The following is a 70,429-nucleotide window of genomic DNA, read 5'->3' as shown; positions in this document are numbered from 1 at the left end:
CACGAAAAAAGTATGTACTTTGAAAAATAGAAGGCAAATTCAAGCATTTTGATTGGACAACAAATTGTAAGTATTGTAAGTATAAGCTTATATCTTACTTAAAACATTGTTAAACACGTAAAAAAAGTAAAACAAAAGAAAAAGCAAGCAAAGATTTATTATCATCAAGTATGAAAATTGTTTTGTGAATAAATTTTCTTTACATTAAAATATATATCCTACATGTTGGCCCTTTTAATCAGTAGCTCACCTTAAAAAAAATAGACAAAAAGATCGTACAGCTGAACTGAAGGTAAACAACATGTTTTGCTACATGAAGAATAAGACACATGATATGCGTATCATGATTTTTGCATGCGCAAGTGCTACTCATATTTTCCGCTCATAGTTTCCGTGAATACCTTTAGTGGCTTTACATGCTATTTTTGTTATGGATATATAAAGTGATGAAAGTATATTCTTAATGCAAAAACGAAGAAAGAGATGTCGTTATTAGTGATTATGTTGTTCAACCTTTGGATTAAAATCAAATGTGTATTCAGAATCTATTCAGATCCATTATTTCAGTGTGGATTACAAAGAGGATATAGTCAAAGCAGCTAATAATGGCAATTTTTACATATATTATTTTTCAAATGTAGTCCTCTCCTATTAGTTTCTTGTTTCTTCTCGGTTTATGTTATTAGGTGAATGAGAAAAAAAAAGAATACATGTAGCATATGGAGACAGTTTCTTGTTGAACCATATCGAGTGCACCGCAGTCGATTTTATTTCAAATATATAATTATATGAACAAATAAAGAGATAACAACATGCAAGCAGTTCTATTCTTTTGTTGCCATTTTTTAGAGACTGTTATTGTTTACCCAAAGGGTACAACCTGAATACGCCCCCTTTTTCTGTTTTTTTTTCTTTTTTCTGCAAGTAGTACTGCAACTGACCTGGAATAAGTCGCTTAGTTAACGAGTTTAATTTTCCGGAATAACACACGGCTGTAAATTGTTTTAAACGATAGAATTATATCTATATTTTAATTTCCGTCTGGTCGTAAAAAGTTTATATGGTAACATTTTTGTATTTGAGCCCTTTAATGGGGTACCCCTCAATTTACCGTTTTGGGTAGTCACTTTAAAATCCAAAAACTTAATGTTTTTGTTAACCTTCCCGCTATTTTCGTAAATATATTCGATGCACATATCATTAAGGATCATCGGAATGATGAAGACATAATATAATACCATCTCCGAGTAAAACTTTCAAACTTAAAGTTGGCTGTTTTTCAGATAGAAATTTAACGCGTTTTCCTTTGAAAACGAGAAATATCATATGATTCAAAAACAGAATTTGACATTTGAGAGGACAGCTAATATTATTGTGATACTGCATGCAAATTTTCTTGGGCAAATTCCAAACAATTTTGTCAAAAACTAAAAAAAAAATCATCATTTGTTCCTTTGTTAATTACGGAAATTTCCTATCCGTTAATCAGCTCAACCATTTATTTTCCTTAACAATGAATTTGATAGTTTCGATGTGAGTATGCACATTTTCTGGGATAAGTTAATTTATTTTTGAGAGATTTGAATATATTTAGAATTTCTCTCGTGTATTTTCTGTAAATAATTTTAGTTAATAAAATTTTGACTTTATATAAAAGTTAACCAAATCCTTCGGATAAGATGTTTTCCCGGATAATGACTAGTTGATATTGTTTGGAAAAAATACATTGTATGTTAATGTACAACCTCAAAGCAATTAATAAACATACAAGCGGTCGGGGAAAAAGTACTATTGAAATATCGCAGGGATTTGGTGTGTGACAAGGTAATGCTACAACCAACCTCTCTTGATATTCTGCTTTCCTTGGGCGAAAGAGTTGTGCATCATCCGAGATTTTATAAGACTTACACCAGAAGGCAAAACTGTTGCGTCTTTAAATTAGTAAAAACAGAAAGCATTATATGTGATCAAACTGATCCACATGTTTCCTCACAACCTGACACTTTTATTCGGTCGCGCGCTCAGTTTCCTCCTTGTAGTTTGGATATGAAAAGATATGTTTGGGGTAAAAGCACAACCTTTAAAAATGACAGAAAAGTACACAAAACTGAGTTGTCTGAACGTGTTGACAGTTGTTTGAGGTGTGCTAATGTAGATAATCATTTATCCATGCATGGCATGGTAAAGATAATCGCGAGTACAGATTTATTTTCAAATGCAGTCTACCTTTCAGCGTGCATTACTCAACACCTGTGCAATCAGGTAAAACAGTTACAGAACAAACATTAGAATTTGAACTTGCTGTCAAATCATTGATAGTGATTGTTAGTGATGATCTGTTCTTTCATAAAAAGGCCTTTTTAATGTAGCACATCCTCGACATATACCGATCCCTGTTATCGAAGATTGTCTCTGATGCTTACCAAACTGCCAAACTCCAGAACATACTAACTAGATATTATGACACCTTACCATTCAGACACAGCGTGGCCGAGGGATATCAAAAATAGAGTTTAGCTCTGAACTCACCATATCTGCCACAGGAAAATTGAAGTCTACGTTAAGACTTTCAGAATTACACCAAGGTCTCTTGAAGATAGCAAGGATACATTAAAAGAAGAACAATTACTTCACTCTGCCGCCAGTGCTCTTATGAGCTATATCCTCGTTGGGTGTTTATATGAAAAAGATGCCCGCATCGCTTCTGAAGTTTTTTTGTAAGTCAATTGATGAAAAATCACAAAAAGGCGCTTCTGAACTGTATATTGTCCCGAAATATAACAAAAACTCGTAAATGTATGGCTATTATAAAATGTATCGTTTCTGTAGCAACAATCGCCCAATTTCATGTTGGATTGGCCGTGCAGTTATATCATAACTTTGGGAATATGGGTCACGAAGATTGATAAAAACTTTGTTTTCACATGGCCTTTGTGATTCCTTTGCAGAGGTAAGACTATACCTGACAGGCATTGTCATGCACGAGTTTGACCGAATCAAGATTGTATTTACGCTCCAGATGGCATTGTTTCAAAACACCAAGGGGGATGTTTGATACAAAAAGGTGCCGACAATATAGTCACCAACACGGAGACAATTGATAGTAAGGAACGTTTTATTCCATGGCACGAGCAGACTTTCAGGTTTCTCGCTGCATTGAAGACCCAATGGTGGCATTCGGCTGTTTCCATTCTCAATTTTATTATCAATTCACAATTGATTCCAGAATGCGTCATATGAAAAAGAAGAGATGTCAAATTTAACACTGTGCGGGACAAATTTGCCATTCCGGTATCGGCAAATCTGACTTTGTCGGTTTACAAGATATCCAAAAAAAAATTTGCCCAGTGATAGATTATTGAAAAATTAAAAAAATGCCATATGTCCCAACTTGTCACTGTTGTCACTCTTGTCACTGCAGCTGATTAAAAGTACATTTCCCATGGGAAATTTGATAATTCCCATGGGAATATTAGAATTTCCCGTGGGAACATTGAAAGTTCCCATGGGAAAAATTACTTTTCCCATGGGAAGTTTAGAGTTCCCATAGGAACTTTAAAGTTCCCATGGGAACATAAGTAAATTGTTTGTTCCCATGGGAAGTTCTAAATTTCCCAAGGGAACTTTTCTTCCCAAGGGAACTCCTTTTCTTCCCATGGGAAAATACTTTTCCCATGGGAACAATATTTTTTCCCATGGGAACAATAATTTTTCCCATGGGAACAATAATTTTTCCCTTGGGAACAATATGTTTTCCCATGGGAACAATAATTGTTCACATGGGAAGTGATATAACTAAAAAGAAAACATAAAAAAAATCCTCTAATTGCATGAGTGAAGCAATTTCACAAAACGGACTAAGTTATTATGGGTACAAGTATTTCTTTGAATCTTAATTGTAGAAATATATAATTGTGTGTTCTACGATTTTTGTCTAGGCATGCTTAATTGAAAGTAAATCACTATGTGTCAAAAATTTAACTACTATAAATTCAGAAACTATTGCTGTTTTTATTATTGTGAAAGTAGTGACAGGGTTATAATCACAATAATATACACTTGCATATTGAAATTTTTTATGAACTAAACAGGATTATTCTAAATTTTGCACACAAAAAAATTATGAAATTGAGAAAAATCGAACTTACAATTGCTAGCAATAATTTCTGAATTTTCAGTATATAGTTTTGCATATATAGCTTTCACACCATTGCACACAGTGTCTTATGTTTATCCATTTGAATGTTTTTGTGTTTTTTTCATGCAGACATTTAAATGTTGATAGGTCTTGCTCATTGTTGACGGCTATTCAGTCACTGGCTGAAAATACCTTTATCTCTGGTTTTTAGTTGTCTCATTGGCAATCACATACCATATCCTTACTTAATTTCAACACTTCTTAATTTAAGTTATGTACATTTGAGAATATCATTTTCAAAAAGACAAAACATTACAATTGGTATAACAAATAAGGCACTTGTGTTTTAATATTTCATCTTTCACTGAGATAACACCATCAAGTAAAATGTGTGAAACAAAAACAGAAAATTAAACAAACAGCAATAAAATAACTTAAGCAAGTGTCAATAAACCTGCACAAATAACATGAATAATATATCTAAGGTCATAAGCAAGTGACAATAAACATACAGCAATAATATATCTAAGGTCATAAGCATAAACATGAAGCAATATTATACATTGTATATCTAAGGTCATAAGCAAAAGACAATCAACATACAGCAATAGTATATCTAAGGTCATAAGCATAAACATGCAGCAATAATATATCTAAGGTCATAAGCAAGTGACAATCAACATACAGCAATAATGTATCTAAGGTCATAAGCATTTTAAAAAAAACATGCAGCAATAATATATCTAAGGTCATAAGCAAGTGACAATCAACATACAGCAATAATGTATCTAAGGTCAAAAGTATAAACATGCAGCAATAATATATCTAATTTCATAAGCATTAACATACAGCAATAATATATCTAAGGTCATAAGCATAAACATACAGCATTAATAATATATCTAAGGTCATAAGCAAGAGAAAATAAACAGGTCTTGTATAAGCATGATAAGAATATTGACAGTATCCGGGACAAGTTTGCAATTCCGCTGAGTGCAAAAGTTGTCACCTTAATTTTTGGAGTTAAGTCAAAATGAAGTTGATAACTTGATTGGTTTTGGTTCTCTGATATTTGTCCTAAATATGTTTGGCTCTAGCACCACTGTTGAAAAAGTAATGCCCCTTTTTTCAACAATTTCCTCAGAGGAAAAAGAGTTTTCCTCAAGGGAAAAAGATTTCCCTTAGGGAATTTGCTGCATAATTATTTCCTTTGAGGAAATTCTTTTTCTTTTGAGGAAATTTGCCGCTTCAAATTTTCCTTTGAGGAAATTTCCTCTAAGGAAATCATTGTTCTTCAAATTTTCTCTAAGGAAATTTCTGAACATCAAATTTCCCTTAAGGAAATGTTTTTCCTCTATAAAAATTTCATAACAGTACAAACATTGACAAACAGTATAAATATATTTTCTCCTAGACTGAATTATTGATCATGTTGATACAAAAAATTATATAAAATAAACACTTTTCATGTCAAATTAACTTGTCTTCTGTTTCAGCTGCTGTGTATAATTATTCTACCCCCTACATAACAGTTCAGTGCATAAATAATTCCATTCACAAGACATCTTCCTTCGATTGGTTGAATAAATTTTGGCAACTTGTTCTTCAAACATCTTCTCTGTATATTTGATATGATGGAGAGCCATGTACATAATATTATGTACATGAATGGATAACGCATGTGTTTATTTCGACAACAAACATGACAAAGATACTATTTGTTTTCTAAATTTCTCCATAATCCATCATTGAATATGTACATGATGTAGGTTGTTACATTTTACACCATTGTGTCCTTGTGCATCTTTGATAGTACATTGTACTCCATTTTGTTTATAGCAATTTTGTAGAATTTTTTCTATTTCTTTTTCCAGAAAAACACACAATTGAGTTCATTTCACATTAATTAATCCAATTAGCACATTATGTAGAAAAGTATTAACAAATAAGTTTCCTCTTCAGTATAGACTTGCAGGACCTGACGATGATCATAAAAACCAAGATATCTGACCTATAAATACACAAAATAAAAAAAAGAAGTTATAAACATGATAAATGGAGAAAAAAACAGCAATATAAATAGGCTTATTTTATCATGTTTTAATTAAAGTCATAAGAAACCTCAAATTAAAAAAAAATATGTATAATAATTATGTTTTTTATAACTAAATGGATAGTTTTCATTATGCAACTTAAGTACATATACTTTTTTCTGAGGAAAATTCTTTAATTTGTCCACATTTTAGATATAGAAGAAGTTTACTTATTTTTAATTGCTTGCTTCCAGGAAGCAATGCGCCGATACATATTTTCCATATACATAGTGACCCGAGCGTAACCCTCCTCGTAAAAATCCGGTGACCACAATATGCAAGGATCTGTCATTGAAATAAACAAATAGCTGATTATACATGTTAAACACGTGCTCAATACCCATGCTTTTTGTGATTTGTTTACTATAAGGTGGCAATCGGTAAAACTCAGCTTCAAAACACGGCATTTAATGAGCAGCATTATTTGTTAAATCATAACAAACAGAGAGAAAAAAAAATTGACGATTTATATGATATACTTGTGAAAATAATGATAAAATCATGCACAGAGGACTAAGTTTATGATGTATACATGCATTGGTTCAAAAGTTGGACAAACTTTATTTTTCATCACTCACTCGTTTCATATGACTTTAACATTTGAGAAACTTTCATTTGATATTCTTACTTGTCATGCTTTATATGAGTTCTCTTATTTCAGTGCTTTGTGTCCAAGATTAAATATTCGTTGTTTAGTGCCTTGCAGTGATATTTAAAGTTTAGCCACTTGCAAAAGTTGTTATAGAATGTTCATATGCTGTGTTATTTGAACCGCTGTCCTATATTATGGTCAGGTAAGAGGTTGAGTGCTCACAGACATGATATTTTTTTATTAATTGTTATTGTTTTTGAACATGTTGAACTAAATTGGATTGTTTAAATCTTTTCATGTTGGGATCTTTATTGGCTGACCTATAAAGGAAGTGTTGTCTCATTATTGAAGGCCAGTCCATCATTGGCCTTTAATTTCTTGCATCCACTTCTTTGAACTCTGGTGGATAAGTCACTCATTTACCATACCACATCTTCTTATTTTTATAAGAGTCATCATTCAAAGGCAATTACTTTTACCATGTTTATTACTGTAATTCAGAAATTATCCAGAGGTTTTAAGTAATGCGATTAATGTGACTGGGTGAGTATCGCAAAAATAAGAAATCATATTTTGATAACAGAAACATATATATATATCATGTATATATAATTGATGCAGATTTTTTTTGTAATCACAATAAGTTGTCCATTCCCTGAAAAATAATAAATGCAAGCAATAATTTCTGAATTTACAGTATATAGAAGTGGTCTTACCATTTAGGCCTTGTTGTATTCTGTTTATCTTGTTTTGTCGCTCATTTCTATTGAAACTGTTTATATTTTTCATTACTTTTCTATATTTCTTGTCCTATAAAACATAAAAAGGGTAAAAACTATTATCAAACATCAGTATTTTCTTTATATACAATAATATTTAATAAGAATGGAATATTTGTGCTATTTCATTTCACAAACTTTTGGTCAGTCATGACTTTCAAAGACTTTCACCCTGGTCAATAGTTTAAAAAACAAACATTCCCATACTTTTTCTTGGTGTTCGTACTAATTTTTCATTGGACAACAAAACTAGAGGCTCTAAAGAGCCTGTGTCGCTCACCTTGGTCTATGTGCATATCATAAACGAAGGACACACAGATGGATTCATGACAAAATTGTGTTTTGGTGATGGTGATGCGTTTATAGATCTTACTTTACTGAACATTCTTGCTGCTTACAATTATCTATCTATAATGATCTTGGCCCAGTAGTTTCAGTGAAAAATGTTAGTAAAAATTTAAACAAATTTTATGAAAATTGTTAAAAATTGACTATAAAGGGCAATAACTCCTAAAGGGGTCAACTGACCATTTCGGTCATGTAGACTTATTTGTTTATCTTACTTTGCTTAACATTATTGCTGTTTACAGTTTATCTCTATCTATAATAATGTTCAAGATAATAACCAAGAACAGCAAAATTTCCTTAAAATTACCAATTCAGGGGCAGCAACCCAACATCAGGTTGTCCGATTCATCTGAAAATTTCAGGGCAGATAGATCTTGACCCTATAAACAATTTTACCCCCATGTCAGATTTGCTCTAAATGCTTTAGTTTTTCAGTTATAAGCCAAAAACTGCATTTTACCCCTACGTTCTATTTTTAGCCGTGGTGGCCATCTTGGTTAGTTGGCCGGGTCACCGGACACATTTTTTAAACTAGATACCCCAACGATGATTGTGGCCAAGTTTGGTTTAATTTGGCCCAGTAGTTTCAGAGGAGAAGATTTTTCTAAAAGATAACTAAGATTTACGAAAAATGGTTAAAAATTGACTATAAAGGGCAATAACTCCTAAAGGGGTCAACTGACCATTTGGGTCAGGTTGACTTATTTGTAAATCTTACTTTGCTGAACATTATTGCTGTTTACAGTTTATCTCTATCTATAATAATGTTCAAGATAATAACCAAGAACAGCAAAATTTCCTTAAAATTACCAATTCAGGGGCAGCAACCCAACATCAGGTTGTCCGATTCATCTGAAAATTTCAGGGCAGATAGATCTTGACCCTATAAACAATTTTACCCCCATGTCAGATTTGCTCTAAATTCTTTAGTTTTTGAGTTATAAGCCAAAAACTGCATTTTACCCCTATGTTCTATTTTTAGCCGTGGTGGCCATCTTGGTTAGTTGGCCGGGTCACCGGACACATTTTTTAAACTAGATACCCCAACGATGATTGTGGCCAAGTTTGGTTTAATTTGGCCCAGTAGTTTCAGAGGAGAAGATTTTTCTAAAAGATAACTAAGATTTACGAAAAATGGTTAAAAATTGACTATAAAGGGCAATAACTCCTAAAGGGGTCAACTGACCATTTGGGTCAGGTTGACTTATTTGTAAATCTTACTTTGCTGAACATTATTGCTGTTTACAGTTTATCTCTATCTATAATAATGTTCAAGATAATAACCAAGAACAGCAAAATTTCCTTAAAATTACCAATTCAGGGGCAGCAACCCAACATCAGGTTGTCCGATTCATCTGAAAATTTCAGGGCAGATAGATCTTGACCCTATAAACAATTTTACCCCCATGTCAGATTTGCTCTAAATTCTTTAGTTTTTGAGTTATAAGCCAAAAACTGCATTTTACCCCTATGTTCTATTTTTAGCCGTGGTGGCCATCTTGGTTAGTTGGCCGGGTCACCGGACACATTTTTTAAACTAGATACCCCAACGATGATTGTGGCCAAGTTTGGTTTAATTTGGCCCAGTAGTTTCAGAGGAGAAGATTTTTCTAAAAGATAACTAAGATTTACGAAAAATGGTTAAAAATTGACTATAAAGGGCAATAACTCCTAAAGGGGTCAACTGACCATTTGGGTCAGGTTGACTTATTTGTAAATCTTACTTTGCTGAACATTATTGCTGTTTACAGTTTATCTCTATCTATAATAATGTTCAAGATAATAACCAAGAACAGCAAAATTTCCTTAAAATTACCAATTCAGGGGCAGCAACCCAACATCAGGTTGTCCGATTCATCTGAAAATTTCAGGGCAGATAGATCTTGACCCTATAAACAATTTTACCCCCATGTCAGATTTGCTCTAAATGCTTTAGTTTTTGAGTTATAAGCCAAAAACTGCATTTTACCCCTATGTTCTATTTTTAGCCGTGGTGGCCATCTTGGTTAGTTGGCCGGGTCACCGGACACATTTTTTAAACTAGATACCCCAATGATGATTGTGGCCAAGTTTGGTTTAATTTGGCCCAGTAGTTTCAGAGGAGAAGATTTTTCTAAAAGATAACTAAGATTTACGAAAAATGGTTAAAAATTGACTATAAAGGGCAATAACTCCTAAAGGGGTCAACTGACCATTTGGGTCAGGTTGACTTATTTGTAAATCTTACTTTGCTGAACATTATTGCTGTTTACAGTTTATCTCTATCTATAATAATATTCAAGATAATAACCAAAAACAGTAAAATTTCCTTAAAATTACCAATTCAGGGGCAGCAACCCAACAACGGGTTGTCCGATTCATCTGAAAATTTCAGGGCAGATAGATCTTGACCTGATGAACAATTTTACCCCATGTCAGATTTGCTCTAAATGCTTTGGTTTTTGAGTTATAAGCCAAAAACTGCATTTTACCCCTATGTTCTATTTTTGGCCATGGCGGCCATCTTGGTTGGTTGACCGGGTCACCGGACACATTTTTTAAACTAGATACCCCAATGATGATTGTGGCCAAGTTTGGTTAAATTTGGCCCAGTAGTTTCAGAGGAGAAGATTTTTGTAAAAGTTAACGACGCCAGACGACGACGGACGACAGACAACGGACGCCGGACGCCGGACGCCAAGTGCTGAGAAAAGCTCACTTGGCCCTTTGGGCCAGGTGAGCTAAAAATGATTCAACTGTTCTTCTATGATTTGTTTTGCTTGACTACGTTAAACTCTGAAATATTGTTTACAGTATAATCTGTATGTGTCTAACTCATCAAAATTTCAAATTAATATATAAATAACCAATAAGAATGCTATGCATGGCTCAGCTTGATACAAACGTACACTTTAAACCCTGAACAGTTGGAGCAAGTATGGACACAACATTCAATTCAAACTTTTCTACATTGGTTAGAGGTATAGGGGGAGGTTGAGATCTCACAAACATGTTTAACCCCGCCGCATTTTGCGCCTGTCCCAAGTCAGGAGCCTCTGGCCTTTGTAAGTCTTGTTTTATTTTAATTTTAGTTTCTTGTGTACACTTTGGAAATTAGTATGGCGTTCATTATCACTGAACTAGTATATATTTGTTTAGGGGCCAGCTGAAGGACGCTTCCGGGTGCGGGAATTTCTCGCTACATTGAAGACCTGTTGGTGACCTTCTGCTGTTGTTTTTTTATTTGGTCGGGTTGTTGTCTCTTTGACAAATTCCCCATTTCCATTCTCAATTTTATGGATACAACTCTGAATTGTAAATTTGGATTGTGATTCAATAGTTGATGCAGCATAGGTTTCTGACATTGAATGAATGTGGTCCAAGTACTTAAAAATTTTAAATTGACAATTAACCTCTAAAATGGTCCCATATTCAAAATCTTAATACATGGTTAGATGCAGCATATCAACATGATCAAAGAACCCAAATAATTCATTATTTGATGAAATCAAATAAAGTTCAATTTTGGACCCTTTAGATCTCAATGTGGACCAATTTGTTAACGAGCCAAAATATCAAAAATCTAAATGAATGGTTAGATTCAGCATATCAAAGAACCCCATATATATATATTCAATTTTTTTTCAATCAAACAAAGTAAAATATTGGACCCCAATTTGGACCAACTTGAAATTTGGGCCCATACTAAAAATCTAAGTAAATATTCAGATCCAGCATATTAACATGATTAAAGAACACCAAGAATTTAAATATTATTAAAATCAAAATAAGTTTAATTTTGGACCCTTTGAACCTTAAGGTTCCGTCTAAGTCAAATTAGCTTGTATTTGTTTGACATTATTCACACGAATATAAGGATGAAACTGTGGCAAATTACATATCAATAGAATCAGAACATTGCATAGTATCTTTTAATGAATGTTTTAAAGTTCTGAATATCTCCAGGAAAAAATGTCCAGTCTCTGAAGTTCCAATTCTTTCAAAAAGTGTAGAATTTTTTTAAGTCCATAACTGACCTAAAATGACATAAAATTCAGAATTATATATTAATATGTATGACAACCATATATAAATTTGCATTTAAACACTGTCAATTGCAAGATTTTAAAAGTAAAGTAAAATAAATTTATAAAAATTTGGATGCCATTTTATTGGGACTACTTACATTGTGAAAGTGAAAGTGAAAGCCAAAGTGAAAGTGAAAGTTAAAGTATGGAGGCCAATAGTAAACATTATCAATTATATCAAATTCAGTTTAATTATAGTAGTGATTCGTCTGACTTTTAAAGTTGCAATATTTTGACCTAATTTTGTGATGAACAGTTCAAGTTGTCTTTCTAATGCACACCAAAGTTTAGGAAATTTAATGCCAAATATTTATAATTTCCTGAAAGTCTCAAAAAATTATATTTTCTAAAATGTTACTTTTGTGCACAAAAAAATCATGTTCAATCATTCAACTTCTTTCTGTGATGCATTTAGTTGGTGATATCCTTCTAGATCTCTTACAATTTATTATTATTTGATTATAAGATCATTTATTTACCAAATATGCCATTTTTGCATTCTTGTTGAAAGTTTTAGACCATGGAAGTCTAAAAAAATATGTATTTTTTGTAACTTTTGATATAAACTATGTATTATATAAAACATTTCTCATAATTTATAATGTTATTGGGACTTTGTTCATTTAAAAAAAAAAGCATATTAAAACAATCCTAAAAGTCTCAAAGACTCTTATTTTAATAAATTCTTAGAGAATGAACTAAAAATAATTACCATCAATATTCCTTCTGTAAACTTTGTTTAGGTTCTCCAAACTTTATCAAGGTAGTATAATTTAACTACTTGTATTTGCGGCGTGTAGCAGTGAAAGTATCAACATGCAACTCTTGATAAACTAAAATGATACAAACACATAATTTTCAACAACCAAACATTTTACTATCATTGCAAATTGTTTGTTTGCTATAATTTCATTCATACAGATGATAAGAAGCATTTCACGTAATGTGGGAACAGTCAGCTTACATTAGCACCAATGTCAATACCATTTATAACATTTTTTTTCCCAAATTGTATCACATATTAGCTGGCAACTACTATTGGCGTCAAATGTTTTTACACCACCTCTAAAGATTTAAAACTGCAAATTTATCTCCACTCTTTTCTGCATTTTTGCAAACTATGTTTCAGTTTACAATTATATGTTTGTATTGATGTTTGCTTATGTGATAAAGCTTAACATGCTGGCAAGAAGGTCATGATCAGTGACATAAGAAAACATTGTTCAAATCTTTATAAAAATATTTCATAGAATAAACCAGAAGCATTGGTGTAATAAATTTAAATATGAAGTTTGATACACACAAAAATAATTACCCTCAAAAAGGTTCTCCAAACTTTACCCTGGAAGTATAACCCAAGTTGGGATTTGCAGAGTGAAGCAGTGGAAGCATCAGCATGCAACTCTTGACAAGCTGAAATAGTACAAACACATAATTTTCTACAAATATAAATAAAAATTTAAAAGTAGTCAAGAAATCTTGTAATTCTTTATTATACAGAAGGAGAATTTGCATCTTTCAGACATGATTTTATTAAAATCAAATGTGGAATTATGATTTCATGTTATACAATTTGCAACCATCATTGATAGATAAAACAAAAAGAAATCTTACTCCTTAAACAAAACGAGCCTCAGCACTTTGTTATATCGTTAACTAGAGGCTCCTAGGAACATAAATATCTGACATGGAAACCATGACTTATTGGAATTAATGGTGAATCAAGAAAATTAATTTGTCCTCTGATAATTTCTGCAACTCATATTTATAAAAATATAAATTTTTCATATAATTGCCAAAAACTAAAAAGTGTTTTCAGGGACAAAAACCCATAAAAGTGTTGACTTGCTTTTCTGAAACCTTACATAAGGATAGAGTCATTGTGCTTATCAAACTTTACATCTTTCTTCTATTGTTTTGGTGAGGACAAGCATAGGTGTAAAACACATCATGTTTTATATCTGAGCTGAATTATAAATTGTGATGCATTTCAATGTAACTTATAAATATTGATAAAAGTATAAGATACTTTTGATATTATGAAAAGTGAAGAGTTTTAGAACTTAAAAGTTAATCAAACTGGCCTCAAATTAACTTTTTTTCATTGTGATATGTTATTAGTAGGATTATAGGAATCTTACAACAATGATAGTGTAAGATCAGGAAATCTCAACAACCAATGGCATTTTTTTATTGTTCTATAACAAGGTTTTAGCCAAATTGAAGAACAATAATATTTTCCCCAAGGGTCTTGAGAATTCATTATCTTGAACATACCACACATGTTTGATTATATTTGTCAATTTTACATCAAGATGTATGCGTTAGGAAAAAAATGATTGTTTGGTTGAAATGTGATAGACAATGTTGCTGTTATATTTGTTCTGCATTCCCAAAGGAAAAAGTCATAACACATGCATGTAAAGATAAGGAAATCTCATTGGGAATAACTGCTCTGTCTCAAAAATTATGTTATGTCAACACCTGTCATTTTTTCAACTGTATAACTGGGATCGAATTTAGATGACGGAATGACAGAATAACGGATGGACAAGGCTATTCCAATATACAACCCACATGTGGGGGTATAATTCCTTTTTAAGTAAAAAGATTAATATACTTGTCAGAGATATAGCATGCCATTAATCTTTTAACCTTGCATCAGGTGACATTTTTTCTAATATTAAATTTTAGCTAAAACTACAATACTGACCTGATTTAAAATTGCACTATACATCAATGAACCGTACAGATTCAGATCGGTAATCTTCAACCAGATGATTTATTTCATATGGGTTGTCATCACTGTCATATAGGACTTCATAAATTGCACCTTAAAGAGATACATCAAATTGAACAAAACATAACAACAAAGATGTGCCCAAGTAAAGATATAAATACAGATTCATAGTGCAATTATATGTTATAAGCAAATTGATTGTTCATTCAATTTGGTCTTTCATTTATTTAATAAGATATTGACTGTCTTTTATACCCTGTATAGCCCATATTCCATCTACTTTTAAAAAGAGCATGTACAGAAATATTTGATTTTGCCATTTTGGGCATAACAATTAATATAAATGTTTACTTGTCCTTGCTGTCGTTTTTGTGTCTGAAATAGTTTTTATGTGATCTCAAGCTGTATATTAGGCTATTTTGAAGACTGATGTTTGCAAGCAAAAGTACTTTATTTACATACATAGAAATTCATAACATTTAAACAAGTACCTTTCACACCATCCTTTCCTGATTTTACACTCAGCACTGTCCCTTTATACCATTCAGATGTATTGTCTACAATCCATCTGTGTTCTATTCTTTTGTCTAGGAATTTCACTAATCTTGGCCTACCTCTTCTACTGAAATATAAATACATGTATCGATAATTAGTATCCATAAGATGCTACATTTCCTATTGACTATCACTTCTTTTAAAAATAAATGTTATACAACAATATCAGTTTGTTCAGATACATGTTTGAAAATTGTTCGGATTCTTTTTCTTAGCTTAGTTTGCACTGTCAACACATTTCCTTCTTTTTATATTGCCAGTGATTCTTATGGTATGTTAGACTGAAAATTTGGTCATGTGAAATTGTTGTTATCTATATCATTCTTACAAAGTATGATGGACATATGAACATACAGACATCAGTATCAATATGTCATATCCAAATATGTGGTCGTGACATCAAAATAAACCATTTAAGAGCTAAGAAGTTTGGTTGTACCTGTAGAAAACTTATTTTAAACGGTATAGCACATCCTCATTTTTACGGAGATGTTGTTTACTGTACTCGGAAATTTACAAACGATCCTGGTAAGCTTATCGGTCCTTTTAATAAACTTATTCTACCAATTCAACACTGTAATTAGATCTTTGAATATTGTTTTTATTGGTATTAATATTGATTTTGTTATCAGTAAACTAAAAGCAAACTAAATATCATTGTTATATAAATATACATGTGCACATTCATGGATCTACAATCTCTGACTGTTGATGACGTCTTTATTCTAAATCCATTGGATGTTGGATGTGTAATGATTGATAATTTAGTCTTAGATGCATGATTTTATTTTATTAGTTGTTATTGGCTTTGAACTAGGTGTCAGTAACTGCGAGTACTCTCAGATCTGTACTGATAGTCTTTTTGTGGTTAGGATTTAAAAGTGCTGAGCCCCTCTGTTTTTGTAACATGTATTTTTATTTGTATCGATCTGATGAGTTAAGCCTTTTTCAACTGATTTTTATAGTTCGTTCCTATGTTGTACTGTTACACCACTGTCCCAGGGTAGGGGGAGTGTTGGGATCCCGCTAACATGTTTAACCCTGCCACATTAATTATGTTTGTGCCTGTCCCAAGTCATGAGCCTGTAATTCAGTGGTTGTCATTTGTTGCTGTGTTACATATTTGTTTTTCGTTCATTTATTTGTACATTAATAAGGCCGTTACTTTTCTCGTTTGAATAGTTTTACATTTGTCATTTCGCGGCCTTTTATAGCTGACTATGCGGTATGGGATTGGCTCATTGTTGAAGGCCGTACGGTGACCTATACTTGTTAATTTCTGTGTCATTTGGTCTCTTGTGAAGAGTTGTCTCATTGTCAATTACACCAAATTTTCTTTTAAAAAAAAAATACACTTATTATTCAGTCAGCAGATCATCACATTGAACAAATGCAAAATTTCAAGGGATTAAAAATATCTGTTAGAAATTGATTCATATGATTTTAACAGCAATGTTTACCTTCTAGTACAGGGTGTTTGGTCTGCTGATGGTTCAATGTTTGCTTCTGAGACAAAGTCATTGTTCTGTTTTGCTGTATTCTTTTTCTTTCTACCAGTCGTTGTTTTTTGCCAGGTTGGGTGGGTGTAATGTACTGTAACAGAAAAATTAACACATCAATTTTATTGTATGGTCCAATATATATCTTTCAAATCATAAATATCTAAAATATACTAAAAGAAAACAGATTATGCACAAATCGTTTTATAACCTAGGAACATTGTATGGGTATAATATATTTTCACACTTTGCATTAATCGTTAAGACACCTTTTTGTTATTTGTTGGTTTCTCAGAAAAAGTGTGGTTTTGTCCTTAAAACATTATTTACCATTCTTTGTCAAATTTTTAGGTTGAAAAAGAACAAATTTCAAAAATAAAATGATGATTCAAAATCCCATTCAATTGAATCCCCTTACCAGATCTGGCACTGAGTTGCAAATTTCTATTAATTTTTAAATGAAATGTTCAATGAGTAATTTTCAAGTCAGCAATAAAATTTAAATCAAAAATTAGTTTCTCAAACTCTAAAATAACAGGTCTGTTGATCTGTAACAAAATAAACATAAAAAAGATCCCTTTTAACTCTTAACATCATAATTCATATAGATGTGTGTCTACCAGGGTTGGACCCTTGAATTTCAAAAAGGGGGTGGGGGGGGGGGGGCATACACCCTCTACACCCCCCATGAATACTCCACTTTCTACCATAGTAGTGCATTGGTAAATACATACAAGGAAGCACACTGCTGCACACACTTTAATATATATGTACAAGTAGTATTAAAATACACATATATGATCCTTTGTTCCATGTCCATACATGTAATTTACAAACCACGATTCATTTAAACATTTTTATACTGCTTGAGACATTCCACTTTTTTTTCATAAATACTCACCCAGATTCCTGGTTCCCTTATTCCAGGACTTTTGCCATTACGTGGTGAACACAATTCCGGAAGAATAGCATTGAAGTAAAATGCTTTTAGTTTTGGCAGCATGATGTTTTCCCACAAGGTATTGTCCCTAAATATTCTTTGGATAAACAACTGGTGTGGATTAAGAGTCCTCACAACGAAATCTATCCAAGGATAATTGCAAATGTTCATTAAACCATGGCACTGATAAAAGTAGTTGTGGGTACTTTTCAAATTTAAATGACCACTGACAGTTTCCAGACAGAATGATGATTTTTCACTTGCTTGGTAGAGATTGACAGGTTTGTTGTGCAGAAGATTTTTTATCTCCAAAAGACCATCACCAGACGCAGTTGAAACTATACCATCTGCACTAGCAGCCAAAAATGGGTGTTCATGAGCAATTAGCAAACCAGTAGATTTAACAGTTACATTCTCATGTTGTTCTGCCTTTTTGAGCGTATACTCCTCTATAGATGTTCTTTCTTGCAGAAGTCCATTTCTGGTGTGTCTATTTCCCTTGAAGGTGGAGTACAGAAGATTTTTGACTAAATTTAATACTTTCAATGAAGGGTTACGGCGAATGATTGGTCCAAAATTTGAAGCTGTTAAACGTTTTCTTCTTTCCGTGTGCCAAAGACCAGACAAAGATTGCTGTGAAGTGGAATTTGTTATTGCATTCATTTGAGGTATACCAATGTTAATATGAGTCTGAATATATTTGTCCTTTATATTTGATAAATCAGATGGAGATATGTCAGGGGTGTAATCCATTGCCTCAGTGCCATAAGACTGTCTAGCTTTTTTGGAGTTGCTTTGTTTGCAAACTTTCATTTTTCTCTTCCATCTCAATTGCTGAGTGTCTGGTTTCAATTTGTATTTTCTGCTACTGATAAGATTTTTTTCATGTCTAGCGTAGTATTCATCAAAGAATTTACCTGCTTTTGTTGTTGTTGCCTGTTCCCAAACAATAGGTGACCACTTTGGTCCAAAATTCATTCTTAGCCCTCCTCCAAAACATCGTCCATGCCAAGATCCTCTATTACAGAGGTTGTAGATTTTTCCGCCATCAAATTTTGTCCTTATTCTCATCCAATTTTCAGCTAAATTTGTTGTTGTATTAGAAATGAGACGGTGAGCTTTTTCAGCAATTCTATTCAAAATTGATGTCACGTCTTGAATTATATACTGTTCAACATTACTGTACTCTATAGATGATTCTCCTCTTGCTTCCTCCTGTGCAGCTAATGATGAGCCTTCAGACCAAAGTTTTTCCTGTTCTTCAAATATATCTAATGTCTCTTCCACTGGTTGGTCTGGTGGTATGACATGATGGTCATGAATGATTGGATTGACATTGTCCCTTGCCTTGCAAAAGTTACTGCAGTTGGAATGTAAACCAAAAACATGAAAAACAGAGTTTTTTATGTCATGACGAAGCTGAGAAATAGCTTCAGGTTTAGTGAGGTGATTTGTTTCTACATCTTTAGAACGCATTCTGATGGCACTACGCAAAGCAGATACTAACCGTACACGAGTTGTTTTTGTTAAATGGTTTCTACCTTTATATAGATGATTTTCGGAAACAAGTTTTTCAAGGTTTGACCTAAAACATTTGCAAGTATGGTTAGCACATTCTTCCTTTTCCACATATCTACCCCAACCAGGCACTTCCTCTCGTATCCTAGCATAAACTGAACTGTCACCATCTCCTACAACACGGATATAGCGTAGGCCATGTTTGGATTCTGCTTGTTTGAACCCTTCAAGCACAATATCAGCTTCCATAGACTGACTATCTTCTGACCAGTTCTTAAAACATGTATGTTCTGTTGGGATTGTATTGACTTTCTCTGCAGTGCTACATACGTAGCAATACTTGTTTCGTACTCCTATATGCAAAAGTTTTTTTGTTGCTTGCCCTATTATGATTGCCACTCCTCCCAGGGCATTATAGGAATGTTTGTGGGTTCGTTTCGACCATCCTCCATCAGTAATTACGGTTATTGCTGGGATACCCTGATGAAAAAATCCATTCTCCATGGCAATCCTTCTTTCCTCTGCTCCAACCTGTTAAATAAACATATGAGACATATAAATATAACTAGTCCCACTTGAGTTTCCTAAAATATCATTAATTAATGCCATGAAGGCTAAACCTAATTAAAAGTTTAAAGTTTGGTGGGATTTGTTTGTTTTTTCAGACAGATTTTTTTTTTAATGCAATTTTTCAAGTTTGTGTGACAGTTTTGTTAGGTACATTAAAAATTATTTTGTATAGTACAGAAGGTGAATAACCTGAAATATTTCCCATGTTTTAATTAACTCCATACAAATAATATGGATTGTCTCTTGCTTTATTTAATGGATTGTCCATTTAACTTTGAAAATGTGGTGGTGGTGGTGGGGGTTATAGTATATATTTTGTATAGTACATAGAGTGAATAAGCTGAAATGTTTCTTGACCTACACTGTAATAGAATACCAAATTGATACTTAGATACTGAGTAACTCTAAAACTCTTTCATCGTAAGTTTAGCTGAAATTGATGTAGCAGTTTGAAAGGAAAAGATTTTCTAATGTAAGCAAACATAATTAAACAAGAGTGGACACACTGAAATGTCTTGCCTGTTCTAGTGTTCATAATATAATTTGTGTTGAAAGTGTAAAAAAGCATTGTATACAACAAGCATTACATTAAATTAACTGTACTTGAGATGAAGGTGAGATAAACCTTTTCAGACATAAATGTAGTTCATACACTCATTCCATACAACAATCTAGTTTACCTATTGCTAAAAGTATCTCCGAATTAACCTAATGAAAAAAAATAGCCTTGACCAATGAACCATGAAAATTAGGTCAAGATCAGCTAACACCTATACTAAACAGCCATGCATACACACCATACAATTATTTCATACATCAAAATATATTCTACTATCCCTATAGTATTTGAAAAAAGACCAAATCATTGATGATTTAACATAGACCAATGAACCATGAAAATGAGGTCAAGGTCAGATGATTATTACAAGACAGACTTGTACAACTTACAAACATTCTATACACCAAATATAATCAACTTGATGCTTATAGTATCTGAGAAATAGACAAAATTGCAAAATTTAACTTTGACCACTGAACCAAATATATTTATTAATTGAATGAATGCTAATAGTATCTTTGAATAGACCTAAACACAAAAATTTAACTTTGACCACTGAACCATGAACATGAGGTCAAGGTCAGATGACAACTGCCAGTTGGACATGTACACCTTACAATCATTCCACACACCAAATACAGAAGACCTATTGCTTATAATTTCTGAGATATATAGACTTAACCCTGTAAACTTAACCTTGTTCACTGATCCATGAAATGAGGTTGAGGTCATGTGAAAACTGACTGACAGACATGGGGACCTTGCAAGGTACACACATACTAAATATAGTTATCATATTACTTATAATAAGAGAGAAATTAACATTGCAAAAAATTTGAACTTTTTTTCAAGTAGTCACTGAACCATAATAATGAGGTCAAGGCCAATGGTCATATGACAGACGGACAGTTTGTAACATAAGGCATCTATATAAAAGTATAAAGTATCCAGGTCTTCTACCTTATTAAGTTATCCTATTATTTATAATAATTGATATATTGACATTGGAAAAAATTTGATAGAAATACACCAAACTACCAAACAATGTGGCTTTCTGTAGGATTAATATATAATTGAAATAGCTGAATAGTTTTATGTAAATCCAAGTTAATTTTGAAAACTTATAAAAATAATTAAAGGTGACTATCTAAATTTGGTGCGAACAGAAAATTATAGCTCTTTTTTACCTATTAATTAAAAGTCCTTAAATTGGACAGTAAAACACCAAACTATGAAAAAACAAGGCGTTCTGTAAGATTAATATATAATTGAGATGGCAGTATAGTTTTATGTAAATCCAAGTTAACTTGGAAAAGTTATTAAAAAAACTAAAGGTGACTATCTGAATTTAATCAAAAATGAAAATTCTATCTTTTTTTATCTATTAATTTATTCCTTGAATTTGACAGCAATACACAAAAAAAACAAACAATGTGGCATTCTGTAAGATCAATATATAATTGAGGTATCTGCATAGTTTTATGTAACTTCAAGGTAATTTGAAAAAGTTATAAAAAAAATTAAAGGTGACTATCTAAATTTAGTCTGAACAGAACATTTTAGCTCTTTTTACATTATTAATTAACAGTCAGAGATATAACTCTATAGGGTTATTACAGAAAATAACTTGCGTGTGTTATTACAGATACTTTTCCTTAAATTTTCTAAATCTGTAATAACATATGTTTGTTATTTGTAAAATTATTTAATCTATAGTGGACTCTAGGGAACTCTTGAGACTTTGCGCAGAAACTAAATGCATAGCTTTGATGATTAATTTTTAAATTGAATTAATACATTTTTGATTAACCATTGTAAATCAATGAGACAAGGCTATTAAGGAATTAACTTAGCTGTGATAACAAGACTTAGTTATTAAAGGAATGTAACTTATTATATAAGACACTTGGGACTTACTGAAAAACTTGCGCAGAACCTCATTACATGCTCTGGTCATTATTTCTTACAATAAATTAAAATACATTGTAATTAAGCATGATTTATGTCTGAGCAAATGCTTTGGAGTGATATAGAGAAGCTGTGATAACACCCTTTAGTTATTACAGGCATATTTTTTCTGTAATAACATATAGGTGTACTATTCAAAATTGGAATAATATAAACTGTTACATCTTTCAATAGTTAAGTATACATAAAGACAATAGTAATATCAATAGAACTTGTATACATTTTAACTAAACTAATGATGTATATTGTCCCTTTGAAACATGTAACATACGTATGTTATCACAGTTCTTTGAATTTTTAGTCCACAATAACAAATGTATGTTATTTTCTTGTAATAACCCTATAGAGTTATATCCCTGACTGATTAAAAGTCCTGATATTGGACAGCAAAACACCAAACTATGAAAAAACGTGGCGTTCTGTAAGAATAATATATAATTGAGATAGCTGTATAGTTTTATGTAAAACCAAGTTAATTTGGAAAAGTTATAAAAAAATTTAAAAGTGACTATCTGAATTAAGCCCAAACTGAAAATTCTAGTTTTGTTTTAACTACGTGTATTAATTTAATCCTTTTATTTGACAGCAATACAACAAACTACCAAACAATGTGGCATTCTGTAAGGCCAATATATAGTTGAGATAGCTACAAACATTTATAACAAGAGGCTCTCAAGAGCCTGATTCGCTCACCTGAAACGTTTTGCTTAAACCTTTCATTATTATTATTTTTGCTTTAAAATGCCATTTAAATGTTGATCATATTGATTATTTGTAGACCTTACTTTGCCAAACATTTCTGCTGTTTACAGTTTATCTTTATATTCAATAATATTCAAGATAATAACCAAAAACTGAAAAATTTCCTTAAAATTACAAATTTAGTGGCAGCAACCCAACAATGGATTGTTAGATTTGTCAGAAAATTTCAGGGCTGATAGATCATGACCTATTGAAAATTTTTACCCATGACAAATTTGCTCTTCATGCTTTAGTTTTTGAGACATAAACCAAAAACTACATTTGCCCCCTATGTTATATTTTTAAGATTCTTGAAATAGTTTACGACGACGGACGTCAAGTGATGGCATAAGCTCACATGGCCCTTTGGGCCAGGTGAGCTAAAAATCAAAGTTAATGTGATAAAGTAATAGTAATAATTAAAGGTGACTATAGATATGAATTTAATCAGAATTGAAAATTATAGTTTTTTTATCCATTAATTTGACAGCAATGAACAAAATTTTGTAAGAACAATATATAATTGAGTTAAATGGGCTGATTCAGACCAGTCTAGACTAAATTCAAAGCTCAAGACTGAGTCAAGAAAGGTCGAGACCATATTCATACTATATCAAGATTAGCAAATACTCAATCAGACTTATTTTAGTAAAGTCGAGACCAAAATCAAGTACAGTTAAGTAGTGTCAAGTACAGTTAAGTCTTGTCAAGTATAATATGTGCCTGACTTTAATACTGGTTGAGTACAAAATACGGTCTTTTCATACTCTGACCAGTTTGTAGTGCTTGTTCATTAGAATAGACAACTGGTTTAGGAGCCGTACAAAATTTACAGACATACATGTACATGCATATAATTAAAAGAACAGATTTAAGTAAAATTCCCCCCTTTCCAACCCATGCATCTGTTGAGTGTTTGCAATATTAGCATTTATATATTTTTTTTAAATCTTTGTGTTTCTCATCCAAATAACAAAATGTTCAAGATTCAATGAAGGTTTGCATCTGGTCATTTCTTGATAAGATGTTTATTTAAAAAAGTTATCTTTTGACTTAACTGGCACAGGCAGTAATTAAGATCATGTTTAATATTGATACATGTACATGATGTACGACATGTTATAATGACAACCTATGAAAAGTAACATATATTATTTATTTATTCAGTTTTCTTTTTTTGAGCGTGTGTGTGTGTGTGGGGGGGGATGGGTTTCTCATTTACATTTATTATATATTACTAGAACATACATGCGAATTTAGAACCTGCTTAAAAGTATGTAATCTGTTGTAGGATGATTTTTTGTAAAAGAAGGAAAGGTATCAAAAGTATCTTAAACATGAACTGGTATCAATATAACGTTTTGAATTTTTCTTCACTTAAGTTTTGTCATGAACTTCATTGTGTAAAAATGTGTCGTTAAATCTTAAATAAAACATGATAATATAGGCTATTGTGATAAAACTGTATATAATTCAATAGTGTGATCGTTTTTGCTTTTTTATGTATAGTTGACTTTTTACTCCTATTGTGGAGGTGTGCCTAGATTGGCAGAAGATAGACAATACAGATACAGTCAATCGAAATAGATTCCACTAATAAAATAAAATAAAGTTTACCTAAAAATCAAAATAATTCATGCATTCTGTAGATTTTTTTTATTCCTTTTCATAGGGCCTGTGTCGTTAAATCTTAAATAAATCATGATAATATAGGCTATGCCTGTGTCGTTATTTACGTGACGATAAGTGAATGACAAAAATGATTGTGTTTATTTTCACACGGCCTGGGTCGTTGCTTACACTTGGGACAACATATAACGATTCAGTCAATGTGAAAATGGCTTGCATGAATCTTAAATAAATCATGATAATATAGGCTATGTCTGTGTCGTTATTTACGTGACAATAAGTGAATGACAAAAATAATTGTGTTTATTTTCACACAGCCTGGGTCGTTGCTTACACTTGGGACAACATATAACGATTCAGTCAATGTGAAAATGGCTTGCATGAATCTTATTAAAATAAAACATGATAATATAGGCTATGCATGTGTCGTTATTTACGTGACGATAAGTGAATGACAAAAATGATTGTGTTTATTTTCACACGGCCTGGGTCGTTGCTTACACTTGGGACAACATTCTTATATAACGATTCAGGCAATGAATCTTAAATAAAACATGATAATATAGGGTATGTAATGTAAATTTACCAAACTTCTGGAAATATAAACGGAAGAGGAAGTTGTCTATGAATAAAAGCCGGGGTGATGACGGACACATATCAGGACTTCTATTTTTTCCGTTTTTCTCCCAAAATAACCGAAACTGAATAATCATAAGAATGGATGACAAATGCAACTATGCATGGTACATGTACCTACAGGACATACAGTCACAATGATCAATTTATTGTGGAAGGAGGAGAAGCGACACCAAAAATGAGGTCTTCTCGTTTAATAGTATAGATGTGGTTTTTTTCGATGTTCATGCATTCATTTTACATTTATGTTTTAATCAATTATAATTACCTGTAACATATTTTCTTGGAGAGCTGCTAACCACCATTCCCCTACTTCTTGTTCAATTGCTGAAAATGAAGTTGACGAGAGTCCTGGTGAATTCATTGTCCCCATGATTTCATTTAAGTGAGACGGTCCATTTCCAGTGGCAATACTTCCCCACACAGCTCTCACGTTTACATCAAACCTTTTACTTTCTGGCAATGATGGGCTAGTGCAGAATTTAAATTGTTTATGACATCCTTCACACTGAGCACAAAGAACGGTTGCAAGTCCTAATTTCCTTTCCTCGCTTACAAGTTTTATTGGTGATTGGTTTTTAGAACTTAGCTCTATTGCTGAAGGACACAGACATACGTGCATAGTTATTTCACTGACATGTCCTTGTAATGAGTCCAAATTCACAAATCTATAACCTTGTGGGCTTAAATTATGCATTTTTCTTTCTCTGATTTTCAGTTTTAATCCATTTTCTAATAGTTCGGAAGTGAAAAATTTATGGCATTCTTTGGTGTTTTTTTTCTTACTTATTGTTGTCTGTTTGATTCTCTTTAAAACAAGGGACAGCGGCAGAGACTTCCGCTTAATCCTTTTTCTCCTAATTATGAAATTAACGGTTGGTCTTCCACATCTTATACTTGTTCTTTTGCCCCTTGCTGGTCCAGAGCCAAGTCCAAATGTTTTCGACGTTTTCCTTTTACTACCCATTATTATCAAAATGCTTGCTATGACTCTACTTAACTAGTACTGATGTCAATGTCAAGCCTCCATATTTTTTATGTCTCAAGCAGTATGTTTTAATTTTTACTAAAATTTATTCACTTACCTTCAAATTATATTACTTTGTTATACTTAAATATAAGTTCGGTTAAAAACAGAAAAAAAAAAGAAAATTATTCATGTTTTTTGCCAATGTTTACAAGCACCGTGATGGCGATGGGGTATGGGATCACTTACTTGAGTGTCGATTTACGATATAAGGACAATTACGATCACATTAGTAATTATTAAATAATCTTTGTTTTTGGTATTAATGTTTGGATACTCATCATTCTCACCTTTTTATGGAAAGGACTCTTCAAATCGGCAACTTTTCATCTGTTGGATCAAAAGATCAGCCCATTCACATCAAACCGGAAGTTGTTTCGAATCATAAAACAACTCTTTGGTTTCGAATTGCAGTACTAATTCTACCCGATTTTACGTTTAATTTGAATATCCGTCATTTATATAATAAAAACAAGATATTATGTAGTTTTAATTTTAAAATGCATCTAAATATATAATATTAATATTTGGCGGACGAATCATTGCTGCTGACTCTCTACTTTCACTTTGAGCAGGAGGATGACAGCTGATTTTTTGAAGTATTTTAAACGAAAAGCGTCGTGATATTTAACAAAAACAGCATGATAGTAAGAGACTGAAGTGACATAAATAAGGCACTATCAGGTTATTTGAAATAGCTCCCCTCGATCTCACGGGGTCGCCCCGATATTCCGACACCCCGTTAGTCCGACACCCCATTGGTCCGACACCCCAATAGTCCGACACCCCATTGATCCGACACCCCAATAGTCCGACACCCCATTAGTCCGACACCCCGTTAGTCCGACACTTTTAACATATATTATGGCATTATATACAACTATGCAAATGCTTGAAATACTGAAAAACATAATTGCAAACTACATTCGTACATTACAAGATATATAAAATTTACACTCAAAACACATGCTAACAAATCTGTTCCTATTGTCAATTTCTTTTTGGGATGTACAAGTACCCGGCCACGTCCACTTGTATTTTTGTCCATTTGATGAGTTAAGCCATTTTCAACTGATTTGTATAGTTCGTTCTTATTTTGTACTGTTATACATTTGTACCACTGTCCCAGGTTAGGGGGAGGGTCGTTGGGATATCGCTAACATGTTTAATCCCGCCACATTATGTATGTATGTGCCTGTCGGAGCCTGGAATGCAGTGGTTGTCGTTTGTTTATGTGTTAACTATTTGGCCTTTTAAAGCTGACTATGCGGTATGGGATTTCCTCATTGTTGAAGATCGTACGATGACCTATAGTTGTAATGTCATGTTGGTCTCTTGTGCGGAGTTGTTTCATTTGCAATCATACCACATCTTCCTTTTTATATATATATCGTCACGATTAAAACAACATCATCACACAATTTTAGGGGAAACAAGTTCCATTTCAGGGAATCGACAATCGCAGTTGACTTATAAATTCCTAAAAGGTGTTTCATATATCCACTTGTTGAAGCCTACCTGAAAATTAGCAAAATCATAAAAACTTTAAGCGAGGAACGTCGATTTTAGAAGAATTGAAAAATGGGCCTCGGAAAATGGTTTTAAATTTTCCACGTCAAAAACGGTCGGGATGCATTTTTGTAACAAAAGGAAATTGCATCTTGATCCAGAGCTAACTTTGTACGGCAACCCAATTAAAATGGTTAATGAAACCAAATTTCTTGGGTTAATTTTCGATAAAAAGTTAACCTTTCTACCCCATATCAAAATGTTGAAATCGAGATGTTTAAAAGCATTAGATATTTTAAAAGTTGTCGGCAGTACTGACTGGGGTGCTGATCGCAACATTTTACTTAATTTATATAGATCTCTAGTTAGATCTAAACTAGATTACGGCTCTATAGTGTATGGCTCTGCAAGGAAGTCCTACATACAGATTCTCGATACTGTGCATCACCAGAGTTTGCGTCTCTGTCTTGGCGCATTTAAAACCTCACCAGTTGAGAGTCTGTATGTAGAGTCTGATGAGCACTCACTCTCTAACAGACGTTTGAAGCTTGGACTTCAATATGCTGTCAAACTAAAAGCCTATCCAGATAATCCTGCCTACAGCTGTGTTTTTAATCCGATTTATGAAGATATTTTTGCAAAACATGAAAATAAAATTCCTCCGTTAGGTATACGTTTAAAACCACATTTAGCTTCTTTTGATTTAAAATCTGTTGCTCAAGTTAAAACTTGCAAATGTCCTTCATGGGAACTTCCCAAACCAAAAATGACATTTGATCTCCGTGAACACAATAAAAATAAAACAAATCCTCTTTTAACTCAGCAACACTATGCTGAAATTAAAGCTGATTATCTAGATTTTTCAACTGTCTATACTGATGGATCAAAAGATGGTGACAGATTTGCATCTGCTGCTGTCTTCAGGGACAGAGCCGCAACTCTCCGTTTGCCATCTGATGCATCCATCTTTACTGCTGAAGCAGAAGCAATAATTTTGGCTTTGAAATTTATTGCTTCTTCAGATAAATCCAAATTTATTATATGTTCTGATTCACTTTCATGCTTACAAGCTATACAAAATACTAAAATTAAAAACCCAACAATTCTCAAAATTGTATATGTAATGAGGAATTTAAAAATTCTTCTGAAAGAAATAATATTTGTATGGGTTCCGAGTCATGTTGGAATCCTTGGAAACACAGCTGTAGACCTTGAGGCAAAGAATGCCCTGGGTGTCCCTTTATCTAACTGTGATATACCATATACTGATTTTAAATCTAATATTAGAGAATATGTTTTTAATATATTGAAAAATGAATGGAGTAAAAAAGATGATAATAAATTACATGAAATTAAACCTAATTTAGGCAAATCTTTTAATAATTTTATGTGCAGAAAAGATCAGTGTGTTATTTCTAGATGTCGTATTGGTCATACTAGAATAACACACGAATATCTTTTAAAAAATGAAGATGAACCACAATGTGTATCTTGCAACTGCAAGTACACAAATGTATACTATTAAACATGTTTTAATTAATTGTATTGATTTTGCTGATATTCGTAAGAAGCATTTCAATGTCAATAATATGTATGATTTATTTAATAATGTTCCATTTACAAATATTGTTGCATTTTTAAAAGAAATTGGAATTTATTATAGAATATAAAAATGTTATAATATTTAAGTCGTTTTTAATTTTTATCACGTTATCTTACTGTTGATTTTTATTTGTAAATAATCAATTTGCTGTAGTCTAGAATTTTAGTATATTGAAGGACTTTTTGTCTTATTTTAAAAATATGCTCTCGCCGCGATATAGCCTGTTTGTGCTAATCCGGCGTAAAGCAACCAACAATCAATCAATCGATTTTGTTACAGTAATATATTCTGATTACTTAACTTTTACTTCAAATTATTTTATTTATGTTATCAACTACTCCTTAATTCTATTCAATGATAACGAAGCTGTTCATTAGACTCCGTGTAATATGGCTATCATGCATATGCTAATAAATAGGTACATTTTTAGCTCACCTAACTTGAAAGGTTAAGTAAGCTTTTTTTCATTACTTGGCGTCCGTCGTCCGTCTTCGTCGTCGTCTGTTAACTTTAACAAAAATCTTCTTCTCTGAATCTAATGACCCGATTTTAACCAAACTTGGCCACAATCATCATTAGGGTATCTAATTTAAAACATGTGTCCGATCGATGACCACGCCTGCCAACCAACATGGCCGACATGGCTAAGCATAGAACAAAGGGATAAAATGCAGTTTTTGGCTTATATCTATGGAACTAAAGCGTTTGGAGCAAATCTGACAGGTAGCAAAAATGTTTATTGAATTTAGATTTATCTGCCCTGACATTTTCAGTCGAATCCGACAACACGTTGTTAGGTTTCTGTCCCTGAGTTTGTAATTTTACGGAAATTTTGCAGTTTTTTGTTATCGTTATTTAATACTATTAGTTATGATTTTAACCTTGTTTTACATGATTATCTAAGCATCAGTAAATGCAGGTGAGCGACACAGGCTCTTAAGAGCCTCTAGTTGAATTATGTACAGTCACGAGATGACAGTATATATTGTCTATGTATGTTATAAACTACGAGGTAGTTTTCAAAGGTAAATGCCTGTATAAGTACGTCCGTAATATTATGTTAATAAGGAGCATGCATACAATTCTTGTAATGCATTCGCGTGCATTATGGCCAATAAGACGACCCATGTATCTAGGTAGCTGCGAACGCTGTTATATATGCATTATATTATCATGACTATGATATGCATGATTTTTGCTGATATATATTTCTCAAGAAGTTTGAACATTTTGACAAAGAAATGTTGTATACTCTTTGGTTGGGTGGTTGTCTCTTTGACATATTCCCCATTTCCATTCTCAATTTTATTTAAGAATTGAATGCTCTTTTTGTAAATTTATTGGGGTGTAAAAGCGTTGACCAAAGTACATTTTGTATGAAGCGGGCGAAAAAATTACACCCTTGTTTTAGTTACAAAGTCCCGTAACTCAAAAAGTTTTAATCTTATTGTCATCAAAAAGTATACAGATCGTTCGATAATCATAAGAAACAACTATGTTATTATAAGTTTCATGAAATTTTGATGAGTCGTTCTAAAGTTACGATGCGACATGTTTACGCCGGACAGACAGATTAGCAAACGGACAGACGGACATTTGTATACCATTATACGTCCAGTCAAAATTTTAACGTGCGTATAAAAACACAGACAAACACAGAACTGCCATAACATTACTTTCAATATTTGAATTGCATTATTTTGTTGATATTTTGATACCTTGCCTAGCTAGATACTTTTTGTAATAATATATATGTACGTGGTTTTTGTCGAGCCTGCTCGACATAGGGATAGTGATCCGGCGGCGGCGTTAGCTAACTTTTTAAAAGCTTCATATTTTAGAAGGTGGAAGACCTGGATGCTTCATACTTTGTATATGGATGCCTCATGTTACGAAGTTTCCGTCAGTCACATGTCCAACGACCCTCACCTCATTTTCATGGTTCAGTGACTACTTTGTAATGTTAAATTCTCTCTTATTATAAGTAATAGGATAACTATATTTGGTATGTGCGTACCTTGCACGGTCCTCATGTCCGTCAGACAGTTTTCAATTGACCTCGACCTCATTTCATGGATCAGTGAACAAGGTTAAGTTTTGGTGGTTAAGTCACTATCTCAGATACTATAAGCAATAGGTCTAGTATATTCGGTGTATGGAAGGACTGTGAGGTGTACATGTCCAACTGGCAGGTGTCATCTGACCTTGACCCCATTTTCATGGTTCAAGTTAAGTTTGTGTGTTTTGGTCTGTTTTTCTTCTACTGTATGCAATAGGTCTACTATATTTTGTGTATGGAATGGTTGTAAGGTGTACATGTCTAGCTGGCAGGTGTCATCTGACCTTGTCCTTATTTTCATGGTTCAATGGTCAAAGTTAAGTTTTTTGAGTTTTGGTCTTTTTTTTCTAATACTATATGCAATAGGTCAACTATATTTGGTGTATGGAAATATTTTTATGATCTATATGTCAGTCCCGAGGGTTTTATTTGACCTTTTCATGGTTCATTGCTCAGTGTTAAGTTTTTGTGTTTTGGTCTGTTTTTTCTTAAACTATAGGGATGCAATAGATCAACTATATTTGTTGTATAGAAGAATTGTTTGCTGTACATGCCTGCCTGGCATGGTTCATCTGACCTTAACCTCATTTTCATGGTTCATTGGTCAATGTTTAGTTTTCTTTGTTAATGTTAAGTTTATGTGACATTTGTAATAAAGCTTTATATTTAAAACTATCAACATAAAATCAATGATTAGTAAAGAAGGCGAGACATTTCAGCGTGTGCACTCTTGTTTTTCTTGGTTCCGTGAAATTACTATTGCACAATCGAATACCGGTAACAAGTAAGAATATAACGATCCTCTGATGAGACTTTCTTTGTAGTGTTGTTTATATCCTCCAGATCACCTAGTTACATTTCAGGTTGTGAGTGCGAGTTTTTGCTTTGGACAACTTTCATTTTTCTTAATATTCGAATTGAGCATGGAAATGGGGAATGTGTCAAAGAGACAACAATCAGACCAAAGAACAGACCACAGCCGAAGGCCATTTATGGGTCTTCAATGCAGCGAGAAACTCCCGCACCCGGAGGCGTGTTTCAGTTGGCCCTTTAACAAAAATGTATAGGGATTGTTTTACTTGAATATTTGTATTGTCCTTTTTTCTTATATTCATAATAGGTCGATTTTTTTGTTGCCTTTGATATAGATACTCTAGGGGTACCCCTTCATCTAAGTCGCAAAATTCCTGAATTTGTGTTAACTTTTATTTCAAATACAATAGATCTATATAATAGGACAAACAATAAACAATCAAATAAATACGGAAAGAACTCAAAGTTTTCGGTTTCGGTCAAACTAACCAATGAATCAATATCTGTAATCAACAATATTGAATCAATTCATTTACCAATAAATGAGTTGAAGTTGGAGATTGTTGTTTGCATCTCCCGCAATTGAGGGTGAGGGGTAAGCAATTCTGTTCGAATAGCGGGGGAATTGACAAGTTAATTGATGTGGAAAGTGTGTGTTCACAGTTTCGGTATGCAAGTTATCTTATGTTGTTCCTCGTAAAGATAAATATTTACATAATAGTACTATCGATGTGTCCCTGATTGCTCTAAAAAACTGGTCTAACACTAGGTTCACAAATTAGTAAGTTTCTGTGTATCAGCTTACTACTATTGGTCGGGATTAATTGTATTGTCGGACTATTGGTGTGTCGGACCAATGGGGCGTCGAACTAATGGGGTGTCGGATAAATGGGGTGTCGGACCAGTGGGGTGTCGGACCAATGGGGTGTCGGACTAACGGGGTGTCGGAACATCGGGGCTGCCCCGATCTCACTCAAAATGAAATAAAAAAAACGAACCCCAAAAATAAAAAATGGCGGGACATAAACGATAAAGGTGATGACAAAACTTGGCCGTTGTGTTTCTCTGGCAATCGACATATACACAATTGCATATGGGTGCACTGCGAGACAATATGAAGTATAGATTAGCATATGATTTGTTGAATTCCATTAAGTAATAAATTAATGGGACTTTTTGAAAAAATGTGTTCAGAATTATTATTTTTTTCTGACAAAACACACTCCTGTCGAAATATTACTACTAAATAACTCGTGATTTTGTAAGCAATCAAGTCCATATTCATGATTTAAGCAATAGTGATTGTTTTAGTGGCTAGTATAGAATAATAAAGCACAAAAAGTTGATTAAAAATATCAGCCATTTTTGGAAAAATTGGACTTGGACGGAAAGACCAATTTAAACAGGACCAAAAAACTAGGAATCTAAATACACAGTTAGATTTGGAATATATATATATATCAAAGAACCCCAATTATTCAATTTTCTATAAAATCAAACAAAGTTTAATATTGGCCCCTTTTGGCCCCTAATTCATGTAATTTCTAAACTCTGGACAAAAACTCTGGTCACAAACCCTGTGTTTGAGTTTCATAGATTTCTGTTAACTTATACTAAAAGTAATTATGCGAAAACTAAGTGTCTTCGGACTACGACGACTACATGATAAAATTGAGAATGGGAATGGGGAATGTGTCAAAGACCCCCCTTTTTTGGACTATCAATGCATTTGAATGGGGACATGTAATTACCCCCCCCCCCTTTTTGTCCTGGGTTAGGAAACCCCTTTTTAAAATGACTGGATCCGCCCCTGAAGGGTCTATCATTAAGTTTGACAACTTCAGACATACTACTTTACCAAAAAAATTGACACATTTCATCCAATTTAATTTCATTCTTTACTTGCTATTTCATCCATAATATTTTAAAGAAAGAAATTTGGAAGGAGTATGATTTTAATTTGCAAGTTATACACTATCCAAACTAGAGACCTAATAGAGTAGATATATACTTGACTAAGGGAGCTACCATTTGATTAGGGGGGGGCTAGGATGAAAAATTTTATCCTGCATTTTTTTTTAGCTGCATACCTGCCAACTTTTTAAAATGCCCATGGGGGTTTTGCGTGCAAGATGGCTGTCATAGTCCTAAAAAAACTATAAGGGGGCCTTCAAATACATTTTAATGTTGTTTTTTGGCTTCTTCATACTTTTATAAGCCTAAATTCATTGGAAAATTACTTGTTTTGTTTAAATTGTGGACAAAATTGCTCTTTCAAAATTTCACTTTGGGAGCCTCCATGGCGGAAATCCCCCACAAATAGTGACAGTTGGCAGGTATGTAGCTGTAATCTCTGTCCTGCCTTTTTATTTTTCACTCTGTTCGTTCCTGCCTTTCTTTTTTTAGTTTATCCTGACTTTTTTTACCAAAATTGTCGTCCTGACTTTTTTTTTTGCTAGTGTCTCATCCTGCCTTTTTTTTCTTCTCAAAACTCCTGTTCTGCCTATTTTTTTCAAATTTCATCCTAGCCCCCCCATAAAAATCAAATGGAAGCTCCCTAATTTAAATCAAACTTGGGGTGACTGGGGACAAAGATTTAAGGGAATAGATGACAGTTTACCTACAATGATCTAGCTTCATGGCAATGGCATACATTACAGACTACATGTACATCATGTACATGGTCATTCTTAATTGTGTTTAAACTTTGGGAGTTCATTTTTTTAATGTTTAAAGCTAACAATTTCAACTACATACATTTATCAAGATTTGATTCTACATTTATATATAATTGTGTATGTCACATGTATGTACATGATGTATTTTAATGTAAAGCATCTGAAAACTCATTAGCCGTTTCATATTTATTTCAGTTCTTCAAAAGGCAAATTTATATGAGCCTATGCCTGAAAACAGAGATTTCTTATTAAGGAGAAAGCCCCGCCCCCCCCTTTTTGGTGTGAAATATTTTGTTGATTATATAGGGAATCACTGAAGCATGACTGGAGCAAGCATCCCCCTCTGCCCCCCCCCCCCCCCCACAAAAAAAAAAACAACAAAAAATTTAAAAAAATGGAAATTTCTGGATCTGCCCATGTCAACCTTTCACTCAGGTCATTGGTGAAGAGTTGTCACACAAAATAAATGATATCAAATGTTCATATGTATATGTTTTAGCTCGTGTAGGTGTAAGGAGGCAACCATTTGATTTGTAGGGCGAACAGGGTGAATAATCTTGCCTTGTAAAACTTGTGCTATAAATAAAAATTAATACATTTCCATTTAAAAATCCGTCAGCCCAATCTCATCCAGTGAAATAAGATTATTATCTGTTTTCGAAATTATATGGAAGTACTTAGTAGTTCAGACGCATTGCAAGGCATTTTTTCTAAGGAGACGTGTAGACTCATTTAATTGGGGGAATGGAACCAATAAATTGATAGGATCAGATATGATCTTCCCAGTACGGAGCACCTATTTTTTTTTAGGTAATTATTATTAGTGTCGGTGATCTCACAAGTAAATCAGAGAAAATATTGCATGCAAATTAATGAGCAGAGAAGAGACAATTATCAACTTGTGTATTATTCATTTTCTCGCAGTTATTTACGGTAAATTAACTATATGTATATATATCCCAAAACAGGTGTTCGGTTCTAGTACTATACAAGTTAGTAAAACTGCTATATTTTGGGGCCGAAAATGGGTCTTATTATAGATTAGACCGTTGGTTTTCCCGTTTGAATGGTTTTACACTAGTAATTTTGGGGCCCTTTATAGCTTGTTGTTCGGTGTGAGCTAAGGCTCCGTGTTGAAGGCCGTACTTTAACCTATAATGGTTTACTTTTTAAATTGTTATTTGTATGGAGAGTTGTCTCATTGGCACTCACACCACATCTTTCTATATCTACTTATTGAACCTACTCCTTTATAAATCTTAAGTAGGAATGCGTGGGTTCCATTTCATGAGACCTACACGGATTTTTTATAAAATAAATTTAAAAATTATAAATACAGTTTTCAATTCTTTCCCGGCATAGATAAAAAAAATATGAAAATAAATAATCTTTTGAAAATAATACGATAAGGTTTAATTATTTCACTTCATTATAATGATAAATCCTTTAGATCTGAAACGAATTTATCATTTTGATCTACCGATAAACTTTAAATTGAAGTGACATGGTCAGTTTAAAAAGTAACCTGATTAGTTGCATGGCTGATTACCATCTTACAGGTGACCCAGTAATTTTCCATATGATACTAGCGTGTACCCTTGGGGTGTGTATAACTTATTTTTTGGGGAACATCCTGTCCACGTGTAATACTTAGCATATATTGCAACATTTGACATTAAACAAATTTTCTTTGTAGCATCGGAGGCAATTTCATGTTCAACCACACAGAAAATTTCACAAAAAAATATGATAAAATCATAAGAAAAAGAATAAGAAATACTAACAAATAAATTTGGCATTAATAAAACGGGGATTCGTGTATTCAAGAGCTTATTTTCAGTGGACAACAACAAATGGAAGTTTTTAACGACCTTGACTGGCTATAATATATATATAGCACTTGCACGGTCGTTCCAGTGGACATATTTCATACCAGATTACGTATTCTTTTTATATATATGACAATTATTGTTCAATCTGATACACGTACCTATAATGTACAGTATTTTGAACAGCTTCAAATATATGGGGTCCGTAGTAATACCGCAAAGGATCTCCTTAGTGCACTAAGAACAAAAATGTGCACTAAGGACCTGATGGAATGATACAACTGTTACAAAGGACATGGCATATAAAAATAGACTTTTTAAAAATTCATAATTTTAAATTTTACAATTATACCTTTTTTTAATTAGAAAGTTATCGAATGTGTATTCGACACGTGCCTAAAAAAATTGATTGTCACCTTTTTAGTGTAATAGGTAGAAATTCACGTTCGCTCAACCTTGACCCGTTCATAATCTGCTAGTATACTGTTTAAACATGTATATATGGTATTTTAAATTGTTCTCTATTTTTTCCCCATTTCGTTTGTTTCTGCCGTATTTATTCTGTCTGTTATAATTTTTACTTCTAAAGTAATAAAGTATTTTCAACTCTTTTCAGTTTGGGAATTTTTAATTCTTTTAATTTTAAAAAGACAAATAATTGTGAACACTTCACGGAAAAGTGAGGATTTATATTTGGTTGCTTAACGTCCAGTTGCCAATACTTCATTCATTTTTCTGATGTCAGGGACCATGCCTCACAGCAAGGTTTTATAAGGATAGAACATAGGCAAATGCAAATAGATTCTATTGACTATATCTTTGCTGCTTTGGTCTCTGCATGTATACATAATGATTCATTATGTTTTATGGGATACTTAACTTCTGTTCTACAAATTATATATTAAAATATATTCTGATTTTTCATTTTTAATGAGATTTTAGTTTCTGTTGAGGCAGTACAAAAAACATGTTTTAGTCATAATTAAGGTGAACCCAGCCCCCCCCCCCCCCCCCCTGTCAACGTGACACCCAACCAAACCGCTTGAAAATCTTAAAATATTTTTTAATGTTATCTTTACTATACATGTATATTGAATAGGGTGACACGTTGTCGCTACATAATAACCAGATAAAATGGATCTTGTTTATACAAAAAATATTTCAAGATTGTGGTTTCTCAAACATATGGGAGTCACAAAATTTTGTTAATAAAGAATGGTTAAAAACTGTCATAAAGCAGAGATTGCTAGATCAATATATTCAGAACTGGAATTCCCTCATTCAAAATTCGTAAAAAGGTATAAACTACAAAAATTTTAAGAAAAACTTGAAATTGAAGAATATTTTAATATTTTGGACTTCAAAGACGCTATTGTTTTTTGTCGGTTTCAAACGACTAATACTAAGTTGCCGATTGAAACAGGAAGATGGCAAAACGTAATCAGAGAAAACCGCTTTTGCAGTCTATGTAACAATCGACAAATAGGTGACGAATATCATTTTATATTTGAATGCAAATTTTTCAATCAAAAACGAAAAGAGTTTTTAACTGCATATTTTACAAAACGGCAAAATACAGTTAAATTCTCTGAAGTTATGTCAAGTACAAGAAAACCAGTTCTGAAGAAGCTTTGTTTTTTTTTATAGAAAATATAAATACTTGTGTTTGTCAGCCCGTGCTTGTACTCCTGGCTTGTAACTTTTGTAACATCTCTCGCTTGTTTTGTACATATTGTAAATATTTATTGTTGTATTTGTTATCTCTGTACCGATGTAATGCATTTGCTTTATGAGAATAAAGATATATATAGTAACTTCTTTAAATATACACAAGTCATAATTACATTGGCCAGAGGGTAACTTGATAATTAGAGGATCAAAGGATTTAATTAAGACAATCCAAGACTGCTACCTCTATATTTTATTATACATATCTTTATTAGCCTCATTTAGGGTGATACAGCAATTGCAAAACGGGTAGATACGATCTGTAATCAAATAATTAAACTAATCAAAAGTTTATTTAGAGTAACCATATGCCGGATGAACAAAAAGTTTGCCATTTATTGAAAAACATATGGTTTTATATAACAAGAAAACTTCTCTAGTATTCTAAACATTTATCACGTACATGTACCCCCTCCCCCAAACCTCCGCTTCAAGCTCTAGATTCGCGCCTACACATTGTGAATTATATTTCTTACATCACGATGCTTATAACATTATAAAATAAAATGGTATTCATCTTCAATTGTTGAAATAAAGATGAATTGTTAAAAAAAAAGCAATGACATCAGTTTTAAAGTTATTGTTCATAGGAGACAGTTATGATTTATAGTCTCTTTTTAAAACGTAATATAATTTTACCTCTTGGAGTTTTTCTATATTACTTCTGTAATCGGATTTTGAAGAACCCCACGGACACCATATACTCTCATGCATATGTCACTCATTCAAGGTATTCTGATAATAGATGTAAACTCTTGTGTTGTTAACAAGGAAACGAAATCTCAAAAGCATTTTTGTCTCAATTTGTATCTCAAAATAGGGTTCTTTAATTTAAAAAAAAGCTTGCATAGCAATTTCCTTAAAAACAAAATATAACAAAGGCAAAGTTTTAAAACACAAAATTCATTTTTTTTTTTTTTTCTTTCATAAACTTGAAATTTTACCACGCTAAACCGTTAGGTTTATTCAACAACAACCATTAATTAATCAATAAGTAACGATAAAAAGACAATTGTGTATTGGATTAGGTTGATTGAACATGATGATTAGTGAATTTGTAATAAGCCGTTGGTCACGTGCCGAGTGGCACGCTTTGATTAAAAAGTCATTTAACTTCAAAATTACAATATCTATTGATACCTAACTTTACAGATATGAGGTTATTAATCATATCCTCCTATATATCCATATTCTCTGTGATCTTAAAACATCGTTTTAGTGTCCACATGTGTATATATGTCTCTGGTGTCCTTAATGCAAAAACTTTCTTCTTAGTCAGCGCCATTAGTGATTAAGAATTCCTTTGCGGTATTTCTACACACCGAAATATATGGCCTTATAATATTGGTAAAATACCCACTGAAAATACCACAGTACTTAGTGTCACTAATAGTCAAATTATTGTGCCGTGAAAACTGGAAATGAAGTTTAGCGGGACATAGGAAATTACAAAAATATTAGAATTGTTTACTTACATAGTGTAAGCGGGATGCGGGAATCTAAAAAAAATTAAATAGTAACTATAAAGCGAGATCCGTGAACAGAACCCCCAATTAGACCCCATTAGTTGTGGCTTATTTTTGGTCTTTTTAGCTAGTTTCCTTCCCCTACATTACTTGTAAGTTGATTGTTTTTGTAAAGCAGCACTCGAGGTCTGACAGTATATTACCAAGAAATGCACAAAATATTGAAAAAGAAGGTTTAGAAAATTTAAATAATGGTATGCACACACACTCCCCTGTCAGCACAGACAATTATATTTTTGTAAACGCGCCAGACTCATTTCTTCCACAGTGAGACAAGCTTTACAATGTTGATGGTGGTGAAAATCTAGTCTAAATAATTATGACGTCTTGCAAGGCTATTTTATTTCTGGAACGCTTTCCTCTGACGAAGCCGAAATGTGAAACCAAATCAACAAGAAGTCTAACATTTATAATAGAACTGAATATAAAATCGAAATGTAAATGGGGAATGTATCAAAAGACCAAAGAGCAGATAGCAGCCAAAGGGCACCAATGGGTCTTCAATGCAACGAGAAAATCCCACAACCCGAGGAGGGGCCCCTAACCAAAGACAAATGGGGGGGGGGGTCCAACTACATGTCCCCATTCAATACAATACAATACAATATGCTTTATTTGAAAAACACTCCGTCACATTGACATGTGAAACAAGAGGTAAATTACAAAATACAATCACATACAATTAAAAAAAAAATAAAACAACTTAGAAATAAAATATATGGAAAATTACTTTATATTATAATATTTTAACATTATAATATTTTAGTTATAACTTAACTTTGAAATGAATATATATAGACACATTTTTAAATAATAAGTTAATATTTGTCAATGACAGTTAGTCCTTTCATTTTTGCTTAATTCTGATATTTCACATAGTACTCTGAAATATGCTGATTTCTGATATTTTTTAACTAATAAAGAATTGCATTCAAATAAATAATGGAATTCATTGCCAATTGCAGTTAAACACAGATTGCATGTGACGTCCTTTCTTCTTTTGGAATGACTTATACCATCTTCCCAGCTCTACTGGGATTGTACATTGCAGCATCTTAATTTTGATATATATTTACGTTCGAATGGTGTTAATTTTAAAATTCAAATGCATTGATCGTCCAATAAAGAACAATGTAGAAAGGGGGTTCCAACATGTCCAACCGTCAGACCCTCCTGGATCCCTGCCTGTGAGGCATGCTTTAGCTTGCCATGAAACAAAAATGTATACTAGTTGAGTGATAATGGACGTCATATTAAACTCTTTGATATTAAAAAAGAAACTAAAATAAAAATCATACAAAGGTCACAAAGGCCATAACTTCTGGCTCCTGACGTGGGAAAAGTGCAAAATGCAGTGGGGATGAAAGCCTTTACTGTAAATTCCTGAAATTACAATTATATAAATTATCTCACATCTTTGCGCATTTCTTGAAATTGGTCATATTAATAAATGCATGCAATATTTTCAGAAAATTTCAATATATAGGCTTTTAAAAAAAAGTCAATCTTGTGCATGACTTATCAATGATTATACTTGCACAATTAACGCATGTTGTTCTCAAAACTAAGAGGTGTCTATGCTATTTATGACAATTTTCATGGTTCAGTGGTTATAGTTAAGTTTTTGTGTTTTGGTCTGTTTTTCTCATACTTTATGCAATAGGTCTACTATATTTGTTGTATGAAATGATTGTAAGGTGTACATGTCTAGTGGGATGATTGGTTCAGTGGTCAAAATTCAGTTTTTGAGTTTTGGTCTTTATCTATTAAATACTATAAGCCATAGGTCAACTGTATTTGGTGTATAGAAATATTTTTTGATCTATATGTCAGTGGCACAGGTTTTATTTGACCTTGATCTCATTTTCACGGTTCATTGATCAGTGTTTTTGTGATTTGGTCTATTTTTCTTAAACTATAAGTAATAGGTCAACTATAATTGTTGCATTGAAGCCTTGTTAGCTGTATATGTCTGCCTGGCATGGTTCATCTGACATTGACCTCATTCTCATGGTTCATTAGTCTTTAGTTATTTATCTTGGTTAATGTTAATATGGTTAAGTTTATGTGACAGTTGTGATAAAGCTTTATACTTAGGACTATCAACATATTATCAATGATTAGTAAAAGAAGGCGAGACATTTCAGCGTGTGCACTCTTCTTATTAAACACACATTAATATACATCATGTACATTAAACAGCAAAAAAAAATATTGATGTGGTATATTAAATATGAAAACTATCATGGCTTTAAGAAAGCAATTGTAGGCCTGTGACGACCTTCAATAATGAGAAAATCCATACCCTATAGTCAAAGAAGGCAGCTATAAAAGACCCAAAGATGAAAAATTGAAACAATCCAACGTGTCCAAACTGTAAAACTAATTGCCTAGTTTATTACAAAATAAATTACAAAAAATAAATATAACCGGTATGAAACAACAACAACAACAACAACCACTAAATTTTAGTGTCAGACTAAACTTACAAAAACTTCAGGCTCTGAACTTTGGACAGGCACAATAGCAGTCAGGGGACTTACTTAAATAAGTGATTTTCTAAATCACTGATTTAAGTAACATTATTTCCATAAAGGTTGGAAGTTAGAGTTGTCTTTCTTTAATAATCACCTATTTAAGTAGTACAAATTAATCACTAAAAGAAGTGATTTAATTTTATTGTAGCTTTAAATATAGAATACTAATGATCCAGGGACTAATTATGTTTCTAAACTTATCAGAACCAACATCTGTGTTGTCTAGGATGACCAGGTCATTTCAGGTGATGACCTTGTACTGAATCTAGGAGAATGACATAAAAATCACTTGTTTAAGTATCAGACCTCAATTTCCTTCCCAAAAATCACTTCTCTAAGTATCATTCTTTTAATAATCCCTACTAATTTCAACACCCCCGAACAGTGAGATTTTTATCGCGAACAGTAGAATTTTATTACATAATCTGAAAGATGAAACATTAAACTTCACAGGAAAAATACTCCCACTGCTGGGAAAAATCTTTTAAGAAAGTATCAGTTCATTATGTAAAGCCATTATTATAGCATTTTTTCAACTAAAATAGAATTTTCAGCTAAATGATAGCATCAAAGGCAGAAACCTTTCTACTTAAAAGAAGCAAAAAGTTTGTTTTTTTTAATTTTACTAATTAAAAGATATTATTTAAACCTATGTGTTTAAAATTTGGAAAAAAATACAAAATTCCAATTTGTGACAAAACCACGATTTTGCTACTAAATAAGTGATTTAAAAATCACCTATTTCAGTAAGTCCCCTGACTGAATAGGAATATGGCAACCTATGATGTAAATTTCCTGCAAACACAGACTGGACTAATGTAAATCAACTAATTTTTCGCTACTACTTTATTTTGCGTTTTATACTTTCTAGTCTTACATCACAGCTAATTATTTTTCGCAAGGTTCAAGTTTACTTAATGAATTTTAATAAAGAAAGATACATATGAAAAACATTTATTGCTGTTTCTCTCTCCATTTATAACATTTTATTTGTTTATTTTGTGTATTTATAGGTGATCAGACATCTTGGTTTTCATGATCAATAGGTCATTACTGAAGAGGAAACTTAAAGTTGAAATTTATTTACAAAGTGCATAATTGGATTAATTTGAACTGGAATGTGTGCTTTCCTGCAAAAAAGAAACAGGAAATTTCACCATTATCACATGATAATGCCAATAAACAACTTGTAAAACAACGCTGAAACCTGAAATTATAAAAACTTTTAAAGTCCCCCAGTTCATGAAGGAAGTTCTAGATTCGCACTTTGTACACAGGATAAAGTTTAGGTTGTTCATGGCCCTTGTATTGCGGCAGGATCTATCAAATTTTAGAAGCATTACTTTATTGCTTTTCTCATTTAAATTGTGGCTGAAAATGGTGTTAAGAAGAAAGATAGCAAAATCAGAGGTAAATTTTGATAACCTTAACACGGACGAGGATAAATCTTATGAAAAAAGACATTCATAAAAGCAACAAAAAACCAGACTTACAACGAGCATAATCAACTATTTTTGTTTTCACGATGAAAACAATTGGGGTAATTAAAACTTGTATTTTTTTTTCATTTCAGTGATTGAACTATCATTTACCTGTAAGAATCAGTTATGCTACCTTTAGCTGTCCAATATTTTTGAGAAAGAAGAGGGCTATTCTTTAAAATATTGGACAGCTGAATTACGTCACAACAATGTTTTAAATGATACCCGATTTAATTTCAACAGTTCAATTAAAATACTGAATCATTTACCTTTAACTTGTTTTTTTATCGGCTATCGATAACAAAATAAATCTCAATATCTAAAAAAGGTGATATTAATTTTCTGAAATGAAAAATATACTTAAAATTGTTTTTGTTTTTTTTAGTTTGTCTATGACTTCAGGTTCTTCTGTACATTTTGTGGTGTTAATGCAACTCATGTTTGCAAAGAGGTTAAAATGATGAACCAAAAAGTGAGAATCGTGAAAATTTGATCTCCCAATATAACACACGGTTAGCATGTGTCTTAATTAAAAAATATTTTTGAATAAAAATTCGTATGGTCAAATTTCACCAACCCAAAAAATGGAAAATTTTTAAAATTTTGTAAATCAGATTTTTTTTAAATGTTTATTAAAACTTCTATGCTTACATTTTCTCTAAAATATTCAGTCGTTTTCTTTTGAAATAACCATCTTTCGTAATTGTCAGTTTATATTTTTATTGGCATCTTATCTGTAAAATTTTATAATTTCAATTAGTTTAAAAATACAACATTTGTCGTAAAACATAAACATCAACTTTATTTGTGTCCATATAAGTACACAATTTAAATTATTTTGAATTAAATCTCTTAAAATCCGTAAAGTTATTCCTGATAAATATTTATCAGGGCAGGTATTTTTTATTTTAATGTTGAATAAAACACTGCATATTTAAATCTCGATTCGTGGAAAACAAAAGGAACAAAGAAGATGATGAGAATATACATCAAATTAGTTAATAAAATCGTAAACAGTAATTAAAACACCCTTCCTGATAATACCTACCAAAGAGTGTTTGCAACTCGTGAAAAACAAAGGGAACAAAGAATATGAAGAGAATGTGCATCAAATAAGTTAATATAACATTACACACCATACATAATAAAACCTACCAAAGGGTGTTTGCAAATGAAAGGTAGCTTAAATAACTTCATCTGCTGATATAGAAATTACGCCTTCCTATGATCTCTAACGTTATACATATTATAATCTCCCAACGTTTACAACAGTCATGTACATTGCAAACAATTCCATTTCTAATATAATTTGTGTACGCGATGTAATACGAAAAATAAAACAAGGGAAATTTCAATGATTTTATTCGTATTTGAAACTTTGTGGATAATGTTCTCTCAGTAAGAAAAGCAATAAAAAAATTGAAAAGTATGATTTATCATAACAAGTACCAAATACTTCTATTTAGCCTTGTTTTCTGACACTTTGCATTACAAGTTGGGATGTTCTTATCGACACAACGCGTGCAATATTGTTTAGTGTGTAACCGATGGACTAATCACATGCATTGACATTACCTAAAAATGAACAAAATATGCACACAAAAATTTTCACTAGAAGTAGGACTAGTTAAAAGTCGATTTAATTTTTGTCATCTTACTTGAACAAAAATATATGTTTTACCATAAAAATGTATACATTTAGAACTTATGGCTATACGTTTTGTCCTTGGATTTTATCATTTCTTCAATTTTTGAATACGTTTTGGATTCTCAAATATGGTGATCTTGAGCATTACCGAAGATACATTAGTTGTCGAAATGCGTATCCGGTGCAGTACAATTGGTGCCCTTAATGTAGCTCAGTAGTCAGTGGTATGAAAATTAGTTTATTATGTTTTTAAAATCTGATGTTTAAATGTTAATTTAAATAGATTGATAAGACATTTCTGGTTGTCCGTGTTATTAAATATGAGACATACGGTAATACGGGGACATTTAAAACTCATTAATTTCCAATGAAATACTTTCGATTCTGTGATCTACTCAACGTGTAAATTTGGTTATGCATATTATAGTTATCCTCCTATATTAAAAGAGCAAAGTATTATTTTGTGCATTCTGTATAAAATGAAAAAACAAACAAACAGAAAACACTAAAAACGTTTCTGAAAGCGTGACAAGTGTAATTTGTAAATATTTTATAATTATGTTTTTCTATACTTTTTACAAAATATATATTTTTATTCCAACAACAAAAAACCTGATGGTTTACTTATGGTAAAAACATTAATGAATACTATTAATGAATTCTTTTGTTGTTTATTTCTAAATCCAGAGAAAGATAGTTTACCAAGGTACAAGTATAAATTGAATAACAAGGAAATAGTTTTCATTTCCACATCATTAACAAAAGGAATGAGTATATCTTAACCCATTTCTCTGACGTCAGTCTATTGTTCTAACGGTGGATTATTTTTCAAGAATAAAGACTAAAGTTGCTCGTTGATTATCGTTTACGAATCCACTTCTTCTTTTCTATTCTCTACTACATAATGGTTCAAAGTAGGGTAAGTAATTTGATATGTGTTTAAGGTAAAAGCAATGAAGACAGACGAAAGCACAACTAAGCATCAACAAATATTTTCCACCTCATATAACATCCACCACCACTTCCGGCGGTGTGATCAATGTAAGGGGCGGTAAACGAGTTTGCAATAGCACATGAAACTCCGTTTGATTCACCTCCACATTGACCTTGATTATCATTAGTATACCACTCGTACCAGAACTGGGTATTCTGTATCCATTGCGGAGAATCAGCGGGGACAGATAACTTCCATTGCATTTGACATCCTTTCGAGCTACTGTCTGTATCGTCCCTATAGTAACCCGTGAACGTACCAACAGGGGCACAGAGAAGATGTGATGCTCCACCATCACATTGGTCATCGCCAGTACCAACAGCAAACCATTGGAAACATACATTAACATTTGCGAACCAATCATCATATCCAATAGAATTAATATTCCATTTCATTACACAACCACCCCTACGGCTATCGCTATCATCGTTGTAGTAGGTAGTCCATTCGTTAACATTTGCACAAAGGTTACTTGACACACCACCACCACCACATTGGTTACCATCACCGTCAGCATTCCATACATAGCAAAGTCTAGTACTTAAAAACCAACTCGGAACTACTGAAAAAGATTAAAATGGAGAATCAAAGTATTAATTATAAACAGTGCAGTACAAAAATGAAGATGATCTTATTAATTAATTTATGTTTATTTTTTTGTAAAAGATTTTTTATCATGTAATACTTTTTTTGTTGATGTAGATGTGATATTGATACAAAAGAGTTCATTCAAAATTTAATGATGTCATTAATATATCATTTCGATTTATATAATTTTTATCCAAAACTTATTTTATAAACTTTTGTATACTCAGTCAATGTGTATATATGTAGATTTTTTTAATTTTTTTTTATCTAAAATCTGATTTATTGCACTATTGCTGTTATAAGGAATACCATGTCTACAGCATTTGACAGGGCACCCCGAAGTCCACAACACGTGGTTTTTGAGATTAAATAATGGTGAGACACATGTTTTGCTGAATAAATATAGCATATAAAATATATACATAGAATACTAATGATATGTACAAGCCTATTTCTTACAACATTTTACCATGTTTACTACTGAAAGTGTCGAAACATTTCAGTAGTTTAAAAAGTCTTTTTTGAACCAGGCATATACATCAAAATTTGTAGTTTTTTTAAATTTGAACTGTGGGTGCACTTGTGGATAGAAAATGTAATGAGTGTCATCAAAAGATTTATAATAAAATAATTGATATCCTATTATGAGATTTCTGTAGTTTAGGATATGATGAGCAATTTTAACTTTATTTTATAGTATTTTGATCTTTTCCCAAAAAGGTTTAAAGTATTGACATTTCAGAAAAAAATGTTTATAATCTTCTGTTTCATTACATAAGTCACATTTACTGTCCTCTTGTATCTCTTGTATCTTCCATTAATAAAGCAGTTGTTTACAAGGAAGTATATGATGCAGCAATTTCCATTTAAATATTTTTAATCTGTTATCTTTTAAATAACTAAATACAAAGTTCAGCATTGATTTAATTGGGATTAACGAATCTAAGTTTAGTACACGTTTCCATTTTAAGAAACCTGGAGGCATGTCTTCATTTCCACTATTAATGTGTTTGTATATCTGTTTTGTCCATTACTTGTAAGCTTATTAGGTCTTTCCACTTTTCTGTGGAAAGACCTATTGTACTTCTTCTGATTATTATAAGGTCTTTCCACTTTTCTGTGGAAAGACCTACTGTTTTTCTGCTTATTATTATTATTTTTTTCTTCTTCTGCCACTTTTTTCTGACGGTGCTTTTTTGTTTCGCAAGATGTCGCTTAGGTTTTCTGCGTATGATATTGAACAGTTATTACGATTTTGAAACTGATCCTGTTAGGCCGAACACTTTTTATTGTAAGAGTTATCTCCCCAAACACTGTTTTTCTTGTGTACATAGGTTCTTTTGATTTGAGGTCCTTGGTAAAAAGAAGAAAATAGGGTCAAGGTCATTTCTTAATTTGGATTTTTGGCTTATTTTCACCTCTTTTCAAACATATTTTTACTTAATTGTTAGTTGCGACAAGTCGTAACACATACATATTGGTTTAAAGGGTACGCTTACTTCAAAATAGAATTTCTCCCCTCTTTTATTTAAAAATATGCATATGGTGATATAACTCATGAACCAAATATAATTAAGACCTAGGGTCTTTTGATTTGAGGTCCTTGGTTGATGACCTTGAAATTTAGCTCAAGGTCATAAGATAAATTGAGGTTCTATATTTTGACCTTTGATTTTACCTCATATGTATACATGATAAAACCATGGGACTTTTTGCATTAGGTTTCAAGCCATTTAACCAATGAAAAGCCAACCGGAAGTGCCCTTGTGTAAACCAGAACTAGCTACTTTTTGTACTTTATTAAAATAAAAGTATATAAAACGAGAAATTTTTGGAATCAGTTTCAAGTTAGTTTTCAAATAATACCCGAAGAAACATTTTTCAAACCGGAAGTAACAAATTATCTCTTTTATTTAAAAAAATATTTCATAGAAACCATATATTTTTAGAATCAGCGTTCAATAAGCTTTCATTTGACGCTGGAAATTACATTTTAAACCGAATTTTACTACTTTCCTATCAAAATTCCTTTTTTTTTTATGGAAAGACCTTTAATTGTTCTCTGAACAAATGGTTTTTAATTATTATTATTTTTTTCTTCTTCCGACACTTTTTTTCTGACGGTGCTTTTTTTGTTTCGCAAGGTGTCGTTTAGATTTTTAGCGTATGATATCGAACAATTATAACGATTTTGAAACTGACACTGTTAAGGCGAACACTTTTTATTGTAAGAGTTATCTCCCCAAACACTGTATTTCTTGTGTACAAATCTCCTTCGCAACCGTTCAAGATTACTACAAAATTATTTCACAAATTTGCTCGTTATATCTTCAGGATCTTAAAAATAATTTTGACCGAAGAGGTCCGGAGACTACATATGGGAGCTATTTCCCCTTGTGTATTTTTGTTAAAAAAAATTAGTTGTAGCTTGAAAACCATAAGTGATAAAGACCTAGGGTCTTTTGATTTCAGGTCCTTGGTCAAAAAATAAAAGAAAAGAAGGTCAATGTTAAAGGTCAAGGTCATTTCTAAATTTGGATTTTGGCTTATTTTCACCTCTTTTCAAACACAATATAAGATATCGACAACATATTTTTACTTTATTGTAAGTTGCGACATGTCGTAACACATACATGTCAATTGAATTTTAAATAATACCGGAAGTAACATTTTTCAAACCAGAAGTAACAAATAATCTCCCTTATTGAAAAAATATTGTATTGAAACCATATATTTTTAGAATCAGCGTACTATAAGCTATCATTTAACGCTGTTAGTGACATTTTAAACCGATTTTTTCTATTTTCATATCAAAATACTTGTTGTATTGTGGGAAGACCTTCAATTGTTCTCTGAACAATTGGTTTTTAATTATCTCATTTTTTTCTTTTGTATAAATGCAAAGGTTTATTTTTCACTTTTGATTGTATTGATTTTTCTGATTTAAGTACATTGAGCCATTCATTGTTTTAGCATATTTAATTTTTGAAATTTCAAACATTAAATTGGATTTGGAGGATATTTTATTTAATGAATGGCTATTATCTATTTTGAATTTATTGAACCATAAAACTAATTTTTGACTCTTCACATTAAATAATCCGCGAAGCGGATAATGTAAAATGTGAAGAGTCAAAAATTAGTTTTATGGTTCAATAAAATCAAAAAGAATTATTGCCATCCATTATAAATAAATTTCTATCAAAACTAAGGCTCACAGAACTTTTTATATTATTTATATTAACAATAACCACGTACACACATGTTGGCGTATGAATACACAACGTCAAAGTGGGCTTGTCGCCATCAAAATTGACAAAATTGAAAATAAAACTAATAATTTTCACCAATCAGAAGACAGTAAAAACACAAAATTTATTTATTAGATATTATTTTTTGGGAGCTGTTACCATTTTGGTCAATTATATCATCAACATATACTGAGCCAAAAAAGTTAAGCAGCACTTTTTTTATCAGAATCTTTTTTGTTGTTTCTGGATTTTTTTTTTATTAAACATCATTGAAATAATCCGTAGTATTACCTGTATAAATAATACCTTCTTTTATCCATTTTATAAAAACTAAACACTTTCCTTGAAATTTTATCAGTTTGTTTCCCCTTAAGATTTGTTGTCTAATGTTTTTAAAATTCATTTAGAGTTGGGTATTATTTAAATTTTGTTCTTTGAACCAAGACTTTACAATTTCTAAGTAAAAATTTGGTAAAGTGTTATGTAGGTTTTGTATAGAGTAAATGTTGTCTGGATTCATGTAAAGTAGCATGAAATTAGCACCAAATTTATTAAAGTAAAATGTCGGAACTACTTTCCAGTTAGCAAAATCATCTGCAGTAAGTCTTTTAATTCATGCTATTTGTAGTGCAGTTATATAATGCTATTTATAGTGCAGTTATATAATTGTCTATATCTGTCATCTTAAGACCTCCATCAGTAGTATCTTTGCTTAATATGGTTCGTTTTACTTTTTCTTGTTTACCATTCCATATAAAATTGAAGATCAGAATTTTAGACTGTTGAATGAATTCATGTGGTAGGTTTGTGACTGAAGCTAAATATGTAAGGTTTGGTATAAGAAGAGATTTTACAACTGTTAATTTACCCATCATTGTAAGATTTCTTTTTTCCAATTACTTATTAATTTGTCACATTTCTGTATTATTTTTCAGTATTCAGCTTATCACCTTCAGCTCGATTTGTTTCAAATAAACTCCTAGACTTTTTATTGGTCCTTTCTTCGATTTAGTATTTTCAAACTTATCTTTACAACGTTTTAATTTTCCTAACCAAATGCCCTCTGTTTTTGATCTGTTTAATTTTAAACCTGATAGTGTTCCACAGATTTCAATAATATTAAGAGATTGACGTACTTCAGTTTTTGATTTTAGAAAAAGTGTTGTGTCGTCAGCTAATTGAGAAATCTTTAAACTATGTGTTTTAATATCTAGCCCAATTTAAAAAACCTTTGATGTTTTGTCTTGTCTTATTCTGCAGGACAAAATAATTTCTACGGCAATAACAAAAATCAGGGAACTTAACGGTCAACCTTGCCTAGTACCGCGTTTAATGTTATATGTTGTCGAGACCCATCCATTGTTTAACAAACAACCGGTTATATCTTTATAAATAGTTTTAACCCATTTTATAAAAGGATTTGAAAGGCCAAATTTCTTGAGTGCTTCATACATAAATGGCCATTCCAATGAGTTAAAGGCTTTGGAAGGATCTATGAAGAGCACTGCTCCATTAATATTAACGTATTCTGCATGGTCTTTTATGTCTTGAATTTGACGAATGTTTATAGCTTTTTTTTATGTAACCATTTTGGTCACTATGGAGGATTTTAGTTAATATTGGTTTAAGACGTTGTGCCAAAGAATATGCCATAAGTATTGTGTCAACATTGAGTAAAGTAATTGGTCTATAGTTGTAAAAAAAAGTGGGTTTCCTTTTTTATATTATAGAATTTATGATTCAGCATAACTTCGGTTATTAGAGTAAGCAATGTGTGTCATTGATCGTTCTTCTTTTTGTCTAATGTTGGTTATCTCTTATCTGATTGATCACGCGCAGTATGACTGCGAATGTAATCTTTTCAATAGCTACATTTGACGGAGGCAGACGTATTTCTTTTGCAACATCGGAACTCATGTTGTATATTTAGAATTAGTTTCCCGTATTAATCGCGGGATGTTTTATTTAAATATATATGTTTCAGAGCAAATTAAATTTGAATTAATTGATTATTTTACATGTTTTTATATTTTGTCTTATCCGGAGGTAGCGATCGGCGTCTTGTATTAGATTCTTTATGTAAATTACGTAAATATCTTTATTTTTTTTATTTATTTCATCAACGATATAACAACCCTTGACATCGATCTGCAAACAAATTCACTCCGGCGGTTATAGCTTATTTGCAATTTGTTAATTGAATATTATGCATACTCGACATAGATCTGATTATTATTTTGATACGTTATATTTTATTATGTTAATTAATTTTATTTATTTATCTACTTATTTAATTGTTCTTGACGCTAATATCCGAGTTTATATATCCACTTAATTATTTAATATTACGAAGCATCGTTATAGATTGTGTTTTGATATACCGATGGCAATCTGTCTGTCTTTATTACAGTCAGGCTCCATTATACGAGGTTACTATTATCATAATAGATGTGATTTGATAAATGTATAATATTCTGGTAATTATTAATGTGTATGCTTGCGTTATTACCTCGTGTGATCTATTTTTAGTAGCTTATCATTTGGTACAGGTTGCTTAATCAGCCTCCTGGCACGTGTAATCTAGATAATTTTTGTTTTGTTTTCGTATGCTCACCGACATTTGCGTAAAGTAAACCAAATACTTTATTTATGACATTGAAAGGTTAATGTACTTGGTTATAGGCGTCAATGAACTTTTTGAGTTCGCTTTGTAATAAAAACTTTATTTATAGTATACCCCGAGATAGTATAAAGTAATATGGTTTGTTTGTTCAATTATATTCTTATAGTTTTAGATAAGACGAACACTAGAGGGCAAAAGAAAAAGCGTAAATCCACAACAAAAACATCAACATTAGAAGCTACTACACGACAAATGACAGACCGCCTCCAATAGTGACAACAGTGCAATATACAGTTGCTACCATTCCTTCAACTTCAGGAGCAGTAATGAACCCAGTTGTCACAAATCGACATTGATATTCCGAATCCAACCGACGAAAGGAGCCATGGAGTTGTTTACGTTCGGAGATACAGAAATCAAGGCAAAGGCCGAGGAAACAGAATCAAAAGCTGTTGTCAGAGCAAAGCTAAATCTTCTTTAATATCCTTTTAAAGATAAATCCTCCTTATTGTGTAAATCTTTAGATAATTTAACTGTGACTGTTGTTTAAAATTTTCATTTCTTCATTATGTCTATCGTTCTTGTAGCTTTATTTGTTGTGTTGTTGCAAATAGTCTGAGAAATGTAAATCATTTTTCAAACAAATGCTTCTTGATATTAGAAAATAAAGAGAAATGGTATGATGGGACAACTATGCATTATAGACTATAGTACAAAGATGTAAACTTCTAGATTCAACGTACGGCCTATAGCTAAAACAGTATAAAAACATTTACCGAAAACGAAACCTATCCTGAATACGAAACTTATAATGAATGTGAAACCCATACTAAATACGAAACTTATACTGAATACGAAACTTATAATGAACGTGAAACCCATACTAAATACGAAACTTATATGAATAAGAAACTTATAATGAATGTGAAACCCATACTAAATACGAAACTTATACTGAATACGAAACTTATAATGAATGTGAAACCCATACTAAATACGAAACATATACTGAATACGAAACCAATATTGAATGCGAAAACTATACTAAATACGAAACCCATACTGAATACGAAACCTTTACTGAAAGCGAAATCGATACTAAATACGAAACCTACACTGAATACGAAACTTATGCTGAATGCAAAACCCATACTAAATACAAAACCTATGCTGAATACGAATCCCAATCTGAATTTGAAAACCATACTAAATACGAAACCTATCCTGAATACGAAACCTATACTGAATAGCCAGCGACTAAATTCTTCGGCATGATGAACTATGACTCAATTCCAAGTTTGAAATACATTTACAAAACTTTGAATTATACGAAATTTACATATCCCAATTTAAAGTTTTTAGTTAATTTATATAAAACAAGTTTCAATTATACTGTATACGTACATATGCATGTTTATGTTTTGTAATATGAGGCAGGGCATTACCTGTGAATGGGGACGAAGTCTGTATGATTTAAAAAAAAAATCAAACATGTTAAAAAGAGAAACGGAAATACCGTAACGTTTCCGATTTTTGTTCTGTTGTTAGGGATTTAAGTTGTGACGTTATTTAAGTTATGACGTCATATTCAATGTAAACAAAGAAACGCTGTCATCAGGTAACGTTTTCTTATAACAAATAATTTTTAAAAATGAATTAGTATTGAGTTCCTTTCTTAGACTGAAAAATATACATTTTATTCAAAGTCTCATGCAAACAAGACCGCAAACGGAAGTAAATTTCTGCGCAGATCCTGAAATTCAAAAACCCGACAAAAAAATGTTTGAACGATTTTGAGTTCATTAGTACAATGAAAAATTCGGGAAATTTTCCCGATTTTTTTTTTTTTTTTTTTTTATTGAATTTTCTACTGTAATAGGGGACTTCGTCCCCATCTTAAACATGAATGCAGTATATTGGTACCGAAATAACGATTCGAAGTGAACAAAAATATGTACTTGAACTGAGCAAGTGCAATGATTTTTGTCAAGCCTGCGACTTTTGTCGCAGAGAGCTTGAAACAGGGATAGTGATCCGGCGGCGGCGTCGGCGGCGTTAGCTAACTTCTTTAAAGCTTTATATTTTAGAAGATGGCATACCTGGATGTCTCATACTTTGTATATAGATGCCTCATGTTACGAAGTTTCCCTCAGTCACATGTCCAATGTCCTTGATCTCATTTTCATGGTTCAGTGACTACTTGAAAAAAAGTTAAGATCTTTTATAATGTTAAATTCACGTTTATTATAAGTAAAATGATAACTATATTTGTTATGTGCGTAACTTGCAAGGTCCTCATGCCTGTTTATCACGTGACCTCGACCTCATTTCATGGATCAGTGAACAAGGGTAAGTTCTGGTGGTCAAGTACATATCTCAGATACTAATAGCAATAGGTCTAGTATAATCAGTGTATGGAAATACTGTAAGGTGTACATGTCCAACTGGCAGGTGTCAACTGACCTTGACCTCAAATTTATGGTTCAGTGGTTATAGTTAGGATTTTGTGTTTTGGTCTGTTCTTTTTTATACTGTATGCAATAGGTCTACTATACTTGGTGTATGAAATGATTGTAAGGTGATCATGTCTAGCTGGCAGGTGTCATCTGACCTTGACCTCATTTTCATGGTTCAGTGGTCAAAGTTAAGTTTTGAGTTTTGGTCTTTTTTTCTAATACTATATGATATAGGTCAACTACGTTTGTTGTATTAAAATATTTTATGATCTCTATATCAGTCGCGCAGGTTTTAATTGACCTTGACATCATTTCCAGGGTTCATTGCTCAGTGTTAAGTTTTTGTGTTTTGGTTTTTTTCAAACTATAAGTATAAGCAATAGGTCAACTATATTTGTTAGTTGTATATGTCTGCCTGGCATGGCTCATCTGACCGTGACCTTATTTTCATGGTTCATTGGTCAATGTTTAGTTTTCTTAGTTAATGTTTAGTTTATGTGACAGTTGTAATAAAGCTTTATTTTTTAGGATTATCAACACAATATCAATGATTACTAAAGAAGGCGAGACATATCAGCGTGTTCACTCTTGTTATAATCATAGTACTACAGAATTTTGTCGATTTATTTCTAAAAAGCGTTTCTCAAGATTAAATCATAGACTTGAAATAATTTTGTCTAAGAGGATGTTTGCGTAATCTTCAAACCTTGTTTGCTGTGGTGGAAAATAATGTAAGGTCATGTCAATTTGTGTCGATTCGTATGTTAAACGAGTGGTACCAAGCAGTCACCAGTTTATCTCTATCAAAGGCAGAGGGCATCAAATTCTCAGTTTTAGGTAATTTGTTTTTAGACGTTTGGAAACAATTAACGCAAGCTGCTTTATTAAACATAATTTTCAGGTATGAGATTCCGTATAATTTTGAGCTCATGTTTTACACATGCAGTTATATGATTGAGACCTATTGCCAGGTTCCATGTCAATACTTTTTGGTTTAAATTTTTTTTAATTTGAAATGTATTGAGTCGTACGAGATGAAGATTTCATATCAAAAGGGGATGAGGCATGCATAAGTTAACGATACTTTTACATGTACTTCAATATTGAATAAACTCAAAGTAAAATCACAAAAATACTGAACTCAGAGGAAAATAAAATCGGAAAGTCCTTAATCACCTGGCAAAATCAAATGACAAAACACATCATAAACAAATTGACAACACTTATCCTTATATTTTATCATGTACTACTGAACAAAATGAATTCATATCTAGTAAGCAGCCTGATAGTCATGAGCCATGTGGGCACTTTTTTGATTTGTGTGCATATACCTGCATTGCAAGTTTGGGTATTTTTATCGAGACAACATGTATTATGTTTGCAACTAATGGAACAATCACGTATATTGACATTACTTAAACTATTTACAAAATATTAACGCAAAGATTTCACTAGAAGCAGGACTAGTTATAAGTCGAAATAATTTTTATCATATTTCTTTGAACAAAAGTAAAAAAAAACCTATAAAACTGGTTATTCATATTTGGTACCATTCAAAGGTATACATATGGATTTTTTAGTTATACTTTTTGTCCTGTGTTGATGATATCAGTTCCCTAAGTTTTAAATTTGTCATGGATTTTCAAATCTAGTGACCTCGAGCTTTACTGAAGAGACATTTAATTTCAAATGCGTATTAAGTGAACTACAATTCGGTAATGTTAATGTTATCACTACCACTATGTCCATACTTCTGTCGGAGGACTTCAAGTGCTACTGCTAAAATACTTTGAGTAATTATAAAAGAAATATATCTCCCCCATTCAAATGTCTGATTACATTTCCCTTTTCATTTGGTTATATTCTCAAATATTGAGTTCTCTTGCACAATTTTATACATTGATGTCTATATGCGCATTGGGTGCAGTAAAAGTGAAATTATTATTTTGTTTATGATAAGCTCTTTTCACATTTGAAACGGAAGGGTTTTCCAGAACCCGTGTTCTTCTTGTGTACATATAGGCAGTCAATTGGAATAAAAATATGAATAAGAAACAATGATAGACAACGTCCGTAAAAACAGTGTACACAAACAAATTCTGGACTCTCAACAATATGTTCAGTGATCATGCTAAGATCGTTTACAATTTCTGGTTTCTGTGTTATTATAGAAGAGACTGAGGGTACAAGTAGGACATTGATATAACCTGGAATACTTGTCACCTACTTTTAAATGTAATTTTAGGGTAGCATGTAATAGTTATTTCTCCTAAAGTAAAAGAACAAAGATGCAAGTATCATTTAATGCATTCTATATAAATGAAATACAATTATACACCAAACACTGGCAGCGTGACAAATGTCATTTGTAAATATTTTGAAATGTTTTTTTATAAACTGTTTAATAAAGTATTCTACTTTTATTTAACAAACAATGGTTTACTTAAATTCTGAAAAAAATATAATGAATATTCAATACTTTAATTGTGTTTTTTTTTTTAACTTTATGCTAAAAAAAATTAACTATGGAAACATATTGTAAAGAGATCAAGAGTTTATTAAATAACAAGGAAATAATTTCATTTCTGCGTGACTATCACATAACTAACACAAATAATGAGTAATTTCAAATGGGTTGAAGTACGTATTTTAATATTTGTTTTAAGGTAAAGCCAAAGCAGACCGACGAGAGAAAAATTAAGTATCAACAATTATTTTCCATCTCATATAACATCCACCAGCATTTTCGTTTGTATGATCAGAGTAAAAGCTGGTAAATGTGTTCGATATGGCACAATATGACCCGTTTGCTTCTCCACCACATTGACCTTTATCATCATCCGTATACCACTGGTAACAAAGCTGGGCATTCTGTATCCATTCCGGAGCATCTACTGGGACAGATAACATCCATTGCATCTGGCATACTTTCGACATATTATCGGTATCGTCCTTATAGTAATTTGTGGGCGTGCCGACACTGGCACACGTTTCACCTACACCACATGGATCTCTACCATAACTAATGGAAATCCAATGGTAACAGATCTCCACATTGTTAAACCAACTATCATGTTCAACAGATTCAATACCCCATCTCATCTGACAACTGCCACCACTGTTGTCACTTTGATCTTTATAGTATGTGGTCCATTCGTTTACACTTGCGCATAGCTTATTTGACCCTTCACCATCACCACATTGATCAAGACCACTTCCATCAGCTCTCCATTCAAAGCACAGATTAGTACCAACAAACCACAGAACTACAGAAAATGGAAATTGAAATTTATAAGTTTGTGCATACTTAGCTTTAACATTAAGATTATCCTATTTATTAAGTTGTTAGAATCTACTTTGAGGTAGCATAGTCATTTATTTAGGTTGTTGTGAAATTGATACCGGTGTTCTAGAGTTCAATTAGAATGTAATTACTTTATTTATACATCATTTCCAGATATATATGTATATTTCATGATTTAACATTGTTCTGCTGATATAAAGAGTTCTTCCCAATACATATATGTGTTTTCAGTATTGTATCACCTTCACTTGTTTAGACATACATATGATACATACACAAATATTTCTTTGACTGAATTTTATCCTATCCTGAATACGAAACCTAAACTGAATAGCCAGCGACTAAATTCTTCGGCATGATGAGCTATGACTCAATTCCAAGTTTGAAATACATTTACAAAACTTTGGATTATACGAAATTTACATATCCCAATTTAAAGTTTTTAGTTAATTTATATAAAACAAGTTTCAATTATACTGTATACATACATATGCATGTTTATCTTTAGTAATATGAGGCAGGGCATAACCTGTGAATGGGGACGAAGTCTGTATGATTTAAAAAAAAAATCAAACATGTTAAAAAGAGAAACGGAAATACCGTAACGTTTCCGATTTTGGTTCTGTTGTTAGGGATTTAAGTTGTGATTTATTTAGGTTGTTGTGAAATTGATACCGGTGTTCTAGAGTTCAATTAGAATGTAATTACTTTATTTATACATCATTTCCAGATATATATGTATATTTCAAGATTTAACATTGTTCTGCTGATATAAAGAGTTCTTCCCAATACATATATGTGTTTTCAGTATTGTATCACCTTCACTTGTTTAGACATACATATGATACATACACAAATATTTCTTTGACTGAATTTTATGATCCTTTACGGCAGATATTTAGCTAATCTGTAATCAATTTTATCTTCATGTCTTATATATCATGTGCTGTGTACGACGCTAGATTCTACTGAAGAGGGTAACACTAGGCCATCGAAAACTGAACTTTTAGTTCAGTCTAGGTGGCCAAGTGGTTTAGAGCGCTGAACACAAAGATTAATTCTTTAAATAAAGGCAACAGTAGTATACCGCTGTTCAAAACTCATAAATCCATGGACAAAAAACAAAATCGGGGTAACAAACTAAAACCGAGGGAAACGCATTAAATTTAAGAGGAGAACAACGACATAACACTTAAATGTAACACACATAGACAAAATCCCACAGAATAACAAATATAACATATATATATAACATCAAAACCAAATACATGAATTTGGGATAGACAAGTACCGTGACACGTCTTATCGCAATGTGAAATTACACTCAAATATAAGAGAAAACAAACGACGCAACGTTAAAATGTAACACACACACAGAAACGAACAATAATATGACAATGGCCATATTCCTGACTTGGTACAGGGCATTTTTAAAGGAAAAAATGGTGGGTTGAACCTGGTTTTGTGGCATGCCAAACCTCGCACTTTTATGGCCATGTGAAATATAACATCAAAATGACAACACAGGACTACAACATAAATAAATTGGAGAACACAATTGACTAAGAATCACACGAACAACAGCCAACAAAAGGCAACAAGTTCAAAATTTTAATACGCCAGAAGTGTATTTTGTCCACACAAGACCTACGTGTGACGCCCAGATACAAAAGTTTGAACGTTACTATAATCATCCGTGTAACTACTTTTCATCATTTATGTATCAATTATTATCAGTGTTTATTTATGATTTGTTGTTATTTCATACAGCATTTATACTACGGGTACGTTTCCGATTTTTAAACTGAAAAGACCGAAAGTTTTGAAAGTAGGGAATGTGCATTTGAACAAAACAGAAGCAAAAAAACAAAACAAACAACCAACGTGTACAGTTTACCTATATGCGAACAAATTGCTGAGTCGACCTAAGAGTTGACATATTTGCACCTTTTTTTTGGATTATTTTTGAGAATGGAAATGAGGAAAATGTCAAAGAAACAACTACCTGACCAAAGAACAAACAACAGCCGAGGCCATCAATGGGTTTTCCACGCAGTGAAAAAATTCTGAACCTGGAGGTGGTCCTCAGATGACCCCTAAATAAAATTGTGTACTAGTTCAGTGAAAAGGGTCATGTATATTCTTATTGTAATGGCTGTTGTCATGATAAAGATATGGCCGCTGTGCAAATAAGTAAAGTACCCCAAATTTTGCTATTTGCGGCTTTTCTTACTTTTTATAGGAAAAGATTCATGTTTTTAACAAATTTAATATATGAAATCCTATTTGTCTGTAGTTCTCAGTAACGACATCTTTCCGCGGATTTAGATCCTTAGAAACAAAAATGATGAATTTACCGGTTGTGTTAATATCCTGATTGTGGCATTTTGAAATGATTTGCCATCTGATAGGTGATGGCTTTACGGCATGTTTATCCTGTTTACATACAAACACAATTGATCTTGCTCATTTTTAAGTTTTCACATTTTCTTGATTTTTTATGCCCCACCTACGATAGTAGAGGGGCATTATGTTTTCTGGTCTGTGCGTCCGTTCGTCCGTCCGTCTGTCCGTTCGTTCGTTCGTCCGTCTGTCCCGCTTCAGGTTAAAGTTTTTGGTCAAGGTAGTTTTTGATGAAGTTGAAGTCCAATCAATTTGAAACTTAGTACACATGTTCCTTATGATATGATCTTTCTAATTTTAAAGCCAAATTAAACTTTTGACCCCAATTTCACGGTCCACTGAACATAGAAAATGAAAGTGCATGTTTCAGGTTAAAGTTTTTGGTCAAGGTAGTTTTTGATGAAGTTGAAGTCCAATCAACTTGAAACTTAGTACACATGTTCCTTATGATATTATCTTTCTTATCTTAATGCCTTATGATATTTTTTATCCAATTTCACGGTCCATTGAACATGGAAAATGATAGTGGGAGTGGGGCATCCGTGTACTTTGGACACATTCTTGTTTATTGTTATTTATGTACGTAAAGGTTGATGGGACTAATTACAAAGTTAACAGGACAAGTTAAGGTTGTAGGGACAGATTTCAAAGTTAACAGGACAAGTTAAGGTTGTAGGGACAGATTTCAAAGTTAACAGGACAAGTTAAGATTGTAGGGACAGATTACAAAGTTAACAGGACATGTAAAGGTTGTAGGGACTAATCACAAAGTTAAAAGTACATGTACAGGTTGTAGGGACTAAATACAAGGTTAACAGGACAGGTAAAGGTTGCAGGGACTAATTTCAAAGTTAACAGGAAAGGTCAAGGTTGTAGGGACTAAATAAAAGGTTTACAGAATAGGTCAAGGTTGAAGGGACTAATTACAAAGTTAACAGGATAGGCCAAGGTTGCAGGGACTAATTACAAAGTTAACAGGACAGGTAAATGTTGTAGGTACAGATTTCAAAGTTAACAGGACAAGTTAAGGTTGTAGGGACAGTTTACAAAGTTAACAGGACATGTAAAGGTTGTAGGGACTAATCACAAAGTTAAAAGTACATGTACAGGTTGTAGGGACTAAATACAAGGTTAACAGGACAGGTAAAGGTTGCAGGGACTAATTTCAAAGTTAACAGGAAAGGTCAAGGTTGTAGGGACTAAATAAAAAGTTTACAGAATAGGTCAAGGTTGTAGGGACTAATTACAAAGTTAACAGGATAGGCCAAGGTTGCAGGGACTAATTACAAAGTTAACAGGACAGGTAAAGGTTGTAGGGACAGATTTCAAAGTTAACAGGACAAGTTAAGGTTGTAGGGACAGATTACAAAGTTAACAGGACATGTAAAAGTTGTAGGGACTAATCACAAAGTTAAAAGTACATGTACAGGTTGTAGGGACTAAATACAAGGTTAACAGGACAGGTAAAGGTTGCAGGGACTAATTTCAAAGTTAACATGAAAGGTCAAGGTTGTAGGGACTAAATAAAAGGCTAACAGAATAGGTCAAGGTTGTAGGGACTAATTACAAAGTTAACAGGATAGGCCAAGGTTGCAGGGACTAATTACAAAGTTAACAGGACAGGTAAAGGTTGTAGGGACAGATTTCAAAGCTAACAGGACAAGTTAAGGTTGTAGGGACAGATTACAAAGTTAACAGAACAGGTAAAGGTTGCAGGGACTAATTTCAAAGTTTACAGGACAGGTACAGGCTATATAGGGACTAATAACAAAGCTAAAACTGCAGGTCAAGGTTGTAGGGGGACTAATTACAAAGTTAACAGGACAGGTTAAGGCTGTCGGGACTAAATACAAAGTTAACAGGATAGGTCAAGGTTGCACGGGCCTATTACAAAGTTAACAGGACATGTAAAGGTTATAGAGACTAATTACAAAATTAACACGACAGGTAAAGCTAATGATTCATTAAAAATTTGTGATTATTGAATCCATGTAAACTACAATAAATAAAAAGATGATGAAATATAGAAATTTAGGAATTAAAGGGAATTAATTGTCATGTGGGCATTCCATAATCTGTTCGTTGTCTACAAATATAATCCATTCCTGAAACTAAAATATACAATACATACGATAGTATCATCCATTTTAAACAGATCAGAAAAAACAATAAACATAGTTAACTGAAGGAATATAAACAACAGAAAAAAAAACCCTGTCAATTACTATTTCAAAGACATAATTCTTCAACATTACGAAGATCAATCAGAGTCATTAATCTAGACATTTCCAGTCCATATTATTGCCTCTAAAATGGCACATAGCACTTATGCCCTAGACCCGTACGAGTTAGTCAGGAAATGATGAGGGGATACCCTGGTATATCACAAATTCGAAAATGAACTATTGCCGGCTGGCCAAACTAAGAGATTCTCCATGTGGGCAATGATACCAGAGAAAGAGGTACTTATTGCCTTTAAAATGGCCTATAGTACTTATACCATAGACCAGTATGAGTTTTTCAGTAGAGGGTTAAAAGGGGGATATTGTATCCTGGATTACAACGAATTCGAACTGAACTATTGCCGGCTGGCCAAACTAAGAGATTCTCCACATTGACCATTATATTAGAAGTAGAGGTGGGTATGGCCTCTAAAATGGCCCATAGCACTTATGCCCTAGACCCGTACAAACTAGTCAGGAAAGGATAAGGGGATACCCTGGTATATCACAAATTCGAAAATTAACTATTGCCGGCTGGCCAAACTAAGAGATTCTCCATGTGGGCAATGATACCAGAGGAAGAGGTACTTATTGCCTTTAAAATGGCCTTTAGCACTTATACCCTAGACCCGTACGAGATTTTCAGGAGAGGGTTAAAAGGGGAATATTGTATCCTGGTTTACAACGAATTCGAACTGAACTATTGCCGGCTGGCCAAACTAAGAGATTCTCCACCTTGACCATTATACCAGAGGTAGAGGTGGATATTGCCTCTAAAATGGCTCAGAGCACTTATGCTCTAGACCCGTACGAGTTAGTCAGGAAATGATAAGAGGGTACCCTGGTATATCACAAATTCGAAAATGAACTATTGCCGGCTGGCCAAACTAAGAGATTCTCAATGTTGGCAATGATACCAGAGGAAGAGGTACTTATTGCCTTTAAAATGGCCTATAGCACTTATACCCTAGACCCGTATGAGTTTTTCAGCAGAGGGTTAAAAAGGGATATTGTATCCTGGTTTACAACGAACTCGAACTGAACTATTGCCGGCTGGCCAAACTAAGATATTCTCCACATTGACCAGTATAATAGAGGTAGAGGTGGGTATTGCCTCTAAAATGGCCAAGAGCACTTATGCCCTAGACTCGTACGAGTTAGTCAGGAACGGATAAGGGAGATACCCTGGTATATCACAAATTCGAAATTAACTATTGCCGGCTGGCCAAACTAGGAGATTCTCCATGTGGACAATGATACCAGAGGAAGAGGTACTTATTGCCTTTAAAATGGCCTGTAGCACTTATACCCTAGACCCGTACGAGATTTTCAGGAGAGGGTTAAAAGGGGGATATTGTATCCTGGGTTACAACGAATTCGAACTGAACTATTGCCGTCTGGCAAAACTAAGAGATTCTCCACATTGACATTTATACCAGAGGTAGAGGTGGATATTGCCTCTAAAATGGCTCATAGCACTTATGCCCTAGACCCGTACGAGTTAGTCAGGAAATGATAAGGGGGTACCCTGGTATATCACAAATTCGAAAATGAACTATTGCCGGCTGGCCAAACTAAGAGATTCTCCATGTGGGCAATAATACCACTGGAAGAGGTACTTATTGCCTTTTAAATGGCCTATAGCACTTATACTCTAGACCCGTATGATTTTTTCAGTAGAGGGTTAAAAGGGGGATATTGTATCCTGGTTTACAACGAATTCGAACTGAACTATTGCCGGTTGGCCAAACTAAGATATTCTCCACATTGACCATTATAATAGAGGTAGAGGTGGGTATTGCCTCTAAAATGGCCAAGAGCACTTATGCCCTAGACCCGTACGAGTTAGTCAGGAAAGGATAAGCGAGATACCCTGGTATATCACAAATTCGAAATTAACTATTGCCGGCTGGCCAAACTAAGAGATTCTTCATGTGGGCAATGGTACCAGAGTAAGAAGTACTTATTGCCTTTAAAATGGCCTATAGCACTTATACCCTAGACCCGTACGAGATTTTCAGTAGAGGGTTAAAAGGGGGATATTGTATCCTGGTTTACAACGAATTCGAACTGAATGATTGCTGGCTGGCCAAACTAAGAGATTCTCCACCTTGACCATTATACCAGAGGTAGAAGTGGGTATTGCCTCTAAAATGGCCTATAGCACTTATGCCATAGACCCGTACGAGTTAGTAAGGAAAGGATAAGGGGATACCCTGGTATATCACAAATTCGAAAATGAACTATTGCCGTCTGGCCAAACTAAGAGATTCTCCATGTGAGCAATGATACCAGAGGAAGAGGTACTTATTGCCTTTAAAATGGCCTATAGCACTTATACCCTAGACCCGTACGAGTTTTTCAGTAGAGGTTTAAAAGGGGGATACTGTATCCTGGTTTACAACGAATTCGAACTGAACTATTGCCGGCTGGCCAAACTAAGAGATTCTCAAAATTGATCATTATACCAGAGGTAGAGGTGGGTATGGCCTCTAAAATGGCAAATAGCACTTATGCCCTAGACCCGTACGAGTTAGTCAGGAAAGGATAAGGGAGATACCCTGGTATATCACAATTTCGAAATTAACTTTTGCCGGCTGGCCAAACTAAGAGATTCTCCATGTGGGCAATGATACCAGAGGAATAGGTACTTATTGCCTTTAAAATGGCCTATACCACTTATACCCTAGACCCGTATGAGTTTTTCAGCAGAGGGTTAAAAAGGGATATTGTATCCTGGATTACAACGAATTCGAACTGAACTATTGCCGACTGGTCAAACTAAGAGATTCTCCACAATGATCATTATACCAGAGGTAAACGTGGGTATCGCCTCTAAAAGGGCCCATAGCACTTATGCCCTAGAACCGTACTAGTTAGTCAGGAAAGGATAAGGGAGATACCCTGGTATATCACAAATTCGAAATTAACTATTGCCGGCTGGCCAAACTAAGAGATTCTCCATGTGGGCAATGATACCAGAGAAAGAGGTACTTATTGCCTTTAAAATGGCCTATAGCACTTATACCCTAGACCCGTACGAGTTTTTCAGCAGAGGGTTAAAAGGGGGATAATGTATCCTGGATTACAACGAATTCGAACTGAACTATTGCCTGCTGGCCAAACTAGAGATTCTCCACCTTGACCATTATACCAGAGGTAGACGGGGGTATCGCCTCTAAAATGGCTCATAGCACTTATGCCGTAGACCCGTACGAATTGGTCGTGAAAGGATAAGAGGGATACCCTGGTATATCACAAATTCGAAAATGAACTATTGCCAGCTGGCCAAACTAAGTGTTTCTCCATGTGGGCATTAATACCAGAGGAAGAGGTACTTATTGCCTTTAAAATGGTTTATAGCACTTATACCCTAGACCCGTACGAGATTTTCAGTAGAGGGTTAAAAGGGGGATATTGTACCAGGTTTAAAACGAATTCGAACTGAACCATTGCCGGCATGCTAAACTAAAAAATTCTCCACATTGAACATTATACCAAAGGTAGAGGTGGGCATTGCCTCTGAAATGGCCCATAGCACTTATGCCCTAGACCCGCATAAGTTTTTCAGTAGAGGGTTAAAAGGGGGATATTGTATCCTGGATTACAATGAATTCGAACTGAACTATTGCCGGCTGGCCAAACTAAGAGATTCTCCACATTGACCATTATACAAGAGGAAGAGGAGGGTATTGCCTCTAAAATGGCCCATAGCACTGATGCCCTAGACCCGTACGAGTTAGTCAGGAAAGGATAAGAGGGATACCATGGTTTATCACAAATTCGAAAATGAACTATTGCTGGCTGGCCAAACTAAGAGATTCTCCATGTGGGCAATAATACCAGAGAAAGAGGTACGTATTGCCTTTAAAATGGCCTAAAGTACTGATACCATAGACCCGTATGAATTTTTCAGTAGAGGGTTAAAAGGGGGATATTGTATCCTGGATTACAACGAATTCGAACTGAACTATTGCCGGCTCGCCAAACTAAGAGATTCTCCACATTGACCATTATATTAGAGGTAGAGGTGGGTATGGCCTCTAAAATGGCCCATAGCACTTATGCCCTAGACCCGTACAAACTAGTCAGGAAAGGATAAGGGGATACCCTGGTATATCACAAATTCGAAAATTAATTATTGCCGGCTGGCCAAACTAAGAGATTCTCCATGTGGGCAATGATACCAGAGGAAGAGGTACTTATTGCCTTTCAAATGGCCTTGAGCACTTATACCCTAGACCCGTATTAGATTTTCAGGAGAGGGTTAAAAGGGTAACATTGTATCCTGGTTTACAACGATTTCGAACTGAACTATTGCCGGCTGGCCAAACTAAGAGATTCTCCACCTTGAGAATTATACCAGAGGTAGAGGTGGATATTGCCTCTAAAATGGTTCAGAGCACACTTATGCCCTAGACCCGTACGAGTTAGTCAGGAAATGATGAGAGGGTACCCTGGTATATCACAAATTCGAAAATGAACTATTGCCGGCTGGCCAAACTAAGAGATTCTCAATGTTGGCAATGATACCAGAGGAAGAGGTACTTATTGCCTTTAAAATGGCCTATAGCATATACACCCTAAACCCGTACGAGATTTTCAGTAGACGGTTAAAAGGGGGATAATGTATCCTGGTTTACAATGAATTCGAACTGAACTATTACCGGCTTGCCAAACTAAGAGATTCTCCAAATTGACCATTATAATAGAGGTAGAGGTGGGTATTGCCTCTAAAATGGCCAAGAGCACTTATGCCCTAGACCCGTACGAGTTAGTCAGGAAAGGATAAGGGAGATACCCTGGTATATCACAATTTCGAAATTAACTTTTGCCGGCTGGCCAAACTAAGAGATTCTCCATGTGGGCAATGATACCAGAGGAAGAGGTACTTATTGCCTTTAAAATGGCCTATAGCGCTTATACCCTAGATCGGTACGAAATTTTCAGGAGAGGGTTAAAAGGGGGATATTGTATCCTGGTTTACAACGAATTCGAACTGAACTATTGCCGTCTGGCCAAACTAAGAGATTCTCCACATTGACCATTATACCAGAGGTAGAGGTGGATATTGCCTCTAAAATGGCTCATAGCACTTATGCCCTAGACCCTTACGAGTTAGTCAGGAAATGATAAGGGGGTACCCTGGTATATCACAAATTCGAAAATGAACTATTGCCGGCTGGCCAAACTAAGAGATTCTTCATGTGAGCAATGATACCAGAAGAAGAGGTACTTATTGCCTTTAAAATGGCCTATAGCACTTATACCCTAGACCCGCACGAGATTTTCAGTAGAGGGTTAAAAGGGGGATATTGTATCCTGGTTTACAACGAATTCGAACTGAATGATTGCTGGCTGGCCAAACTAAGAGATTCTTCACCTTGACCATTATACCAGAGGTAGAAGTGGGTATTGCCTCTAAAATGGCCCATAACACTTATGCCATAGACCCGTACGAGTTAGTCAGGAAAGGATAAGGGGATACCCTGGTATATCACAAATTCGAAAATGAACTATTGCCGGCTGGCCAAACTAAGAGATTCTCCATGTGATCAATGATACCAGAGGAAGAGGTACTTATTGTCTTTAAAATGGCCTATAGCACTTATACCCTAGACCCGCACGAGATTTTCAGTAGAGGGTTAAAAGGGGGATATTGTATCCTGGTTTACAACGAATTCGAACTGAATGATTGCTGGCTGGCCAAACTAAGAGATTCTCCACCTTGACCATTATACCAGAGGTAGAAGTGGGTATCGCCTCTAAAATGGCCCATAACACTTATGCCATAGACCCGTACGAGTTAGTCAGGAAAGGATAAGGGGATACCCTGGTATATTACAAATTCGAAAATGAACTATTGCCGGCTGGCCAAACTAAGAGATTCTCCATGTGATCAATGATACCAGAGGAAGAGGTACTTATTGCCTTTAAAATACCCTATAGCACTTATACCATAGACCCGTACGAGTTTTTCAGTAGAGGTTTAAAAGGGGGATACTGTATCCTGGTTTACAACGAATTCGAACTGAACTATTGCCGGCTGGCCAAACTAAGAGATTCTCCACCTTGACCATTATACCAGAGGTAGACGTGGGTATCGCCTCTAAAATGGCTCATAGCACTTATGCCGTAGACCCGTACGAATTGGTCGGGAAAGGATAAGGGGGATACCCTGGTATATCACAAATTCGAAAATGAACTATTGCCAGCTAGCCAAACTAAGTGATTCTCCATGTGGGCAATGATACCAGAGGAAGAGGTACTTATTGCCTTTAAAATGGCCTATAGCACTTATACCCTAGACCCGTACGAGATTTTCAGTAGAGGGTTAAAAGGGGGATATTGTACAAGGTTTAAAACGAATTCGAACTGAACTATTGCCGGCATGCTAAACTAAGAGATTCTCCACATTGAACATAATACCAGAGGAAGAGGTGGGTATTGCCTCTAAAATGGCCCATAGCACTTATGCCCTAGACCCGTACGAGTTAGTCAGGAAAGGATAAGAGGGATACCATGGTTTATCACAAATTCGAAAATGAACTATTGCCGGCTGCCCAAACTAAAAGATTCTCCATGTGGGCAATGATACCTGAAGAAGAGGTACTTATTGCCTTTAAAATGGCCTATAGCATATACACCCTAAACCCGTACGAAATTTTCAGTAGAGGGTTAAAAGGGGGATATTGTATCCTGGTTTACAATGAATTCGAACTGAACTATTGCCGGCTAGCCAAACTAAGAGATTCTCCACATCGATAATTATACCAGA

At 33.3% G+C, this 70,429-nt stretch overlaps 1 protein-coding gene across 2 annotated transcripts; it reads right to left on the bottom strand.

Annotated features, from left to right (window-relative positions):
* Positions 1–11,847: 11,847 nt before the first annotated feature.
* LOC139523342 (uncharacterized) lies at positions 11,848–26,435 on the bottom strand. Of its 2 annotated transcripts, none has more exons than XM_071317225.1 (8): positions 25,641–26,435; positions 17,713–19,800; positions 16,773–16,905; positions 15,249–15,379; positions 14,727–14,850; positions 13,333–13,504; positions 12,730–12,850; positions 11,848–11,966 (listed from the first exon to the last, which is right to left on the bottom strand). In XM_071317225.1, the coding sequence occupies exons 1-4, from the start codon at positions 26,337–26,339 to the stop codon at positions 15,357–15,359; spliced, it is 2,943 nt and encodes a 980-aa protein (XP_071173326.1). In that variant the 5' UTR covers positions 26,340–26,435; the 3' UTR covers positions 11,848–11,966; positions 12,730–12,850; positions 13,333–13,504; positions 14,727–14,850; positions 15,249–15,356. The 2 variants fall into 2 exon arrangements, with proteins under 2 accessions (XP_071173326.1, XP_071173327.1); XM_071317226.1 differs by having other exon boundaries at positions 13,333–13,430; positions 14,731–14,850; positions 15,249–15,376.
* Between the last annotated feature and the right edge of the window lie 43,994 nt (positions 26,436–70,429).

This window comes from Mytilus edulis, chromosome 5 (assembly GCF_963676685.1).
Source record: "Mytilus edulis chromosome 5, xbMytEdul2.2, whole genome shotgun sequence".
In the NCBI taxonomy this organism is placed as follows: domain Eukaryota; kingdom Metazoa; phylum Mollusca; class Bivalvia; order Mytilida; family Mytilidae; genus Mytilus; species Mytilus edulis.
Note: the sequence above shows the minus strand (reverse complement) of the source record. Positions and strands in the feature narration are given on the sequence as shown.

Coding starts and splice junctions, on each gene's coding strand:
- LOC139523342 (XM_071317225.1), bottom strand. CDS start 26,339: ATGGGTAGTAAAAGGAAAACGTCGAAAACATTTGGACTTGGCTCTGGA. Junction 19,801..25,640: donor TCCAAGAAAATATGTTACAG/GTAATTATAATT, acceptor TTTATTTAACAG/GTTGGAGCAGAGGAAAGAAG. Junction 16,906..17,712: donor TAAGGGAACCAGGAATCTGG/GTGAGTATTTAT, acceptor TTTCTGTTACAG/TACATTACACCCACCCAACC.